This window comes from Cannabis sativa, chromosome 6, assembly GCF_029168945.1.
Source record: "Cannabis sativa cultivar Pink pepper isolate KNU-18-1 chromosome 6, ASM2916894v1, whole genome shotgun sequence".
Lineage (NCBI taxonomy): Eukaryota > Viridiplantae > Streptophyta > Magnoliopsida > Rosales > Cannabaceae > Cannabis > Cannabis sativa.
In genome coordinates this window covers 61,146,040-61,218,128 of record NC_083606.1, presented here as the reverse complement: position 1 = coordinate 61,218,128, position 72,089 = coordinate 61,146,040, and the positions used below count along the sequence as shown (strand labels likewise).

Here is a 72,089-nt window from a genome sequence, read left to right as displayed (position 1 = left end):
AAAAACTTTTCATATTAAACATTAGCTACTAAAAATATTATTTTCCCATGTAATTACTAACTATTTTGCCAAACAAGATATTAGGAATTCATATGTAATTACCACCCCATATCCAAACACACCTTGCATTTTAAAATATAGTGTAATTACTACACTGTGTAATTACCACCCTAGTAATTACCCTACCTAGTAATTACACAGTTACTTCCAAACGCACCCAAAGAAACACTAAAATTATAGAGGTTCAGCCCCCTTGAAGATGGTAATAGCCTACTCCCCTTTAGTTCGTACAATGATCTCTGAGTTTTGCACTCTTGAATCTATAACTCTTTCTTATGATTTCTCTCGTGTGATTTCTGTATGAATCTCGTGTCTTTGAATAGTGAGATGACTCCACTATTTATAGGAATGAATTACATCAGTAGGTTTCCCAAAACTAATAAGAAATAAAATGAGGAAACTCTTTACTTTCTATAATTACAATAAGCAAAATAGAAAACTAGGCAAGTTGCATTTCTTCTTTGATACTACGTATCTATCCCATGAAATTAGGGATATTTCTGTGTCTTGCAAGTACGAAGATATATGGGATATATCTTTGATTATGTCCAACTCGCATTCTTTGGTCGGCTCATGCAAGCTGCCCACATGTTGGAAGTTGGTTGGGTGTTCTTGCATGCCCCACTCGAATGTTTCAGTTTCTTTTGACTTTGAGTATCAAATCTCCCTGTACGGTTCATTACGAGTGGAATCTTCTATCTAGGTCGTAGAATTTGTTCCACATGTCACCCAGATGGATACCACGTCATTCTGTGTACAAATTTGGATAACATTTGCCCCTTAAGTCCATGCAGGAACTTCTTGGTTGCACATGGACTTATTTGGTCATGAAACTAATCGGATGGGTGACGTCCTACTTTTACTCTTGAACCGACATGACTGATCGAATATCTCTTCGATGTCTGAAGCATTTAATGCCTTATCTTGGAAGTTGTACCTCGAGACATGTAATGATGGTTGTACAACACCGCGTGCGTGACATCTATCTTATTCAATGGGTACTAACGTTCCTTTTTAGGGGGAAAAACCCAAAAATTCAAATCTTGAATTACTTTCAGCTTTTTATCAACATTTATAAGGAATAAAAATTGGCTATACACTCTTTTAGCCGTTTTTAATCTTGCATAATTAGAGAAAAATCTTTTTTTTTTCCACTTAAAATTTTTCAAAGAACCCTTTGTTGGAAACTCAATTGCTGGAGCTTTCCAAACATATTCAGGAGTTTACGAACAGTGAGTAAGTTATCTTTTCTTCTCTTTTATGCAATTTCTTTCAAATTCTTACATTATTTTTTTAATTTTTTCTCTTCTGTAAAATTCTAGGTTTTTGAATCTGTTTTTGACTAATTTGAGACTTAGTAGATATTAAGGCCTTTTACATTCACTGATATACGCACGAGTCTTTTAGACTTCCTAATTTCTTACCATTTTGGCTAGAAATTATCTAGGATTACTCATTTATTGGCTTTTGAATATCAACATTCTTTTAAACTTCTAGGTTTAGGATTTCATCATTGGAATGAAATTCTTTCCTTTTTCATTGAATCGACCTGGTCAACATATCAAATATGTTTTACCTTCTATACCTCCGTCCATTTCTCACCTTTTGTCTTCCTTCTTTTATAGATGAACTATGTGTTGGGTTTTGTGTCCTAAATAAAACCCATTTCAATATAATCAGATTTACTAGTTAATAAAGATCAGAAATCATTTTATGTTGCATGGTTCACATGATTTATTTCATGATTATATTTAATGTATAAATTCTCTTAGGTCTAGAACATATGTATTTGTTCATGATTATAGTGTTGTCAGCACAGTGGAATATAATCATGATTATATGTTCAAAAGTTTAATTCCCTAATTTGTCAGTTCACTGGATTTAGACTGACATGATAATTAGCGATATGTATGCTTACACCTTGGATAAGTGTTATGTCCTTTCCAGGGCATTGGCAAAGTTTACCAGTATCAGATGTATGGAGTATACATTGGAAGGGACCGATATTGATCTTGGTAAAGATATTATAATACTTACCGTTGTATCTTTCTGAGTCAATATCACTGGTTGATCTTAGATCAAAAGATCTGAATCCTGACATGCTTAGGTTCAATCTCAGGAGTGCTATTCATGTTCTTTGATTTGTTAGTTAAGCCTACTTTCTGGTCAGGGTAATACGTACATTTTGGGAACATGATAGTATAATTGAGTGGAAGCGCTAAACACAGATATGGAATCTATAGCTTCTATCTGGACATAGAAGTGAAACGATGATTTCCTTTGAGCTTGGCTTAATAGAGATAAATGGAAGAGCTCTTGTTTCACTGATTATATTTTAGTTCACTGAAACATCATTTATATAAAGCTAAGTGTTTTACGGATAAAATACATTGAGGGGTGAAACGGTAAATTTTATCCCTACTTGGTGTAAATCATCTATAGAGGATCTTTGATTATTGAGATTAGAACGATGGTTAAATGTTTATAGCGTATCTATATCGTGGAACATATAGAGCGTTCTATATGACTGAGAGTGCAATTCCAAGTTCTATGAGTGGATGCAATGAGGAATTAATAAGTTAGGGAATTTACTTGGTAAATTCTAGTTCTGCTTATTGGAAGCTCGGTTGTATAGGCCCATGGTCCCCATACTAGTTGAGACCATACTGCTTGTAAGACTCAGATAATTGATTTTAATTAATTAATTATAATTCTAAAATTAGACTATGTCTAGTTTATGAATTTTCACTAAGCAAGGGCTTAATTGTGAAGAAAAGAGATTCTAGGTTTTATTTATTAATAAAGAGACTTTATTAAGTCTAATTAATAAATATATTAAATGAAAATTTTGTTTGATAATTAATTTTAATTATTAAATAATTAGTTTTGGCATTTATTTGGTTAGAATTGGAAAAATGGTATTTTTGAGAAAATAAGGGAAAATTGTCAAAAGTAGAAAAATTCCCAAGTGGAGCCCATCACTATGGCCTGCCACTTAAGTGGTTTTTTTTCACTTAATTTTTCTATTATTTTAATGCCTAATAATTCCTAACCTAAACCTAGGTGGTTGCCTATAAATAGATAGTGATGGCTCACACTTAAAGATTGATGAAATTTCACTTTCAGAAAAATTTTCCTGAGCCTTCTATTCTATTGAATTCGAACCAGCCCCTCTTTTTTCTTCTTCATAATTTTTATACCTTGAGTGATAGAGTAAGTGCCCACACACATCAAGTGGTCTCTTAATCATAGTGTGTAAGGCTGTGAAGAATCCAGAATCAAGAGAAGGGCATTCGGGCTCAGATCTTGGTAATACTCTGCTACAAACAGGATACAAGGGTTAGAGATCTGAGCGGAATGAGTCATTATTATTCCGCTGCACCCAATGTAAGGTTTTCTGAAACTTTATATGTGTTTATTTACATTGTTTTAGAAATTCATATTTAGGATGTTAAATAACATACATGGTAGTAAATCTAGATCCTGGTAAAATAATTCCAACACTCAAGTGAGTTCTGGGGAGGTAATCATTACATTGACCAAGATCTCCTTTAAATTCTCTATAAAACTCATCCTTGACCTCGTGCACACTCGTCTTTGTCCAGTGAAAGCTTTTCTACTTCAAGCTTTGATTATTGGGAAGTTAGCAGTGATCACTTTGAATCTCCAAAGCCGGTGGTGCAACAACATCAGTATCCTCGCCAGATAAGTGGAGAAGGATACAGTCAATTCATCTGAGAATTGAACAAGAGTTGGAGACGCTATCTCCCTACTTCGTGGACGCATAGGGTCTAACTTGGTGTTGTTGATACATTGCCAGAGAGGCGACCAACACCTTTGGCTAGACATACTGCCTTAGCAGAGATTGTCGTTACTGTTGCAAGACACACTTCTGAGTTGAAACAACCGTCCAAGCATAAAGGGATGACAAACACTAAACAAACACTGAGGAAATCTTTAGAGTTCGATCCCTACTTTGCTCGACTATTTACAATGGCTGGTGCAGAGCAAGCTAGGCCTCCGAATGAAGATGTTGAAGTCGTTTCTAGGGACGTCGAGCTCCAAGAAATTGAAGACTAGGGTGAGGTCCATCTTGCAAGTCCTTCTGACGGAGTGGAAGAGGAAGAAAAAGAAGAGGAAGAAGGAGTTCAAGTTCCTTCTTCCTTTTGGTATTTACAAGAAGGTCGGAGAGTCTGTCTCCGAGTTGGGCGATGTTTTAGTGGTGGGCCAAGATTATGTCGAGGAGGAGTGTGAGGAGGCCTGGCCTTTAACCACCAAAGGAAAAAAGGGTCCTTGGTGGGTCTCTCCTTCGTCCATACTTACTTACAAGAGATTGACAAATGTTTTCAACGAGGGTCTCCTCGAGGGAGTAGAGACTTTCTTACCCCATCTTGGGCAGCTGGCAACAAACCCAGGAGAAGGGTTATGCGCATGGTCTGGCCCCATGCCAAATAAGGTGCAATCTTTCCCTTGCATCTGTACTTCAAGAAAATGGCCAACTACTACAAGATCTTCCCGACCCAACTCACTTCTAAGGGCATTAAGTATTTGGTCGTGTTGTTCGTGTTGTACGCCACACAGGGATGGGGCCAGCCTTCCGCTCATGATACCAACTGGCTTTTTGACTTGAATTTAAGTCCAAAGTAGAACAGATCGAGATATTTTTATTTCTCCCAAAATGAATACTAGTGGCTGAGCGGTACTACGGACAAGGAGGTGTCCAAGATCGGTGATTTCCTCGATGATTATTATATTGTCAAAAACATGGATACTGACCACATTTCTTTCTGCAAATCCCCTCCTACTGTCATCCTTCTTTCACCTTAGGATTAAGGTCAAGAGCCCAGGCGATTCTTAAATTGTCAGATTCATCTCGAAATATCTCCCTTCTAGCTACCACATCTAATTTTCTTTAGTACAGGCTTTACTCGTCCGAGGAGGCTTGAGAATCCGAACAAGTAGTTGAGGAGATTATCATTGAGTAGGAGGTGCAAAAGGAGAAGACAAAGCTCAAGAGGCATCAAGAGCCAGTTGAACAGCCTATTCGAATCAGTGATGATCCCAAAGTGGCTGTCCATTATATGATCCCATCAATAGGGAGGGATATTCGTGGTAGTGGAAGATGATGGGGACTCTTCTAATAAGGATGCTCTATCTTTTCTTGTTCGAGAGGGTGCTCCCCCCGAAGTTCAGGGTAGTCACTACTTTACTTAGATTTATTTATTCTTATTTGTTCAAATATTTAAAAGGTATTTTCTTCTATGTAGCCATGTAAGAGAAGATGAAAGACACTCTTAGAAAGAGGATTGGTGATGCATCCGACCAAAAATACAATCAAAGGTGGAAGTTTCTCTTCCTACAAGCATTTCTCTAAGCTCCAAGACACCCAAGTAGAAGTTGAGAGGACTCAGCGACTGTCGTCGTAGACATTCCTGAATCCTGATAACTCTATGGTATAGAGTTATTTTTAGTGCCTTTAAACTGAAATTATTGTGAAAAGAGTAGTGAAAGTGTGTTTGTTATTTAACTTTAATTAGTTTCTAGCTTCACTTTGTAAATAGTAAGTTAGCTTTGAAGTCTTTTAAAAATTGTATTGTTAGTTGTGTTATTTCTAGTTAAATGTGCTTGTTTGTTGTTGAAAAAGAAGAATCAAGTTGTTAGGAAAAAAGAAAGGAGGCAAGGATGAAGTGGGAACAAAAGCTGAAATTGGGCCAAATAGCTGAAGCAATGCTAAAGCGAATTCAGCATCCTGGGCAGTGACGTGGAAAGACTTGGGAACACGGATTTTTGCTGTCCACATCAGCAGGAGCGTGTTTGTTACTAAAAATCAGACCAGCTGGAGGTTGTGTAGGAGGAGGACTAAACCTAGTGGGCCAAAGCGCAAAAGGATTGGGATTCTATTTTTAGGGTGTGATTTTTGTACCCTTTTGACCCAACAACAAAGAAAAAGATAGCCAAGTACACCACCATCTTGAATCTAACGTGAGCAGTTGCAATTTTTTGGAAGGAGAAGTAAATGCAGAAGGAAAGTACAACAGAGGAAGGAAGAGAGGGGGACCAAGCTTTTGTGTTTGATTTTTCTTTTACCCTCTCTTAATATTTTTCTTTCTCTTTCTCTTTTCTTGTTGCTTGTACTTAGTTATTAAAAACTTTGTTGAACTGTAAAACCCGGCAGCAGCCATGGAAGATAGCTTTTTAACTTGGATTTTAGTTTTTTGATTTAAATATGGGCTAGACTTTCGAGGCTTGAATGACTATGAACTTCTATGTTGGGTATGATTAATTTTTAAGCTTACTTTAACATTTTTGCCTTTGTTCATTCAAGTGAGTTTTCATTTTATTTGATCGTTGTTTCTTGGCCATGAATAACAATTTGATAAGCTAGATCTTGTTCCAAAAGGGCTAGATCTAGTAGTTCAACTTGAATGGAGCAAGAGAAATCCTAGATTTAGGTTTTTCTTTGTAAGTGGAATAGGAATATTTCATTTACCTTGCATAACTTAAGAATTGATGTTTGAATAGTGTTCTCCTTGCTGGTTTGATATAGGAATATATTGAGCTAAGTGGTAAACCTTAATTTGTGAGTTTTGGAAAATTCTCACAAGCCTAGAGGAATTTATGTTATCTCTGTGCAAAATGCTGGAGTAATGCTGAACCGATGCTGTAACAACTGGGAAAAAACCTGACTAGAAGGGATTAGCTATTCAAGCCACTTTTTACCATATTATATTTTTTTTTCAAGCAATTTTCTAGCAACAGTAGCATTAATTTTAGCAAGTTTAATTACTGTCATTTTAATTTTGAATTATCGCTCAATCATTTTCATGTTATTTCCTCTTACTTTAAGTTGTGATTAGTTGGTTTTACATCAAACTTTGTTTGCAATTCCTGTGGAGACGATCTTACTTATCATTTTATTACTTGTTTGACTGCGTATACTTGCGTACATAATTTTCACAACAAGTTTTTGGCATCGTTGCCGGGGATTGAAACTAAAAATTGTGTATTATCAACTATTTTGCAATTTATTTTCTGGTTTGAGGTTCTAATCCCATTTTAGTGTGCTAAATTTTTTTTCAGGTGTAATCTAGTGTATGAACAAGCAAGAAGAAGACCTTAAACTTGCTCGTGTTAGGGAAGATTAGCGCCACCATCCTCAGAAAGGATGTCTGTCATGGGGATTAGTCGCATGTTAGATGGACATCATGCCCTCTTATTCTTCACCACCTTGTAAGAAGGGACCACGATTGAAGTCACGCTAGCATCCAAACCCGAGTTCTTCCTGGGGGAGTCAACAGTCGAAGATTTGTCATCCACCTTGCTCGGGGAAGGAATTTTATTTAAATGATGGGCAGTGAATGTGCTATTCTAAGGGATAAGACTGTGCTTCTTCAAATTGGCAGGTGTGAGAAAATAGTAACAAAGATGCTTATTTAACTAAAGATCGAAAAGTTTCTACAACCCTAAAGTAATGTCATCTACCGATAAGGTGGGTACATCCCTAACCTCTAGAAATAAAGAATAGAAGAACAAATGCATCGACATTAAAAAAAATGGAGAGGAGAGAAAGATATAGTAAAACCTTACATGGAATCACAAAGAGATGTTGTTCGACGTCATCTGAACTAGAAATAAAAAAGAAATTACTTCCCTAGCTGCCCACATTGGACACGGATCTGTGAACCATAAGCATCATAGAGGAAGCCTTCTAGAGAAAGAAAGTTCCCCACTAATTGTTTTTGGGCAAAAGGTGATAGACATAATGAACCTCCTCAGGTGTTAGGTCTAGCTTAGCTGTGCCTCTAAGCGCCATCTAGAAACAAGCGAGAGTTGAACAGTTGTTGGGATGAAGCTAGAATGGAGCTATACCAAAATAATTAAGAAAACCCATGAAATATCCCCTTTTAGAACATGCTCACTAAAGGTAAATGTTACATCACTAGGAAGAAAAGCCCGCTAATCAGTTTGCGCAGGTATAACCCTAGTCGGCCCAGATATTTAGGATACATTTATTAGCTCCTTAAGATGCCTAAGAGACAACGTGCTACCAATCTTGTCCTGAGGTAATGCAATGTCAGGATCCACCACTGGAAGTGTAGGTGGTCTCCTCTTAGTCCTTGAAGACATATCTGGATATAACTAACCCAAGGGTTAGGACGAGCACAACATTTTAAATTTTTCATTTTATGTGCAAGACTCTTGCGAGATAAACCAGGAATGGCAAGACTGAGAACTCCAGCATGTTGCTCAGGGAAAAAGGTGGGCCCAGAGAAAAGTCTATGAAAGTCTCTAGTTAACAGGTGGAGAAACGAGGGAAACCCAACATCTAAGCCTGATGTTCTCTTACTAGAGAACTCTAGAGAGAAGGAGGAGACGCTAGAGGAGTGAATGGTGTAGGAGGAATAGACTTTTCTAAAGCCTCCAACATCACTTTAAGAATCTAGTGTGAGGATCGAAGATGTTCTAATTGCATTAAGACATCGATGGAGGCAGGGACCATATGACTCAAGGGAGAGTATTCTAGCTTGTGTACGCTTTAGTTGTTCCCTCAACACACATAATTGCTCTAAGTGAGCAATAAGTGCTTCCCTCTACCTATGATATACAACAAAAGGATCTTCCACTTGATCCTCCAAGTCGAATGACAAAAGTTCAATTGGAATCACTCCTTCAGGAATTGTGCCACTAACCATAGGGGACATAAGAAATTTCGGAGGCCTACACCCCAAGAGGCAAATGAAAAGTCAAGAAAGATTCACAACCACATCTATGAGTGAGCTAAAAGTTGCCCAATACACTATTTACTTCTATCCTATTCACTTCTCAAAAATTATGAGCCTAAAGGGATGGCATGTAATTAATCACCACCTTGAGGGGACAATTTGTAAAGGGGAAACATGGAAAGAGGACTTATGAAGTAAAAAATGCCATGCAAAATGACACATGCCTAAGCAACCCCATGCAAACACGCGAACACATTGTGAGAACAAAATGTTTTTCTAACTGTGCTTATTGAGAAAAGCAAAGGATTAAGAAAAAATTAGTACCTACAAAAGTGGTGCCCTCAACAAGAATTGAGCTTAAATCTGCGAACTCTTTATGCAAAGTCTAAAAGAGAATGTTTGTGTTTCTTCCCACAAGATAAGTGTGTGAATTAAATAAAGAGTTTTTATGGAGGTATTTATAGAAAAGAGAAGTTGTTTCTAAACCATTGGATCGAATAACGATCAACGGAGGGACACAACTCATATGTTCACGTTGGGATCTGCGCGCCATCATGATTGGTCCTTATTCTCCTTACATTGTAGAGCTTAAATCTTTGATACATGATTGTTTCTTGGAATGTGTGTCTCAATTCTTGAGATACGTGCTTTCAAAACATCTAAGGGAGAACACTTCACGAATTCGAATACAAGAGTACCAACATACTTGGAAAGTATGCTCATAGACTCGGGGCGAAAAATGACCTTGGGAAGACCTCACCTATTCCTGTGCATGAATCGTCTCTGCCTAGAAAGATTAGAGCCTCACTAAAGCACACCCTTACTATCTCTCTCCAATTGAGGGAAAACGAAGTTCTCCCTATTTCTTACCTTGAAGTAACTTTAAATGACAATGACCCTACCAACAACCTAAAGACTCAACCAAGTCTAGAGCCTTATCAGGGAGGAAAGCTCCAAGGTAAGGATAAAGCATTAAAAGGATATACAAAAGGGTTGTTGGTTTTAGGGTTCATATTAGGGTCGCAGCGGAAGATAATAAAATAAAAAAAAAACTTTGATTAAAAAAATTGTTGAATCACATATGAACCATAAACCCTGTATCTCACCACAATTATACATAATGCAAACCTAACTATTAGTTTAGATATTTTTACCTCTTGTTTCCTATCATGATTTCCTCACTATCTTTTCATATTACACAATCGAACATCCAATCTAGAAGAACTTGTTGAAGAGTTCACACAGGGTCTTTCAAGCCAGTCTCAACACTCAGGAATAGAGTGGGCTATTAAATTCAATTTGGATGAATATAATTTAATTATCACAGTGTGTACTAAACTCATGAGATATTATGATTGAGATAGGGAAGAACACAACACACACAACACACTAGAGATAGTGGCATATGGATGAGAACTAGAGAGAGAGAGAGAGAGAGAGAGAGAGAGAGAGAGAGAGAGAGAGAGAGAGAGAGAGAGAGAGTAAAAAAGTCAATTGTATTTTTTTACCCTTGTTGTTCTCTGTAAAGTCTCGTATCTTTCACTTGTTTATATTCTCATATATATCATATATATAATGTTATAAACATACCCTTTTTATTTAATCCTATAAAATAAAAGATAATATTTATTTTAATTTAAATTCAAAATTCAAATTCAAATATAAATATCATATAACTAATTAACATAAACCAGTTAAAACTTTTTTTTATTTAATATTATCTTTTAATTTTAAATACATGATCTAATAATATATTAATATAATAATTAAGAGATAATTATTAATTTAATTTTCTTTATTTTAATAATAAAATAATCAAACAAAATTCTCATGGACCTTTGTTTGTCACCCTACACGTGTGGGGTCATATTTTAAGGTCCAAAATTGATTTCTCAATTTTTCTACAAATAAGATTTATTATTTATTTTCTCAATAAATAATAAGTGATTAATTCTCATTATTCTCTTATTTTACTAGGATTAAAACAAATATTATTTTTACTTAAAATAATATATTTCTCTCTTTAATATTATTTAAGTAATATTATATTTAACTAATTAATATAATTTTATCAGATAAAACTAAATAGTTAAATACTAATTACATAATTCATAATTGATGCAATTATTCAAAACAATAATTTTCACAAAATTATTATTTTTCCCTTAAGAATTATTTCTCATAGAAATTAATTCTTACTCAAATTTTTCATCAAATTAAACCTTTTCCTATGTAGTGTTGTATAGAGGTGACTTGGGGACTATGGACCTATATTTTGAAGCTCGAATAAATACTTAATTATTATTGAACTAATCAATAGAAAAATCTAGTTTATTAATTCTATTATTACTTCACTATAAATATAAAATTACACTCTTTGACAATATAAAATTATATTTACATAATTCTTACTAGTAGTCCATTAATATAATCAATATAAGTAGTTCGCCCTCTAATTATTAGTTCATAATTAGAGTTGGTTAAAATTACTATTTTACCATTCTAATTATCTCTTGATTCCTTATGTACCATTAATTCAATGTGAGTTAATTTATAATCTAATTATAGATTTGGATCCAACTGTTAGTACTCACAAAAGTAACACTATAAGGGAACTAATATTCGATCATTTCGAAAAGCTTGGATTCCATTATTGTATAACATGTTCCTAGCCACTCATGTTATTAAGCTCCTAAAATAAAAGTTATAAGAATCGTATTCTCTGAGAAACTTTAACGAGTGAATCAAAGAATTTAATGAACACAAATAGGAGTTCATGTATACTCAGAATTCAGACTGATCTACTAAAGATCATCATTGTGACATGGATAACTCTTTCATATTAAATGACATGTTAATGAAAGATGTTATTTACATATCGGTCCAATCATGTATAATTAAATTATACACATCACCTTTACTACATGTCTATCCACATATGTAATGCAAATCAAAATCACACCCACTAGAGTATAGTGTATAGTAAACTATGTTAGAGATTTTATTACAATGGAAGATAAACCATGATATATACAACTCAATTATAAAAATAATACAAGCACAATAAAAGAGATTGATCAAATATATATTACACAATACACATATATGCACTATATATATTACATATATATATATATGAAAGGTAGAAGGAGAAAATTACAACACATGTAATATAATATATGTACATATATAACAAGAGAATAATATATATATAAACACTCACTCACAACCTTGAGTGTAGATTAGTGGAGATCACCATGACTTGAACAAGGTATTACACATTTGTCCAAAAGCTTATTTCCCCTTATCTCTAAGCACTAAAGGAACTCTCTAAGAAACAGCTTTGGGAATTATCAAACCTTTTAGGGTTTTCTAGTAAAGTGCTTTCTTGATAGAAAACTTGATCACTCTCAAATGAGCACCAATGACCTCCTTTTATAATGTTTAGGTGATCACACTTAGAATTCAAACACCTCTTCTCATTTCTCTCATATAATGAGAATTAATATAATTGTAACAACTATATTTCATAACATTTCAATCCTATCATCAAATTGTGTAACAACTCTTTTATTATACTAATAATGTGTGATCAGCACAAGAGTTACAAGTGACAACAAATTGTAACTCCTCTCCAAGTTACAACATGTAGGTTACAAAGTGTATATTGAAATCATAGGTTACAAATTTATTTATCAAACACTTAATATATATTATTCACATAATAATATATATTACCACATTTTAATCTACACTTATTATATTATAAAATAATATATCAATCCCCCACTAGATTAAAATGAGTGACACACTTGTATCATTTATTTAATCAATCAAAATAATATATCAAAATATAATATTCTTCCACTTTGATTAAATAAATACACATTTTCAAAGAAGTCTTGCTTAGGTGCATTAGGTAAAATGTCTTTCGACTTAAATTTTACCTTAGTGTAGTTACCACAAAGTTTGATGAAATTTTGATTGCCGTAGCATTGAAACATTATTCCTTTAGTACAAACCGGTGATAACACACACACCCTCGCTAATGCTCACTTGATACCCCATGTCTCGCTCTTGCACCGTTAATGGCCATGTGCAAAATTCCAATTCATGTACTCTCTAGAGAATACTCCCAATTCTCATAAGAGGCGGCACCACCTCTAGTCCATATAGGTGGAGTTTTAGTGTCTCACAACTCTTTAGACACTTCTTAAGCTTAAGTGAGTTTTCTTAAGCTTAAGCTTCATTAAAAAACCGTTTGGTTTTAACCCTCAATTTTCACCACATGTACTCATCCATAGATGGGACAATTGAGTACTACATTCACTCTATTGAATTGTTATTACCAATTGAACTTAAGACTAGATTTTTACTAGTGTTGAGATAGGTTACCATCAATGAGTGAAACACTAAGGGAGTTTAGCTCCCATCTCTCGAAAATTCATGCTTTAATCTTGTACGGAGATTAAGCGATTTGTTATAACCTCTCACTATTGATTCCATGTGAATCATGCATGCCAAAATATAGTGTTCACTTTGTGATCACTTTTCTCCTTAAGTACTTAAGCTTTGAAAATTCAATCATAAAAGTTTAATTTTCACACAGCTCAAATTCTCAATAATTTTGATATACCAAACATATCAAAAAGCACACCAATTTAGACACCAAATATGTCTAAATTCTCATATTTTATTTTTAGACACCAAGTATGTCTAAACTTTCTCATATTGGATTATACACCCCCACGCTTTCACATTTCATTAACAAGACAATATCTTGATTTTAAAATATAGAAGACCACTCTGTCTCTATAATTTTCCTTAAATTTAATTTCTTTCTTGAAATTATTTTTACCAAAATATGTTAAAATTTTACATATGCACATAGCCAAATTTGATTTAGAATTTGAATTCAAATTCAAATAAATTAATCAAGAATGTCACATTTTGATTAAATTTTTGACTCACCCCTACATTTCTAGCATAAAGTTGTATATAAAATATCACTTTATGTGTATTTCTCTTGAAATGACTTTTTAAGGTCACTTTTAAAATACCATTTGATATTTTTAGTTTTCTCAACAAAACTAAAATATTAAACTCACATCACCACTTATAAACTAATGTGATTCTTTTTACTCATTATTTTAAAGTTATCTCCTTAATGAGATTAACCCAAATATTACTTTAAGGTTAACAAAATTCTCATCAATTTTGTTCACCACTTTAATTATTTAAGATTCAAAATTGCATGATTCTCCAATTTTATTATCTTTTCATAATTTTTGAATCCACATTGATTCATTAACTTTGAGTCCAAAATTGCTCTTCCAATTTATGACTAATTTCACAAGTTTGGATCCACTTTTGATTCATTTGTTCTTGCTATGACAAGACAATTCTCATAAGTGTAACTCTCATGGTTCACTTTTCTTATATCATAAAATGAGATAATTATCACTTTTTATTCTTAAAGAACGTAACTTCTCACAAGTTACAATTTCTTGTCTCAGAATTACTATTGAAAAAGAATTTTAAATTCTCTTTATTCACAATATATATGATAATAATCTCTACATCAATAGTAATAAACATTATTATCATATCCATTATATAATTTGTACATTAATATACAAAATTAATATATAACTCACATGCATGAATTATAACTCTCAAAATAATAATTATATGCTAACTAATATAATATATATATGTATGTTACTAACCAACATCTCATATGTAACATACACATAATATCAATATTAAATTCATATGTTACATATCTCATAAACATGTAACATATATACATATATATATGTATATATATATATCATATATCATATATCATTTGCATATAATATATATATTAATTACACAATTATATCTGTTACATACCCACACATATATAACATTTATATACACTTTAATATACATGCATGATATATAATATATACTATATATGCATGTCTCATATAAATACATAGAAAATAATTATTTCTACATATTTAATCTCACAATATATATGTATATTATATTATATCTCACCATATATACAATACATATAACTCATATTTATATATTATATATATTACATATCTCATATATATACATATAATAACATAATATAAATTCAAATATCATATTATATACTAGTATATATTAATATAATACAAACACATAATCATATATATGTCACATATATATAACTCATATATATCATATATATTACTATTATATAAAATAGTAAATCACATAATATACACCACCATGCTCACCCATGAATGGTTTTCATACAAAATCTTTTATCCATGTATTCTCACAATCTTGATTTATCTCTTCTTTCATTGGAAAATGGATAAGCTTTTGATTGTTAGAGATTTTATTACAATGAAAGATAAACCATGATCAGGACCGTCTCAAATATTTTAGAGACCCTGTTCTAATTTTAAAAAAATAGGCCCTTAACTAAAAAAAAATATAAATTGTAAATAATATTTTTACGTATTATCATATTACGAAAGTATATATTACATAATTAAGCACCCAAAAACTCAAACAATTTTATTAAAATTGTTATTAATTCCAATACAATTTCAAGCCAATATCAACATTCTATTTAAAAAGGGCCATCCTTCGAACGCTTTTTGAAGCAAATTCATCAACCAACTCTTCATATTTTATCGTCTCCAAAACCTCATTTTCAATCGCTATCGATGCTAATCCATTAAGCCTTTCTTGTAACATGGTAGACCGCAAGTAAGACTTCAATAACTTTAACTTTGAAAAACTTCTAATGAATGGTATTATTCTCCAATTCTTTTATTTTTTTATAAAGAAAAAAAAAAGAAAACTAAAAATATAGATGATAGCAAAATATATCTGATGTCTTTCCTCTCAATTCTAATAAACAATTTTAATTTTTGATGTTGATTAAAAGTTTAAAATTGAATATATATATATATATATATAGTCATGTAGGTGAATATAAAAGTTTTTTTTTTAAAAAAAATAATTAAATGGTATTAATAAATTTAGTACCGTTAGTTTACTAAAAATTAGGAAATCTAATTGACCAGCAAAAATTTGTTTATAAAAGAAAAATATATATTTGAAAATATTCAAAAAAAAAAAAATTAAAAAAACCTTTTTTTTTATTGGAAATAGGTGCTGACCAAAGTCAGCTAAAAAAATCAAAAAATATTAGCCTTAAAACTAATATACCTTTTTTTTTGGGAAGAGTCTTGCTGACCGAAGTCAGCTTTAAAAAAAAAAAAAAAGAGAGAGAGAGAGATTAGAGAAAATTGGGCCCTTTTGTTGTGTGGGCCCTGTGCAATAGATCTGGTTGCACACCTAAAGGGCCGGGCCTAACCATGATATATACAACTCAATTGTAAAAATAATACAAGGACAATAAAAGAGATTGATCAAATATATGTTACACAATACACATATATATACACTATATATATTGCATATATATATGAAAGGTAGAAGGAGAAAATTACAATACATGTAATATAATATATGTATATATATAACAAGAGAATAATATATATAAATACTCACTCACAACCTTGAGTGTAGATTAGTTGAGATCACCATAACTTGAACAAGGTATTACACATTTGTCTAAAAGCTTATTTCCCCTATCTCTAAGCACTAAGGGAACTCTCTAAGAAATAGCTTTGGAAATTATCAAGCCTTTTAGGGTTTTCTAGCAAAGTGCTTTCTTGATAGAAAACTTGATCACTCTCAAATGAGCACCAATGACATCCTTTTATAATGTTTAAGTGATCACACTTAGAATTCAAACACCTCATCTCATTTCTCTCATATAATGAGCATTAATATAATTGTAACAACTATATTTCATACCATTTCAATCCTATCATCAAATTGTGTAACAACTCTTTTATTACACTAATAATGTGTGATCAACACAAGAGTTACAAGTGACAACAAATTGTAACTCCTCTCCAAGTTACAACATGTAGGTTACAAAGTGTATATTGATATCATAGGTTACACATTTATTTATCAAACACTATATATTATTCATATAATAATATATATTACCACATTTTAATCTACACTTATTATATTATAAAATAATATATCAAACTGTACTTGGTAATTCTAAATTAAATATCTCTTACTTTAATACACTACTGACTTATTTTATTCATATTATATAATATTAATTCTCTTGTACGACTTTACAAGATTACACCATCGCCATATGAATAAGGAATTTTCAAATATTTATTAATTATACTTCTATAATTAATGTATTCATTTATCTTATAATTGCATTTCATATATTCTATAATATATTATCCATTAAATACTTACTTTTAGGGCATAAATCCCAACAAGGGTATGACCATGACACCTGTAAAAGTTGATAAAGTAAGATTTGTATTAGGGGGAAAAAGTAGTGGGAGCGTGATCAGAAGTGTCCATATGGCCTAACACTCGACCACCACTACTTGACCCCCACTACTCTGATTTTTGGCCATTAGCCTTCATCTCACAACATGTGGTCCCCCTAGGGACCACTTAGAGTAATACAATTGTAACAATGGGCCACGAGAGCCTCCTGTAAATACCCATTCATTTCATTTGAAGAAGGGGTTGAAATTTTTGTAAGAAAAAGAGTTATAATCCCAATACAAGATTATTTCTAATCTTTAAACACTGAATATTTCTTCTTATATACATACTAAATCTCTCAACTTCACAAGTAACTCAAGGTTTTTGGTTCTTAACTCGTTGACAAGTTTCTACCATCAATAGATCGATCATTACATACTACTTTTCTAGTCACTCACATTAGTGACCTGCGGTGAATGGTCACTAAAAATCCTTAGTGTCGCTTACAGTAGGTCACTGAAACCCATTTTTATACTAGTGATACTTGCAGTACAAATCGTGTATCATTTTCACATTGGAAATTTAGGGTTTTAACCTTTTAAATTATTCAATATGTGGACAGAGCATTGTGAATTTAAGCAGCTAGTGTTGAAGAATTGGCAACAACCTACTCGTTGTACTAGTTTTTTCATACCATGAGCAAACTCAATAGAGTGAGGAAATGCTTCATGATTTTAATAGGAACATGGTTGGAAAATGTCCAACTATGTGGATAGAGCATTGTGAATTTAAGCAGCTAGTGTTGGAGAATTGGCAACAACCTACTCGTTGTACTAGTTTTTTCAGACCATGAGCAAACTAAATAGAGTGAGGAAATGCTTCATGATTTTAATAGGAACATGGTTGGGAAATATCCAACTTACTTACAATTTAGCTATAACTTGATTTTGTTGGCTTCAACAATAGTTACAATATGATACTCATTATGTGGAGTTAAAAAGTAAAGAGAAAGAGATAAAGGAGACCTTGAGCTCCTATGCTAAGATGGTTGAGAGTTATTTAAGGCAAAAAATTAAGATTAATTGGTTGAAGTTTGGAGATAAAAATACAAATTTTTTTCATGCTAGCATTAAAAAAGGAAGGAAGTCAATCAAATTGCCTCTTATGTTGATAATCATGGTAACTTTAAAGATGATTATGATGAGGTAGTCCATTATTTGAACCATTTCGAAGGCTTTATGGGCAGTCCAAGTTCGACCACTATTGATATAAAGAAGAATTGTTTGGCTATAGGTGCTACTCTTAATACCGACCAACAAGCTTAGGTAATTAAGCCTTTTACTAGCTTTGATGTAAAGAAATCCGTGTTTAATATTCATGATTTAAAAATCCTAGGTCTTGATGGGTTTTGTTCTGATTTTTTTTTAAAGTGTTATGGGTTGGCATTGGGGAGGAAATTTTCAAAGGTTGTGTTGTCTTTCTTTGATACTGAGAAGATTCCTTCTCAGCTAAATAATATTCTACTTTCTTTGATTCCCAAGATTGAAAAAGCTTCAAAAGCTATTGACTATAGGTTGATTGTTTGTTGTAACACTCTCTATAAGTGCATTTCCAAGTTGATGTGCAGTATGATGGTTAAAGTTCTACCCTCAATCATTAACATGTGTTGACAGTGAAAACTCGTTAATGAAGTTACGGACCAAAAACCTTGATTTTCATGCTAAGTAGAGAGATTAAGTGTGTAAAAATATAGGTGTTATAGTAATGTCATAGTAAAGATTTCATTAGATACTTGATTAGGGAATCATTCTTAAATATGGAGAAGATCTTGTATTTGAATTATAGTTTTCTGTCTTTTACAAGGTTTCAACCCCCCTTTCTCAAATGAAATAAAGGGGAATTTATAGGTGGATATCATGGCCCTAAGTTGTCCCTAGGCGGACCACACATTATGAGAAGAAAGCTTATGGCCAAAATTCAAAGTAGTGGGGGTCAGGTATCAAGTCGTATTGACACTTAGGACCATGCTTCCACTACCTTTTCCCCCTGATACACTCATTAGGGATCTATGTATTACTTTGTTGGAGGAATGTTGACCAATCATGCTTATTCACAAATCCCAACATGGGTGTGTCAACCAATTATTGCCATGCGCGGATTCCAACATGAGTAAATGGATTAATCTACTCTATTGGTTGCTTTTTTTATCTGAGGGTTAAGATTCTGCTTCTCCTCATATAAGTACACCCCTAAATAGTTGGGAATCTTCATTTTTTCATCATTTCTTTAACTTGTTGATAGGATTTAACATTCTAGATTTCAAGCTTAATGTATCTTAGCATTAGTCTTTTTGGAGGCCTTCTTGCTTCTTTCATTCCTCCCCTTCTTCCCTCTTTTTTTATCCTCTTATGGATTTTCATGGAGAGGGCAAGAAAGTAATTGTAGCGGCTGACGCCATAGCCTCAGAAATATTTATGGCCAAGCTTGCATAGATTACTGCCATGTATTGCTTACGTGAGAGATTTATATGCTATCTCCTTGCTAATGGTGATATAGAAAACCACACTCCCCCTGATTTTGTGGCACTTAGCCCTTGATCATGAGGAGTGGGGATGTGTTTCCCTTTAATCCTTACTTTGTGGAAGTCTTGAGGTATTTTTATTTGGCCAATTTCCAACTTTATCCACACAGCTGGATTATTCTTAGTTGTTTGAACATCCTATTTAAACAACATCATGGTCGCCCTCCAACTCCACTTGAGGTACATTTCATGTATGACATGGCTACTATTCCCAAAAATAGAGGCTTTTACTTCCTTCGTATGGTGTTGCGTTATTTCTCTATGTTGTGGGGGCTCCTTGAAATTACAGGAAATGGACAAGTTCATTCTTTTATGTGAAGGGTTTGGATTGCGTTCGTGGTGACTTTCTCATTGCAAGTAAACTTTTATGCTCGTTTTCCTTTCCATTTTCTTTCCACCTCCCTTCTCCTCTTTTTTTACTTGTCCCTTCTGGTTTTGCAAATGACCTTCAGGTCCCACAGCTGTTGGATGAGGAGACTTAACCCATTCTTGATATTGAGAGGATGAGTGTTTTGCAAAAGATGGTCGGGTAAACTTTTTGAGAATATTGTGAACACTGATTTGTGCATGGTCTTCGATCCTTCTCTCGCATGGCATACTTAGCCTTGTAGAGGCATCTCTTCCTTCTACTCGTGTAATCACATTGTACTTTGTGGTCTTGTTAGGCGCTTATGTCGTTTTCTTTTTTCAGTGTCAGTGTGGTCTAATTTTTTTGAACAAGTACGAGCTTCTTGAGTTGATTTTCACTCTTTCATTGTATTATCTATTATAACAAGCGAGTATGAGCTTTCCGAGCCATGTCTCTCTCTTATTTGCCAAATTAAGAGAGTACGTGTTCTGTGAACCATTCTCAACCTCTTATAATTTATTAATTCATTTTTGTGCACACTTTTGAATATTTTTCGAGAAGCATCCTTCTAGTGTATATGGTGTCGTTTTCCTTTCTTTTTTATAGCATCTTTCAAGACCCCCTTGCCATCGAGCGCCTTGTCCTCGGATTCTTAATGTTTGTACATCATGATAAAGGGTAGCTAATCCTTGTGCGTGCAAAACAATTAGATATAGATATATCGTAAATATATCATCATCACTCCTTTTTTTTTCTTTTGTGAGCAATAACACTCTTGGAGTTGGACAATCAAGGCATCTACTTTACTTTTTTCCTTCAACGTATTCAAGTATTAGATAAAATTTGAAAGTGATAAAGATGAGAATTGCTAGCATATCGTGCAAATACTGAGATATTTTAGATTTAAAATTAAAGTGGTTCACATTTTGAGCGTTACTCAAAAGAATGAAATAATAATTTCAACGCTATTATAAATTGACTAACTTAGGATAGGGGTAGAGGTCATTGGTAGTACATTTGGAGGTGTTCGGTGTTCCAAGATCAAGGTACCATGGTGGCATCTAGGCATGCTGTTGACAGTAGAATCTCATCAACTAAATCAATCTAGGAAATCGAAGCTTAACTTAGAACTTAGAATGGAGATCAAGATGATGGAAATTTTTGAAGGTGTTCATAACAACTATGAAAAAAGTACTATTTGTATTTCTTTAGGCCAAGTTTTTCAATGATTTTTCAACCCCCTCTCACATCAAAGGTGTAACGCCCGTATTTTATATTTACTAAACTCAAAAGATAACTTTAATATTTTATAGCTTAATAACCAAAAGAGTTGGGATCCCGAGTATCAAAATACAATTTAAAAGTATTTTGCTAAAATGTACATATAATATATATATTTTTTTTAAAACTCGCTAGTAAGCAACCTCAAAATAAAGACTTCAAATTAATAAAAGGCCGAAACCCTCCAGGTTGTACTGCCGCGATATGTACAATCATTGCCGAGTTCTGCCTCACTGTTCCTCCAGCTTTGCTTTTCCTTTACCTACACAAGGTAGCAAACTGATGAGTCAACAGACTCAGTAAGATATGCAAGACATATATAAAAGTATTGCAATGCCGGCTTTATGATTAAGCCGCCCTGAGCTCAATAACCAAGCTCACCAAATGGTTAAGAACGTTCTTAAGGGAAGTATGACTACTATACCAAATGCACTAAAGTACCAAAATCTGTACTTGTGTTGGTAGAGCCCTAACTGTACTCCCGGGAATTACTAAGTGTTGTACCACGAACACGACGTACCCTTGGTACTCGTGTTGGTAACACCGTACCCATAATTATAAACAACACTATACTAACACTCTATAAATCACATTTAAACTAGTGCTAGAAGTGCAATATGTAAACAAGCATATAGTCTTATATATATTCTTACGCTATCTTACCTCGTTCCGTGCTCAAGTGTGCCGGTCAGCCTGAGTGGAAACGCAGCTTCACGCTTTACAGGGCCCTAAACCATAACGTTCAAAATCCGATGAGAGACACGCTAAACACTTTACGGGGATTTAAAATATAAACTAAGCTTAACTCCATCGATAAATAGGATGCCAATACCTTAAATTACTTGAAAACGGGAAAAACTAGGGCTCGGGAAAAAGCCCCAACCGGCAGACCGGTTCCCAACCGAAACCCCAGTTCCTGGGTACCAACCGGTCGACCGGTTGCAAGAGGCTTCTCAGAACCGGTCGACCGGTTCTGAGCTGGGGACAAAAATTCGATCCCTTTAATTCAAATCAAGCCCAAACTTTTCTATAACTTCCAGAATACCTGTACACACTGATATGAACCAACCCAAAGCAACAGAACTTATAAAATCACATAAAATCTTAATCCACCATTAGAGAGCTAGGATTGAGTTCTCAAACTCAATCCTTGCCAAAACCTCAATTCAACCTATAGATTCAATTCAATTAAGCTTAAACAACTTCAAATCATTTCCAGAATACTAAATTAAATCTTTTCAAAACACACAGCAACCTAGAATCTAATTTCACATGTAAAACCTAACCTAGATTAAGAAAATTAATAAAGAAGAGTTACCTTGGATTAAAGCTTCCAAGAATCACTAAAATCCTTTGATTCAAACTCAAAATCCCCAATCCTAGCTGCTGCCCAAGAGAATCGAAAGAGAAAGAGAGAGAGAAGAGAGGAGATGCACCTTTCCTCTAAATTTCTTCTAGCTTAAGAAAATGCCCAATTTCCCTTTTTCCTTTTCTTTCATTTTTTTTTTTTTTAAATAAGCTTATACTCAGCCTTAAAAATAACCCCAAATAAGACAAAATAAACATTTGCCAAAAGACCTCCTTGCCCTTCAAGCTAAATAATTTACTATAAACTCCTAAGGGTAATTTGGTCAAATAACAAACCCTGAAAATTCTAACGCCTCTAAAATTTAACTATAACACCCCACTAATATTCTAGAATTACAACATATGACTCTCTAAAGGCCCAACGTCGCTTCCCACAGCTTCCGAACACAAACCATGATACATTAAATAGCATAAATGATATTAAATTTATTTCCAAAATATACCTTTCATAATTATTAATTAATTTCATACATAAACCTTAATTATTTAATAATTCAAAGCATTAACCATATGCGGTCTTTACAATTATCCCCCCATTAAAAGGATTTCGCCCCCGAAATCTACCTGAACAATTCAGGATGCTGAGTCCTCATATCAGATTCCAGTTCCCAAGTGGCTTCTTCCACTTTACTATTTCTCCAGAGTACTTTAACCAAAGATATGGTTTTAGTTCGAAGGACCTTTTCCTTTCGATCTAGAATTTGCACCGGTTGCTCATCATAAGATAGGTCAGGTTGCAACTCCAACATCTCATAACGTAAAACATGCGTTGGATCGGATACGTACTTTCTCAGCATGGAAACATGAAATACGTTATGTACAGCTGACAATGATGGAGGTAATGCCAACTGATAAGCAACTTGTCCAACCTTTTCCAGAATTTCAAAAGGTCCAATAAACCTAGGGCTCAACTTGCCTTTCTTTCCAAAACGTCTGATTCCTTTCATTGGGGATACTCGTAGAAAGACATGATCACCAGGTTGGAATGTAACATCCCGTCGCTTGGGATCTGCATAACTTTTCTGCCTGCTTTGAGAAGCAAGCATTCGAGCTTTGATCTTGTCTATTGCTTCATTTGTCTTTTAGACCAATTCAGGGCCTAAGTACTTCCGTTCTCCTGTTTCGTCCCAATGAATTGGGGAACGACACTTTCTACCATAGAGCAGCTCATAAGGAGCCATTCCTATGGTACTTTGATTACTATTGTTATAGGAGAATTCAATCAGAGGCAAATACTTACTCCATGACCCTCCAAAATCCATGACACAAGCTCGCAACAAGTCTTCAAGTATCTGAATAGTTCGTTCAGATTGCCCATCTGTTTGAGGATGAAAGGCTGTGCTGAATTTCAAATTAGTTCCCATAGCCTTTTGTAAACTCACCCAAAACTTTGATGTAAATTTAGGGTCTCTATCTGAAACGATTGACTTCGGTACTCCATGAAGACGAACAATTTCTTTCACATACAAATCAGCATACTGATCTACAGTATAGGTTACCTTAACATGTAAGAAATGTGCTGACTTTGTAAAGCGATCCACCACAACCCAAACTGAGTCGTACATTCCTGTGGTTCTAGGTAAGCCAACCACGAAGTCCATTGCAATGTCTTCCCACTTCCATTCTGGAAGTGTTAATGGCTGAAGTAATCCTGCCGGCCGTTGATGCTCAGCTTTGATTTGCTGACAGGTTAAGCATTTAGTGACGTAGTCCACTACATCCCTCTTCATCCCATACCACCAAAAATAGGGCTTCAAGTCTTGATACATTTTGGTGGTTCCTGGATGCAATGAGTAAGGGGTAGTATGAGCTTCTTCCACAATTTCCTTCTTAAGTTCATTGATATCAGGGACACACACCCGTGCTTTAAACAACAGCATCCCATTGTCAGAAATTGAGAAGTCCTTAGCTTTGCCTGCTAAGACATCTTCTCGAGTCTTAACCAATTCAAGATCTTCTAATTGGGCCATTTTGATTCTTTCTAACAAATCCGACTGAAGTGTCAGATTAAATAATTTCTCAGTCACCAACTCAATATTTGCCCTAGTCATCTCCGAGGCTAACTGAGAGGAAATCATGACCATGTTGGATATCTGATCGGGTCCCTTTCGGCTTAAGGCATCAGCTACAACATTTGCCTTTCTAGGGTGATACAAGATTTCACAGTCATAGTCTTTCACCAACTCTAGCCACCTTCTTTGTCTCATGTTCAGATCCTTCTGAGTGAAGAAATACTTGAGACTCTTGTGGTCAGTATAGATCTCACACCTTTCACCATATAAGTAATGTCGCCAAATTTTCAAGGCGAACACCACTGCTGCAAGTTCTAGGTCGTGAGTTGGGTAACGCTGCTCATAATCTTTCAATTGCCGAGAAGCATAAGCTACGACTTTATCTGCTTGCATTAACACACATCCTAAACCCTGCCTTGATGCGTCACAATACACCACAAACTTTTCTTGATCAGATGGCAAGGCTAGAACAGGAGCTGTAATCAACCGTTGCTTCAGCTCTTGAAAACTCTTTTCACACTTATCTGACCATATAAATCGCTGGTTCTTCCTAGTTAACTCGGATAACGGCATTGCAATTTTGGAAAATCCTTCCACAAAACGCCGATAATAACCCGCTAAACCGAGAAAACTTCGAATTTCAGTGACTGTTTTAGGTCTAGGCCAATTCTTCACTGCCTCAATCTTCGCTGGATCAACCATAATCCCGTCTTTCCCAACAATATGCCCCAGAAAGGACACTTGTGACAACCAGAACTCACACTTTTTGAATTTTGCGTAGAGTTTATGATCTCTAAGTCGCTGCAGAAATATTCAAAGATGTTGCTCATGTTCTGCTTCTGACCGAGAGTATACAAGAATATCGTCGATAAATACAATTACAAAGTTATCGAGAAAATCCTTGAATACCCTATTCATAAGATCCATAAAGGCTGCCGGTGCATTTGTTAACCCAAAAGACATAACCAGGAACTCATAATGTCCATACCTGGTTCGGAAGGCTGTCTTTGGAATATCCTCTTCTCGAATTCTCAACTGATGATATCCAGATCTTAAGTCAATCTTAGAGAATACTGTTTTGCCCTGAAGTTGATCGAACAAGTCGTCAATTCTAGGCAGAGGATATTTGTTCTTAATGGTTAACTTATTCAGCTCCCGATAATCGATACACATCCGAAGAGTTCCATCTTTCTTCTTCACAAATAGCACTGGGGCTCCCCAAGGTGACACACTAGGCCGAGTGAACCCTAGATCCAACATCCCTTGGAGTTGTATCTTCAGTTCTTTTAGTTCAGCAGGTGCCATTCGGTAGGGTGATTTTGAAACAGGTTCTGCTCCAGGAATTAAATCAATGATGAAATCTATCTCCCGCTGAAGTGATAATCCAGGCAATTCCTCTGGAAATACATCTAGGAATTCCTTAACCACTTTAACCTCTTCAGGTCCAAGTAACACAGGTTTACTGGAATCCACTACCACTGCTAGGAATCCGACACATCCATTACGTAATAAATACCTAGCTTTCAACGTTGAGATTCTTGGAACACGAGAACCTTGGACCGAACCAACAAAAACAAAAGGTTCCTCATTCTCTGGTTCAAAAGTCACCATTTTCCGTTTACAATCAATACTAGCAGAGTATTTGGACAAAAAGTCCATACCAAGTATAATGTCAAATTCGGCCAATGGTAACTCCACAAGATCAGCATTCAATTCTCTATCTTCAATTCTAATTAATACAGATCTAACCCACTTTCTTGAAATAATTAATTCTCCATTAGGCAACAGGGTTCCAAACCCCGTCTCAAGAATATCACTAGGTCTATCAAACTGGTCAAGAAGTCTTGATGACACATAAGACCGAGTAGCACCCGAATAAAATAAAACAGTATAAGCAAAACCATTGATTAGAAGCTGACCTGTAACTACTGAAGGACTGGTAGCAGCATCAGCCTGAGTTATAGCAATGACACGAGCAGGGGCAAGCGCAGGTTTAGCTTCAGGCTTTGGTTCCTCTTTCTTCAACTGAGATGTCCCACCGAACCACACTGAAAACAGGCCCTCCGGTTACAAGTCCCGGGGTGATGCTTTTTGCAACGCGGGCATTCAGGATAGGAGTAAGTCTGACGTCCTCCTTTGTTCTGGTTTCCTCGAAACCTTTTACCTTGCCCTGAACTTCCCGAAGATAGGAAAGTTCTTTTCTTCTGTTCAAAAGTAGAACCCCCACTCTCTTTTTCAGGACCAGACATAGGGAGAATAGTAATCCCACCAACACCAGGAGATTCTCGAGTTTCTTGCAAAAATTTCACTGCTCCTTCAGCTCGAAGAGTCTTGTCAACCATTTCTGCGTAAGTTGTGGTATCGTTCGTTGTAATAACCAAATCATGCCTGATCTTGGCATTCAGTCCAGCCAAATATTTTTCTTTCTTGCTGAAGTCTGTTGGTACAATTCCGGAGGCTAGCTTGGCCAAGCGATCAAACTTGGTTGTATATTCAGTTACCGACATACCCTCACCTTGAACCAACTCAACAAACTCCTTCCGCTTTGCACTGCGGACCGCCTCATTATAATATTTGGCATTGAATAAATCCTAGAATTCCTCCCAGGTCATTCTGGTAACATCTCTGGTGAGGGATACCATCTCCCACCAAATCAGGGCATCCTCTTGAAATTGAAACGTGGCACATGCCACTCTGTCATTTCCGACCACTCCCATAAAATTCAATATTCTTTCGATAACGGTCCACCACTGTTCAGCCTTAAGAACATCAGGACCTCCCAGAAATACTGGAGGTGCTTGCTTTCTGAATCTCTCATATAAAGGCTCCATACGGTTACCAGCAACATGTTGCTCAGCTGGCACCGCAGGGGCTGCAGGAATCGCAGCAGGCGGTTGCGGGGGAAGCTCAACAAGAGCATCCCGTTGCCTAAGTCGCCAGATCTCTTCTTCTTGTTGTTCAATTCTAGCTTGCATTTCAACAAACCTTTGCTCCCAGTCAACCGGGGCCTGAGGTGGATTCTCCTGTCCACCTCTCGGAACACGACCGCGGCCTCTACCGCGTCCACGGGGGTTTTGGGGATTTCTACCACCCCGACCACCTCCGGTCTCAACCAACTCACCCTGCCTTCTAACGTTTCGCTGGTCGTCCATTAATTAGGACTTAGCCTGCGAACCCACAAGGCACGTAGGTCAGACAGTGGTCAAAATATTTTCAAGACCGCAATTAGGATTTAGAACATCTTATTTAATCATATATACAACATATCTTAAAACAGTTTGCAAAAAGAAATAAAGCTTACAGAACCGTGAGTTGAACTCGACACTGGCCTTGATTGTACATATCTTGACGGTCTTCAGTGGACAACCCGGTGGCTCTGATACCAAACTGTAACGCCCGTATTTTATATATACTAAACTCAAAAGATAACTTTAATATTTTATAGCTTAATAACCAAAAGAGTTGGGATCCCGAGTATCAAAATACAATTTAAAAGTATTTTGCTAAAATGTACATATAATATATATTTTTTTTAAAACTCGCTAGTAAGCAACCTCAAAATACAGACTTCAAATTAATAAAAGACCGAAACCCTCCAGGTTGTACTGCCGCGATATGTACAGTAATTGTCGAGTTCTGCCTCACTGTTCCTCCAGCTTTGCTTTTCCTTTACCTACACAAGGTAGCAAACTGATGAGTCAACAGACTCAGTAAGATATGCAAGACATATATAAAAGTATTGCAATGCCGGCTTTATGATTAAGCCGCCCTGAGCTCAATAACCAAGCTCACCAAATGGTTAAGAACGTTCTTAAGGGAAGTGGACTACTATACTAAATGCACTAAAGTACCAAAATCTGTACTTGTGTTGGTAGAGCCCTAACTGTACTCCCAGGAATTACTAAGTGTTGTACCACGAACACGACGTACTCGTGTTGGTAACACCGTAACCATAATTATAAACAACACTATACTAACACTCTATAAATCACATTTAAACTAGTGCTAGTAGTGCAATATGTAAACAAGCATATAGTCTTATGTATATTCTTATGCTATCTTACCTTGTTCCGTGCACAAGTGTGCTGGTCAGCCTGAGTGGAAACGCAACTTGACGTTTTACAGGGCCCTAAACCATAACGTTCAAAATCCGATGAGAGACACGCTAAACACTTTACGGGGATTTAAAATATAAACTAAGCTTAACTCTATCGATAAATGGGATGCCAATACCCTAAATTACTTGAAAACGGGAAAAACTAGGGCTCGGGAAAAAGCCCCAACCGACAGACTGGTTCCCAACCGGAACCCCAGTTCCTGGGTACCAACCGGTCGACCGGTTGCAAGAGGCTTCTCAGAACCGGTCGACCGGTTCTGAGCTGGGGACAAAAATTCGATCCCTTTAATTCAAATCAAGCCCAAACTTTTCTATAACTTCCAGAATACCTGTACACACTGATATGAACCAACCCCAAGCAACAGAACTTATAAAATCACATAAAATCTTAATCCACCATTAGAGAGCTAGGATTGAGTTCTCAAACTCAATCCTTGCCAAAACCTCAATTCAACCTATAGATTCAATTCAATTAAGCTTAAACAACTTCAAATCATTTCCAGAATACTAAATTAAATCTTTTCAAAACACACAGCAACCTAGAATCTAATTTCACATGTAAAACCTAACCTAGATTAAGAAAATTAATAAAGAAGAGTTACCTTGGATTAAAGCTTCCAAGAATCACTAAAATCCTTTGATTCAAACTCAAAATCCCCAATCCTAGCTGCTGCCCAAGAGAATCGAAAGAGAAAGAGAGAGAGAGAAGAGAGGAGATGCACCTTTCCTCTAAATTTCTTCTAGCTTAAGAAAATGCCCAATTTCCCTTTTTCCTTTGCTTGCATGCTAGGTTGAGTGGCTTTCATGCATGCTTGGACAAGTGGCATGTTTTCATGCTTGTTTGAGTGACTCAAGGGTTTATATGTTGAACGGGTCACCTTTGATTAGCTTCAAAAGACGGCTATACTAATCTCTTGGTTTAATCATCGGCTAAACTTGGAAAATAGCCTTGCTAAATTTTTAGGTTAGCACTTCCCCCTAGTCTACAAGAATTCTTTTATGCGTTCTTATTGATTGAAAGAATTGGTGTTTTGTCTTTGTTCATATTTTTGAATTTTGAACTCTATCCTTGACTAGTGAGGCGCCCGAGAAGCAACTTCGATAATCTTTCTCATAACACTTCTTCTTTTCGTGGTAGGTGCCTTGCCCTACACTAGTTGAGTTTCTCACTCCAACTAATATCCCTCACCGCCCTGAGGTATGTATCTCACCTCTTTTATCCTTTCTACTGTCCTTTCCATATTTGATTTATTGGTTTTAAGATGTAACTCTTGCGCGTTGATTTTACTCTCCTTATCGCTTGTGAGTCATTGGATGTGCACTCCTCAGGGTGTATACCACCATTTTTCTTAGCTAGAAACTTAGTACTTTTATTTTACCTATTAGGTGAGGGTGTCGAGTTGTTACGTCTCATTGACATGGTCCATCTCACTTTGTGTCTATGGGGAATCCTAACAAAGTGCCCATTAGGCCAACTTTGTCTACATATCATCTTCAGATTCCAAGTTGGACAAGGTAGTGCCTTAGGTGGTGGACCTAACTTAGCGACTTCAAACCTTGCTTACCCTTTAAGAAGAGGCTACTCGCGTGGCTCCCAAACTCTAAACAAGTAAGATATTTTCAAGACCAAGAACGACTGGTTGAAGAAACATATCGTCTCTGTGGAGAAAGAAAAAGTTTTGAGTGAAAGGGTGCAAGATCGAGCATTTATTGCTTGTTGTGTGGGTGAAGAATATCGATGCAGACTTGGCAGTTTTGACCCCTTTACACTCAATTTGATTGAGCAGTTCAAGACCGAGCACGTGGAGAAAAGAATGGCGCGTGAAGCTAAACACTGTCAGGAGGCAGACATTCCCAGTGATGGTGATCGGCAGTAGTGTTCTTTCATGTAAACATGTTGTCTTGGGCTCCATAGGACTTGTTAAAATGACGCTTCCTGTTGGCTATGTTTTTATTTTGGATGACTGTAACGATCTGCTTTCTATTCCATGTGTCTTTGACGCTGTTTTATTTTTGGTATATGTGACCCCATAGGGTCCCTACAAAGGTAAGTTGACTTTTGTTGAGGGGGTATTGATTCTTGGAGCAGTCTCAACCTCTTCTTAATTACTGATCCTTATATTTGGATTTGAGGGAGCTTATTGTTCCTTAATCTCGCTTCAACCTTTTAATTTGTATTTTCATTATTGTGCATGCTTGTAATTATTTGCTTATGCATGAGAAGTGTCATTCTCTTTTCAGCATAAGGTCGTGAGCATCTTTCAAAACCTCTTTTGGCTAAACGGTTCGATCGTTCTTGACTTTTCTTTCGAGGAGAAGTATTTTAATGTGCATGTTGATTCTTTTTATTGTTCAAGGATAGCTAATCCTTGCCAAGTTAATTTTTTTTACTTTTCCTCCTTGCCCCAAAGTGTGTAGCATTATTTATGGCACTAAATACTTATGTTTTATTTTCGATCTTGTTCTTTCTTCTAAAGTGGAAGAATGGTAAACATTCACTTAAAACACATATAAAGAAACAATAAAACAAATCCAATGTATCATTAATTTGTTTAACCTTTGAAAGGTCATCTTGGTGGCCTTTTAATCGATTACATTGGAATTTTTGTTTTTTTATAAAAAGTAAAACTACACTAGTGGGGTTGCCTGAAGGGTCACCTACTTGATTCATACAGAAACTTAAAGCATAAAGGATACCTTGGATGCTCCTCTCAATGATAGTACCTCTTAAGATGTTTCACACGAATTTCCCCACTAACCTGGGATTTAGTTTTGATGGGCTTCCTCAAACATGCTAGTTCTCGCCATGTATAATCATAGTCAAGTGCTCTCAAGGCTTGGTAACAATGCGAAGGGAAGTGTTATCACACTCCCTGGCTTCTCTTTGCTTTCCTTTCATGGTGGCAACCCTTCCTTGGGTAGGAAACTTCTTGGCTAGATAATATCATGGTTGCTTTTAAAGTTGTGCATTTATTCCTGGAATGTTGATTTCTGATAATATCATGGTTGCTTTTAAAGTTGTGCATTATTTGAAGAGAAAATCGTCTGGGAAGTTGGGTTATATGGCTTTGAAGTTGGATATGAGTAAAGCTTATGACAGGATTGAGTGGATTTATCTCTGTGCTATGATGGTGAGCGTTGCGAAAATAAACAGCTATTCAAGTGAACACAATCATAATTTGTAATAATCTTGGTAAGACCAAGTATCGTCCCACAAGAATTAATTATCAACTATCAATCAACTAATTCCTTGTTTCTATTTGATCAAATAAATTTTTGAGAATTCTTAGCAAACAAAATAACGGTAAAATAATAATAAAAATTTAAGAAATAACAAGGATAAATTGATTAGGACAATTATGATCATCAACTATCCCCTCTTTTACTTCTTAAGGTAATTTACCCACTTCCTCTTCATTCTATTCAATTAACAAGTTGATAAAAGTAGTTCATAATCAAGTTAAGACTTACAAACTCAATCTAAGTGATAACTCCCAATATTTCTATGGCAAAGTTAAATCATAAAGAAAGCAATGAACATAGAAACTCAATTTATTCATACACACAACCTAGATACTTTCATTCTTAATTAATTTGTCTCCACAACAATCATAGCATAATCAAATCCCACATTTCAAGTTTTGATTCGAAATCATAAACAACAGTTATAAATGTCCAATAAATAGTTGCTAAACTAAAATAGATTGCATGGAATTGAATAGGAGATGAAGAAGATATTAAAAAACTACATTAATCCATAAAAGAAATTTAAGTGATTCACATAATAGTCGTAACAAGAAAATTAGTTCATAATATTCATTCTAAACATCCAAAGATTCAATGGAAAACATAAAAGATTCAAGATAGAAATGAAAGAACACACGTTGTTGAACCCAATTTTGTTCTCCTCCTTCCAACCGTACTTCCAGTCCAAAATTGCTCTCCAAAGTCAATTTCCTTACAAAACCTAGGCTCCACTTGTTATAATGAAGAAATTGGAAAGTTTCCCAAAATACGCAAGCGTCGTAACTTTTATCAGAGTCGCGACTCTTGATTTTTTTACAGAAAAATGGTTTTGCAATTTTTCTTGAGCACTGCAACTTTGGTTCAAAGGTCACGAGTCTTGAATTTTCTTCCAAAATAATTTTCTCTAAAGATTGGAGAGCCGCGACTCTTAGGAGAAGGTCACGACTCTTAATGCTAAAAATAAAAAATTACAATTTTCATGCTTTATGAACCCCACCAAGCCATGAAATCCAATCCCAAGGTTCCAATTGCAAAATTTGATAACATTTATCACTAAGAAACCCAAAAAAACACTATTTTCACCAAAAAGTGAAAATCTCCTCATCTAACATCTGAAATTCACATAAACTCAAAAACAAGTGTAGACCCAAACAATAACAAATAAAATAAATACTAAAAATACCCTTAAAACTATACTCTAAAGAAAAATAAAAATAGACCTAACAAATTCCCTTAAACAAGCTCGTCCCCAAGTAAAGAGCAAGACAAAATAACAAAAACAAAACAAACAACAAACAAGTTAAGCATCCATTACTGTCTACACTACATTGTCATTACTCACAAAATTTCAATTACAATTTTTAACCATAATTTCAATCCAACCGCTCCAAAATTTAACCTTAATGCTCAATTAGGAAAATTGACAATATAATTCACAAATGACCACAATAATTGGAATCCACCATATATACTCAACTCCAACCAAATATTTCTACAAACTAATTTTTCAATATGCTTGCATCATTGAACGTTCTCCACTAATGTCACCAACAATGCTTTAAAATCAAAAAGACTTTAATAAATTTTAACATTAGACTTAAGTAAATGTAGATGAAAAAAGTCATTTAGGCTCAACCACATCGTAATATCTTACATTCTCAGTCACCCCACTATACATTACAATACCCCCATTCTCCTTTTTTATAACAAATGAGAGAACTATTTACTAACTCTGCAACAACACAATTTATTTATTTCTATTTCTTTATTGCTAAAGACTTAGCCTACATGAGAAGAAAGAAATTTGAGATGTTTTCTATTATTATTTTTGTCGTGAAGTTGCAACTCATAAAACCTTTTACATTCTCTCATTTTTTTTTTTAAAGTTTTTAGTCCATGATTTTTAATTACAATAAATATAAATACAAAAACTTGAAAAATAAAATAAAATGAAAAAGCTATAAACAAAATTAAAGCTAAAATTTTTCAAAAATAAGAATAAAACTAAAAATAAAGGTTAAGGTGCCTCCCTCAAGTGTTGTCTTTGACGTCTTGTAATCCGACGTTGAACTTCTTTCTCATATGGTCTTCAAATAAATCCTTGACTTGACTTGATCAAATGGACCACCAAAGTAAGGCTTCAATATTTTTCCATTCACCTTAAAAGAACCACCTGAATTGCTTCTAACTTCCACAGAATCATATGGAAAAATTCTAACAACAATAAATGGTCCTGGCCACCTTAACTTTAGTTTACCAAGAAACAATCTCAACCTTAAGTTGAAAAGAAGTACCTTTTGTCCTAGTTAAAATTCTATCTTGATCAAGTTTTTATCATGTCATGCATTGGTTCGCTCTTTGTAAATCTTGGCACTCATAGGCTACATTCTTAAATTCATCAAGTTTATTCAACTGCAACATCCTCTTTTCACTAGCAACATTCCAATCATAATTCAACTTTTCTATGGACCAAAATACCTTGAGTTCTAACTCAACAGGTAGATGACAAGCTTTATCAAACACTAATATGTAAAGATACATATCTATTGGTACTTTAAATATAATTCTATAAGCCCAACGCGCATCATCTAACTTTTTAGACCAATTCTTTCTAGATCTGTCCACAGTCTTCTCAAGAATCCATAACAAGCCACAGTTTATCAAGATGCTTGTTCACAAAATGTTTCCCTTCATTGTCGAGATGTACTAAATCTAGTAAAAATATGTTTATAAAGGAAATTCAACACAACTTTACCATCATTTTCTCTAATAGTTGCAGCATCCACCCATTTAGACACATAATCTACTACCAATAGAATGTATTCATTGTTGATACATGGTGGACAAGCCCCATGAAGTCTATACCCAAAACATCAAAAAGTCTTAATTCAAGAATCCCATGTGAAGGTATTTTATTCCTTCTTGCGATATTACCAGTTCAGTGACAACGATCACAAGCCTTGCCAAAAGTGTTAGCATTTTTAAACAATGAAGGTAAATAGAAACCACTTTGCAATACCTTAGATGTTTTTCTAAAGGAAAAAAAATATCTACCACATTATTGAGCGCAACAATATGTGATAACAGAGTTCATCTCTTTTTCAAGTACGCAATGTCAGATTGCTTGATCAACACAATGCCTATATAGAATAGGCTCCTCCCAATAATAATGCTCCACTTCATAATAAAACTTCATCAGCTATTGTCTTGTCATGTCAGGCAGTACAATCTCGAAAACTAAAAAATTCACAAACTTGTTGAATACTTCAGCTATTGTCTTGTCATAAATGGGTTATAAAAGTGTTAAATACTTCATAAACGTATTATTAGTTGACATGTTTAAACAAAATATACTTATAAACGGGTTACACGGATCGTGTCGTGTCAACCCGTTTATAAACGGATCGTGTTTGAGTTTTGTATTTTGACACGATTATTAAACGAGTCGTGTTCGGGTCAAGCATGAACCTGTTATACATGGGTCTCGACACGACACAAACACGAACCGCAAACACGAATTGCCAACCCTACTTTCTTGTATCATACCATGTGAATTATAAAATTAAATAAACAAGTTCGATTCATATCCAGTTCCTCTATCACTACAAAGCATTTTTATTTTCTTATTGAATTGATTCTTAATTTCAGCCACAAATAATTTGAACATGTCAAGTGCATCATTTTTATTTTTTATCAAGTACACATAAGTAAAATCAGAACAATCATCTATGAATGTAATAAAATAACGTTTACCATTTCTGGTTAGCGTTCCATCAAGTTCACATATATCAGAATGTATCAAGTCTAAAGGTTCAGTTTCTTTAGTAACTAATTTATGTGGTGTCTTAGTTATTTTTGCTTGACTACAAAAAATATATTTTTTAAAATTCTTTTCTGACATTTTCGAGATTAAGCCAATATTACTCATGTTCTTAATCATATGTTATAAACATGACAAAGTCTAGAATGCCAAACATTAAAATCACACAATATGTATGCAGAAGAAGATACTTTATTAAATTTAACATTTAATTTAAACATTCCATGAGTAGCATAACCTTTCCCCACAAAAGTATCATTCTTAGTGATGGTGTACATACAAATGTATTAGTGAGATTTGGGTATGGGCCCCAAGGGGTACCCAGTTTTGTGCGCATGGGTGAGGTCTCACACACTGGACTACCACACACGCACGCGCTGCCGCCGCCGTCCGTTTGGCCGACTAATCTGAGCTGGCGGGTGAGGTGTCACTTAATTTTTTTTTAAAAAAATTATTTAATTAAATAAAAATTTATTTTTTATTAATTTATTAATTAATTTTAACGTTAAATGAAGTAGTAAAAACCGATCAGTCAATGATCCACTTTTCACTGCCATGATCCAATTCCTCCATGATTATATTGCCGTTTTCTTACCATTTAATCTTGGATTGACTTCTCTATATAATTTGTATTAAAACAACGGAAGAATGCATCCTTTTCAACATCGAAAAAAAATTCTTTCTTACGATTTTTCTCAGAGTAAAATTTAGGGTGTAATCGAGCGATATAGTTCGATGCAAAACATATCGTACACAGAGGTTATTTTATCATGTGGACGTCGTGGTTGCTAGACTATCGTGTACACTTCGGGCAAGCCGCGAAACGTCTTAAAGAAAGTGACATTGTCTGCGACTCAACTAGAATCTTTTATCGGTAATTCGTTCCAGTTTTATTATTTTAAATTCGGTAAAACAATTTTAAGACGTTTAATCTGCTATGGCTGCTACCGATGAATTTTCTGATTCTGCTTCTAACGATATTAACAAGCTTTTCCGTTTTGAGGGATTACACTTTAAGCGATGGATTGGATTTATTTCCATCACTTGAAGTGTAATCACTCAAAACGAAAAGGCTTGTTAATATCGTTAGAAGATGAACCAGAAAATTCATCGGTAACAGCCATAGCAGATATAAACGTCTTAAAATTGTTTTACCGAATTTAAAATAATAAAATTCGAACGAATTACCGATAGAAGATCCTGGCTGAGTTGCGGACAATATTGCTTTCTTTAAGACGCTTCGAGACTCTGTCTGAAGTGTGCACGACAGTCTAGCAACCACGACGTCCTCAAGATAAAACAACCTCTGTATACGATATGTTATGTACCGAATTATGTCGCTCGATTACATCCTAAATTTTGCTCTGAGAAAAATTGTAAGAAAGATTTTTTTTTTTTTTTTTTTTTGATGTTGAAAATGATGTATTCTTCTGTTGTTCTGATACAACTTATATAGAGAAGTCGATCCAAGATTAAACGGTAAGAAAACGGTAATATAATCGTGGAAGAGATGGATCATGACAGTGAAAAATGGATCATTGATTGATCGATTTTTACTACTTCATTTAATGTTAAAATTAATTAATAAATAAATAAATATTTTTTTCTTTAAAATAATTAAGTGACACCTCACCGCCAGCTCAGATGAAGGCAGCGCGCATGTGTGGTGGTCTAGTGTGTGAGTCCTCATCCATGCGCACAAAAATGGGTACCCTTGGAGGCCCATACTCAAATCTCAAACTTGCACTATAGACAAACAAGTTGGTTGGAGATTCTTCGAGAAAACATTCAAGTTTCAGAATTCAAGTTCATATATTAAAGCTATTAAGGCATTTGATGGGAGGCAATGTGAAAGTGAGAGGAATTTTCTATCAAATAGCTAAGAACAGCAAGAACATGGATAGAAATAGGAAAAACAGAGAACTATATTGTATTGATATCTGGGTAATCGAGAGACCCAGTACTCTCCCAATTCAAAGAGCTACTGCTCAATTACAAATTCATTCACACCCTTTTCCCTTTCCTACTCACACATTACCAATACCCCATTACAATTACCCATATAACCCTTTTATGCCTATCAGAAAGACAGCTAGTTGAGAACCATTCAGACAGGAACCCGGTACGACGGGTCAATCATTTTCAAGATGAACAAGTTTCCCAAATCACCTCTAGACACACTGCCAATGAAACAAGACATATCACCTTCATGAGTTGGTGTTTATTATCATTTGCATACGGTCTATATCAGAAAATCTATGTAGATAAAGAGAAATCCTTTGCAGCATATGAATCAAACGAAAATAGCATCTTTTCAAGTTCTACTAATTTTCTGTCAAAACTAAGTTTGAGGACATGTTAATGAACAATGCATGTTCAGCCACTCTAGTAGAAAGAATTTAGCACTTTCACTAATATTGAATGAGACAAAAAGAAATCAAAACGTAATGTTAGTAAAGAAATTTGTTGTCCTTTTAGGCCACTCAACCTTACAGCAGAAACACAAATGGGGATTATTGCAATTGAAGAACTGACTGAAGTAAGGAATTTGATAAGATGTAATTCTTAAGTTAAGTCTGATTACTAAACTGCCTAAATGTAAACATTTCTCTTTTTCTTATTCCTTTACTTCATTCCAAAAACATTTCTGATGTATAATTATAGATTATAAATTACTACTGAGTAAATCAAAATATATAATAAATTATTGTAATTAGCAAGATTACTCTTGGCTATCAATATCTTAAATTCTCTTGCTTTGACATTATTATGTGTTTTCTTCTATTTTTGTCAAGGGTCTTAGACATTAAAATGCTCATACTAAACAAAGGAATGAGATGTCTCAAGTTTAAACGATTTAGCCAAACTCTCATATCATAATTACTATTTCAATATTAAGCAAATAATTTCAATATTGGTTGGAATAATAAAGGATCATTGATGACCCAAAGGCTGTTTTCTTTATCATATATAATTCTTTGTTTTATTTCATTTTATTTTCGCCAAAGCACATTAGGAGTGTCTATTTATTTTGAGGTTGATATATGTTATATGTATTTGTGACTTTCAAGGATGTTTTACTTACCGTAACTCTTCATCCAAGTATGTAGTGTCTAATTCTCCACGGAATCTATCAGGAGCTTTAAATGGAATCTGTATATCATGAAATAAGCAAATATGAATTCAACCATCATTAATCACTTACAAAATAAATATGAATAGAAATAGAATTTTACCAATTTTTTTACCCCCTATGCGAAAGTGTTATTGCCACATGATTTTATTTAAGCACTTTTTACATTAGCCACCATTTTTTGAATCTCAATTTTGAGAATACCGTGACCAATTCAATTTATAATTGATACTGTTTATAGTTATATTTGTCACCTTAGTTTCTGCAACAAAATTAATTATCAAAAATATATTTTAAATAATATTTTTAAGATATTAAAAATACTATAATGTAACTTTAAAATAACTTATTGATAACTTAGATGTCAACAAATTTAACTAAAATATTATGTGATTTCTTTTACTTTATTGTAACTCATGAGTGGTTAAATGTATATTATATAGTTTTATTTGAATATTATTGTGAAGTATACTAAACAGAACTATTTAATAAATATATATTATATGATAGCTAATTAGATTTTACAATAAATTTAAAGTAATTAAAAATGTAATTTTAAAATAAGTAATTAGCAATTTTTTTTTATAGAACTAATTAGCAATTTAGGTGTATACATATTTTGCTAATAAGTCATGTGAGTTTTTTTTACTTTATTAAAACTTATTAGTTTATTAAATAGACTTGGAGGTAACATAAATATTGTTACAAAAGAAAAAAAAAAGTAACATAAAAGTATCTAAAACAACAAAACAATGTAATATAATCTAAAAAATAAACACATAGCTTTCAAAGTAAATAAAATGTATATAAAATGGTAGCTTGTTATATTACATGTCAACTCATTAGTTTTGAAATAAACATTAACGTAACTCAAATGAATTTTAAATAATAAGATACCATAATATAACTTAAAAATAATTAATTGATTATTAAAATGTATACAAATAAATTTTGATGGTAATCAAAATGTATCTTAAATTATATGATATATAAATAAAAAAATTTATGTAAAGGTCACTAATCAGTTTCTTATTAGCATCATAAGTAACTAAAAGATTTTTAAAAACGTAGGAAGAAAAATGAAAATTTAGAATTAATTTCATTTCATGCATATTAGTTTGAAATTAAGGTATTTTTTGATGATGTGGCAAGGTATTATTGTAATTGAGATTTGTTAAGGTATTTTTGTAATTAGTTTGTATTTTAAGTATATTATTGAAAAAAAAAATTATTTAAATTATAAAATAAAGGGAAATTTTCATGGGCCACCTTATTTTGGCAATTATTTTCAAAAATGACGTTATTTTTGTTATGTTAAGTTTCTGTATATATAGTTGACGTTTTTATGGTAATTTTCTATTTTTAACGATTTGTATATTGGGCTTGTAATCCCAGTTTTTTCGGCCCAATTTTTTAAAACACACACTCTTTGTACGTGTCACGTCATTTTGTTTTCATTTTAAAAAAAAACGTCATTTTTGTAAAAAGTTACTTAATTTAGTATATTCTTAAAAAAATCCCTAAAATAAATAATGCACACATTAGATTGATTCAACATTTAATTGAAGAAAAATACTTACCAAACCTCCAATTTTGAAATAATCAAACTTTACTGCCACCTTTCTTGAGTTTAAAGGTGTTAAATCTACCGTTACCTACAAAAATGTAAATGAAAATTTACAGGAAAAAATATTTTTAAGGGTATTAAGCATGGCGGAAAATGTTAATTACGAGTTGGGTGAAAATTTTTACTTTGGAGTTTTGCAATAGCATGTGTGGTAAGATGGGTTTCCCAAGGTTACGATAGATTTCCTTACATTTTCAATAAGATAGTATTTTGAGACTGAATCCTCTTGAGTAAAGCAATTAATATCCAATGTTAATGACCTACAATACAATATGTCGTATCAAACGCACCCTAAAAGTAAAAGTCGAGCTAAGAATAAACCATTATGATTTAATTCCACTAAAGGCATGAACTTTCTCAGCTTAGCTCTTATTTGGACTTCTAATCAACAGAGGATTCCAAACATTTTAAACAAGCTCTAATTAGGATTTTTGCCCCTGAACTTTGACATGTACTATATTATGCCTCCTGAACTTTTAAGGTCGTTAAAAATGCTCCCTGAACTATTGAGATTGTTGGATTTAAGGACTTTTGTCTAATTTCATTCAATTTTACTATTTCACTGATTGTTTATGTACTAAACAATGCTCCCTAGATATTAATATCTACCAAATCATGTCCCTCGAACGTTGATATGTACTGAATTATGTCCCTTGAACTTTCATTTATATTAGACTTTTTATTAAAATTGGAAAAAAGTCCTTAAATCCAACAACCTCAATAGTTCAAGGGGCATTTTTAACGACCTTAAAAGTTCAGGGGGCATGATTTGGTAGATGTCAAAATTCATGGAACAAAAATCCTAATTAGCACAATGAAGCTGTCATATGTTTCTTAAACTATTCCCTCAATTACTACCAGTTGGAGGTGATTAATGATTCATAAGAACAAATAAAGGCTTAGATATAAGGCTTTCAAACAAGCAAAAAGCAAAACACAAACATTCTATTGCAAAAATATGGATCATGAAGCTGGGGCCAAAAATACAAGAATTGATTAACAAATATAATAGAGAAACCAATACCTGATTAAAGAACGGCCAGGACTCCATATTTTGCGCCCTACATGTGTCCACATTGATAGCTTGGTAGTTTGCAATTGATCTTAAAAATTTAGGTATCTGTCATAATAACATTATTTATGTCAACAGGTCATTTTACTATTAATGTGACAAGAAACTGTAGTATCAATTGCCATATTGATGTCTTGGTAGTATATTCTCTTCTTGTGCCAAACAGAAAATCCATTGATGTATTAAAAACAAATGATCAAACTAACTGCCAAAAAGATGAAGTAACATAAAATGACTAAAGTATTATCCTTTTAAAATTCCTAAGAAGAAAGATAACTGGGAAAGACATTACAGAATTTGAGACTATGTAAAAATGTGCAGACCTTTTGTGATAAAAAAGTTGAAGAAACAAAGAAGAGATGTTTATGTTTTTATGGAGAGAGTGCATTTTCCTGAGGTGTGTTGTAATTTTTCATCCCCAACACAGTGCAACAATTCTACGTGAAAAAGAACATAATTACTTTATCATTACAAAAGTAAGCATATAAAATCAAGATTTTCTAGTTTTGGGTTTAAGCTCACGACCAAGCACAGGGCTAGAATATTCTAGTTTTGTGTTTGTTGTTCTACTTGTCTGTCACTAAGAACACTAAGTACAATCTGATATAACAAAAACCATAAACAAAGTGAAATGAGGAATTGAAATTCACCCCGGCTTGCGAAATCGATCTTGACGTAGTGTATAATAGTTCCCATTTTCCGTTCAATAAATCAGATTTAAGTGGTTCCTTTGTTGGATTAGCTGCTTCAAGTTTGCGGGCAATCTATTTAGAGAAAATCCAAGAATCAAAACACAAAAATATATACACACATTAGAAATAACAATGTCAATTGTATCCAAGATAAATTACAGCTCAAACTTTTCCATAAAAGAATCTATCCTATGTTAGAAATTTAAATAAAATGAAAATGAAAGTAGGTTATACAATTATAGTGATCAAAGAGGCCTAAAGGACCATAGAACAATCAACATTAAAAAAATAAATAATAAAACTAGCATAACTATCTGCAGCCTTTTCTTTCTGTTGAATCCAACTTTATAATTTTTATAGATCAATGCCTAATCATTTAATACCATAAAAAATCACACAAGATATTGATTATCATCCATACAAAACAATTATCCTCCAAATATTTGGGGTAAACATAAGAATAGAAATAAGATTGACTAAAAATTAAAATGCATAAAAATTGTATGTCCTTCCATTTCACAATAGAATTCATTCTACACATACTTTAAAATGAAACAAACAAAGAAATAAAATGAAAATTGATTCCTTTCTATTCCATTCCATTCATTACTTCCAACTAATTTGTACCCCCATTAAAGTACCAAGTTCCACAAGCAAGCTATTATTCCGGGGATCTCCATTGAGGAGCATAAAACCCTAAGAATGCAACCATAGTGTTTACTTTTGCTTGCCAACATTTGTGTTCAATCAGATACAAAATTCAAACATGAATAATATTTTCATACCTCAACACACAGTCACACACACACACCATACAAATATTCCTTACATTTTAAGTAATGTGATTAATTTGAAAGGTCAAAAATCAACAAAACCAAAAAGTTTAGTATAAAAAGAAAAAGATAAAGAAAAGAAAAGAAAGAAAGAAAGAAACCCGATCAATTCTCTCCTGGTCTTCTGGGGTGGCAGCTGCGCCACGATCAAGAGGGGCAATGGCCTCGAGAAGCTCTTCCTTGAGCTCTTGGCGTTTTTTGGGCAAGAGTGAAGAAAAGAATGAGACACTGACTCTCCACTTCTGGGGATCAGAAGTAGTAGTTAACGGCGTGTGGAAGGCGGTGAGGGGTTCGGAGGTTGGGAAGTGGTGATTTAATGACGTTGATGTCGGAGAAGAATTGAGGAGTAATCTCGGAGCTGGGGAAGAATGGACGGTGGCACTGGCGAGGGATAGTGGAGGAGAGTATAAGAAAGCCATGATTATGGGGTTTTTCAGTATGTAATGTATGAACGATGTGTGTTCAAAAAAAAAAATGTATGAACGATGAAGCTGTTGTGATTATTAAAGTGAAAAATAGTGTTAGTTGGTGTAGGCTATTATTATTTTGAAAAATTCTACAATACATTCCTTTAAAATGGATATATTGATGCACTCCTATCTGTTTTAGCATCCGAAATAATTTTTTAGTTAAATTTTTTCTCATTGTCATGTATGTTATAGTTTTTTAAGACATCCTGCAAAATTTTAAGTAATTTGGAAATGTTTAACATGTCGAAAATTATGTTCAAACAGTGTATTGCACGCGTGACTATTTTATTTTATACGTGTGTAAAATAGACTGTTTGAACATTGTTTTCTATATTGTAAATTATTCCGAATTTTTCAAAATTTTATAAGGTATCTTAAATAGCTATAACGTACATGAATATGAAAAAAATTAGACTAAAAATTTTTTTTTGGATGCCGAAACAAGTTAAGGGTGCACCAGTACATCCCTTTTAAGGGGTGCATTGTAGAATCACCCTATTATTTTTATGGGGTAAATGCTTAGGCTTAATTTTGAGTTGCAAATAAATATTGGCAATAGTAAATAAGTTATATTTTTAAAATTTTCATAAGTAATTGATCGCTAAGTATACCGTCATTATTCACGTATTTTTTTTATTAGTATATTTAAATTAATTTTTAAATAAAATAATTAAAATATAATGACTTTGACTAATTAGAGATTACTACATAGTTATTAACTTGACATTTAACGGTTAGATACTTACGGAAGTTTTAAAAATATAATTTACGTATTATTACCGTTAAAAATTAAACTTAAATATTTATATACAACTGGAAGTTAAACTTGAGTAGGAGTGTTTATAAAATAATCAATCTAATTTAATCTCCATGATCAAATCCAATCTAATTTGTAAAATTTGGATATCCGTACTTATACAGATTGGATTGGATTGAATTGAAAAATTCAAAATTTATATTTGTGCAGATTAAATATTGATTGACATGTAAAAATAATTGATGCAATTTAATCTATACATATTTATATATACTATTAAAAATAGGCTAATTACGAAGTTCCTCACTTGAATTTTGTGGTGTGTGACTCCTCAATTAAATTTTAGTGGTTGGGATGAGAAATGATGTACTTTTTTTATCCTATGAATGAAATTGTGAGGCTAAAAGCAAGGGTATTGTATTTTAGTAAAAATTGGAAACCGACTAAATTAAACTTTTATTTTATTGTACTAGCTTCACTAAATTAATTGTTGGTCATATATGAGTTGCTTTTTTGGTCTTTTAGTATGAAATTATGAGATTATCCTTTGAAAGGCATTATCCTCAACTTCCAAAAGCATTCTGTATTTTCTTTAAATTTAAAGTATAAGTATGTAATTGTAATTTTGAATCAGACAATGAAATAATAGCTACAAAACTTGCTAATAAATCACCAACAGAAATGCAAATTAATTAAAATTTAAAAATTACCAAATAAAATTTAACATGTAACAAACAACTAACAGAAAACACAGTAAACTTTACAAATGATTTTTAAATAAAAATAGTATATATGGACAAGTCTATAGTGCATCTCTTTAAATGAATATTTTGGTAGACCCCTTATCTGTTTCAACATACAGAAAAAAAATTTAGTAATTTTTTTTTATGATCGTATATGTTATAGTTATTTAAGATTACTTATAAATTTTTTAAAAAAATTTCAGTAGTTTATAATATTGAAAATAAGATTTATATATTTTGTTATATGCACGATTATTTTTTCTTATAGGAGTAATAAGTAATAAGTCTACAGTACACCCTCTTAAAAGAGTGTTTCGGTAGATCTCCTATTTGTTTCGGTAGATCTCCTATTTGTTTCGGCACTTTAAAAAAAATTGCTGATTTTTTTTATGATCGTGTATGTTATAGTTATTTAGGACCACATGTTAATTTTTTAATTTTTTTGAATAGTTTACAATGCCGAAATAAAATTTAAGCATTTTTTTGATTTTTCTTATACGCGTGGTTAATAACTGTTTAAACCTTATTTCCAGCATTATAAACTATTTAGAATTTTGTAAAAATTTACAAGTAGTCCTAAATAGCTACAACGAACGCGATCATAAAATGAAATTAGACTAAGAAAAAAAGTTCAATGCTCAAACAGATAAGGGGTCTACCAGAACGACTCTTTAGGGGGGTCTACTACAAAATTTTTCATTGTTTTAATCTAATTTACAACACTGTAAACTAAACTGAAATTTTTTTAAAATTTATAAGTGGTTCTAAATAGCAACAACGTACGCGATCATGAAAAAAAAATTAGACTAAATTTTTTTCTAAAATGCCTTGTTGACTTCGCTTTTAGCCAACGACAATGAGTCTTTTTGATAAGCGATAAACGATATGTCGTAATGAGTATATATGAGAAAGCAATAATAAGACACAGGAATTTTATAGAGGTTCAGCCCTGAGCAGTTCGGTAATAGCCTAATCCTCGTTATTTGTATTGACTTAAGAACAAAGAAGAAGTTTCTTTTTCTTATAGCTCTTACAACAGTATCTCTGAATATATAATTCTTAGATAATAGTATAGCCTTAGCTTAGCTGCGTATCAGCTTATAATTTCTCCGTCCCTTGCCCAGTGAATATTCCTCACTATTTATAGGGCTGGGAAATTTGAGGAGGAAGAGTTTCCTCTCTCGTTACAATGCGCATAAAGAGAAAGATCATGTGATCAATGTTGAATGCAAGGATCGTGGGATTGAGATTGAGTACACTGATAGTGGGATCGTGTGTATGCCATATCCACGTAAGCTGATCCCTGAGTTGTAGGGATTGAGTTGATGACTCATGATGTGAAAGCTAAATTCGCTAAGTGTTGATTGCCCTGCACGGCTCGTTGAATATCTCATTCTGGATGTGTCAGCGAGGCATCCTGCTCGGTCTATCATTCCGAGCAGATGCTCCAAGTGGACTCCACGTGTCACCATTCCCGTGATGCCACGTTAGAGTGCAAAATTTGGGAAAACATTTGCCCCCCAAGTCTGTACGGGACCTCTGAGGTTGCGTGTAGACTTATTCCAAGCTGGCTCTGCCTTTGGATGGGGACACGTGTCGAGCATGACCGTTCGAGACTCGATGTGAAGCTGCTGGGCGTCCCTTCGGTTTTTCAGCTAATTAATGCTCTGACAATTAATATTTTGAAATCCGATTTTCTCTCTCCACAGCTGACGGTTGCACTCAATTACTTTTGATTTCCCATATTCGCTTTTGAGGTGGGAAGCCGAGGAATCTAAGGTTCCTTTTGATACAGTTCCCCCTTTGCCTATAAATACCCATAGTACTGGCACATAACTCATTTTATCACCCTTCGTTGTTAAGTAAACTCCATAGCGAAAAGAGAATTTTCTGGCCTCAAAGTTGCCGAAGTGCCTTCAAACGATTGCTGGTTTGCTTGAACTCAGACATTCGAATCTTTGAGTAAGTTATCGATTTCCTTTATACTTTTCTTTGCATGTTTACACTTTGAATGCAACTATGTTGTAGAAAGAATGCTTAGGAAAACCCTAGGGTTAGAAACTTCTGCGACTCTTCTTTACCACGTCTTCATGTGGGCTTACAGCCATAGAGCTTGTCTTTGACCCACATTGTGTATGTCTTCCATCTTGCTTATTCTAAGCTTCATGAACTTTTTCGCCCTAACCCAAGAAAACTTTCTGACTTCTTGAGTTTTGACTTTTCTTTAGACACAGTCATTCTTTAATCTGTTGAGTACTTCTAGTCGGCATATTTGCTTGTTTCTCGTTTGATACTCCGTCCAACACTCATCTTGTGTGTTGTCTTTTGTAGATGAACCCAGGTGAGTCTTGGGAACTCGGGCATCAGATCGACCAGGATTTGCTTCAACTTCTGCATGAGGTTCATCCTCGTCTTCGTGCTAGTCCTCCTAGCGAAGGAAACTCTTTTGACCGTGTACCTAGCCTGTAACACCCTAACTACCATAGGCGTATTACGTGATTTTTAAACGTACTGTGCAGCTCGTTGCTAATCAACGAGGTTTATGGAAAAACGTGATTAATTAAAATTTTGCTTTTTTAATTAAACTTATAAAACAATATTACAAAAGACTCGGGATCCCGATTATAAAATTATTTACAAAAAGTTTTAACTGTTTAACTATTACATAAAATAAAGGTCCTCTAACAACCAGTTACAAAAATCAGCCTTGCTGTCCCGAGGATCGTACGCTCCAGGCCTAACCGCCCCGACATGTACAATCTTCACAAGCTCGCTCACGGCCCATCAGCTTTAGCCTTGCCTTTACCTACACATAAACGTAAACTGTGAGTCGACGTACTCGCAAGAAAAGCATAATAATACTCATACATAATTCTAACTGCCGTGTCCAACACGATACTGAATCCCGCTACTGCCATGTCCAACATGGTACTGAGCCACTACTGCCATGTCCAACATGGTACTGAGTTTTGAACGTTCACAAGGACGGTACTATTGACAAGTATCCTCCTGATCGGTCGAACCGGTCATACTCCGCCGTCGGGTCATACTCCACCGTACCGACGGGATAGGTCAATAGCACGGAACCACCAACCAAATGTCACTGACGGCCAAACCTGGTCATACTCCGCCGTCGGTCATACTCCACTCGTACCGACGTGACAGGGTTGGATGGTTCGAAGCCAACATACAACTAATGTAATCTAATAGGCTTCCTACATGCACGCTAAACATGTAATCTACATATGCATACTGTTATACTAATCTTACCTGGATTCCGAATTCAGGTGTGCCGGTCAACCTGACTAGAACTTTAGCTGAGTGGCGGACATCGGCTCCTAAACCATAAAAATCACAACGCTATAAGTTGACACGCTAAATCACTTCCCGGGACTTAAACTAGGAACTAAAAGTTTCCCTATCGATAAAAAGCATGGCAATACCCCTTAAAACATAAAAACGAGGAAAAACACGGTTCTCGAAAATTCCCCAACCGACGTACGGTTGCCCAACCTAATTCCGTTCGGGAATTATCGGACCCTCATCCGGAATTCCGGTTGCACAACCGGAATTCCGGTTCCTCGCAGGAATTTTTTCAAAAATTCCTAGCTCAACCAAATCAAACCCAATTTATTCCAAACCTTCCAGACCTGCTCTAAATACCCCAAAGAACAAATCCAAGGCATCAAACTAACCCAGAAATCACAGATACACAAATTGCCATTAAAGCTCAAGCTTTGAGTTCTAAACTCAAACTTGAGCAAATCTCACAAACATGCAATCAAACCTGGTTAATTCTACCTAAATATGCATGAATAAGCTTCTGAAAACAAACAAGAACAACAGCAACAACATAGTAACAGATTACACAACATTTCTTCAAAAATCATAACTTTTTGCATAGAAAACTCAAAGCTTTACACAACCTAACTAACATGCTTCAAAACAGCTCAAATAACTTCAATTAAACATGCTTTACACCTCAGAAATCAACAACAAAACACAGCAATAATAACAGCCACAAAAGCATGCATTTACCCAATATTTCACCATTTTTTTCATAATTTTAAAGAAGAAATCAAGAGAAGCTAACCTAGCTTGAAGAATGCTTAGAATGGATGAGAGTTTGCTTGAAAATCAAATAGAAAATCAACTTCATGCACCCCAATGCTTCAGCCGTAAAGAGAGAGAGCTTTGAGAGAGTTTTTCTAATTTTTTTCTAAGTGTTTTGTAAAAATGAAAGAAAAACACATAATGCCACTTATCATATTCCATTTCAGCCAAGTAAACATTAAAAATAAACATTTAATTTTCAAATAAAAAGCCACTAAAAGACAAAACACTAATGGAGAAAAAAGACCATTTTGCCCCTCCACCATAAAATCACATAAATCATACTAAAGGGGTATTTTTGGGAAATTCTAAATTCCCGGCCAATCCCGACATTCCCAATGTCTAAAACCCGTCCCCAAACTACTAACATACTAAATTGTGATTTCTACTGAGCCAAACGCCGAGTTCCAAAATACCGGGCACCGAAAATGCAAAATATGAAAACTACTGAATAACATAACCATGCATTTCTGAATTCCATAAATAACAGCAATAAATTATTTAAATAGCTATAAATAATTTCATAATTAATCATAATTAACCGATAATTTTCAAATTAACTAAGCGGGCTTTACATAGCCATAGGATGATGGCTCGTACAAAGAAAACCACGCGTCTGGCCGACGCTTTTGATCCTCAAGTGTCTCAGCTTGCCACTCTGCCCGACGCCGAACAGGATTCGGCCGTCCCGATGGAGGAGGATCGTGAGGGGGACGCTGAGGTCCAGGAGGTTGAGTAGCTAGAGGATGCGCATCAGGGCAGTCCTTCCGAGGCGGAGGGAGAGGAAGAGGTTGAACCCCCTAACTTCGGGGAGTACAATGAGGCTGGGCAGCCAGTCGATGCTGACGGAGACGTCCTGGTTGAGGGCGTGGACTACGTCAGTGAGGAGCTTGTTGAGGCGGTTCCTCATAGGAGGTAGGGTGCCTTGGGCGCCAGGTGGGTAAGTCCTCCGTCCAAGATTTCGGAGGCACGCCTTCTAACTCTCGACCAGGAAGGGTACCTGGGCGAGCTGGACTGCTACATTCCCGCCCACGACAATCGTGCCACAAATCCTGATAAGGGAATGTGCGCCTGGTCTGGGGCTCACGGCCAGGAAGGGGCGCTGATGCCCTTGCACAAGTACTTCAGGGATGTGGCAGACTTCTTTGGTCTCTACCCTGCCCAAATTACTCCAAAGGGCATTAAGTATTTGTCCGCTCTCTTTGTCCTCTACACTTCCCAAGGATGGGATGCTCCTTCCCCCCACGAGGTCGCCTGGTTCTTCGACCTGAAGTCTACCCCCAAGCAAGGCAAGTCTGGGTACTTCTACTTCTCTCAGCCAGGCTTCAAGTGGTTGAGCGGTACGGATGACAAGGCCATCATCAAAATAGGGTGTTTTGCTGATGAGTACTTCATGGTGAAGGATCCGAGCATTACCCGGACTCAGTTTCAGCAGATTCCGACATATCACCGTCCTCCCCTCACTCTTGCTCTTAGGGATAGAGCTCAAAAACTTGCCCGATTGCCGGAGGAAGATAGGAATATCATCCAGTTGACCTCCGATGATAATCTGGTGAAGTATGGGCTTTACCCTGAGGACTTTTCTCCTAAGTCCATGGCGGGGAAGAAGAGGAAATCTGGTGCTGGCCGGTCTGAACGAACTCATCCGGAGAATGAGTTGATTCAACTGAAGCGAGAGGCTAAGTTGAAGAAAGGTGCTAGGGCCAAGCAGTATGCTCAGGAGCCTTTGAATCCTGAAGATGAAGCCGAGGACGAGCAGGTGACCCCATTGAAGAGGAAGAAGAACTCCCGGCCACGCCCAGGCCTATTGAACATGTAATTCGCATAAGGGAGCCCACTTCACCTGTTCGGTCATCTCTCCCTTTGCCGGAAAAGGGAAGGCTGTCATGTCTGAGATAAGATCAATGTCAGGTGATGATGGACTTCTGAGTCTCCGTGCGAGCGGTCACCTTGCATTTTAATTTACTTTTGAGCTTCTTGACTTTCATGCCTTATGTTTTCTGATGGTTGTTTTCTAACCATACTATTTTGGTTCTGTGCAGACATGTCTCGGCAGATGATCGATGCCCTGAGGAAGAGAATGGGCGGAAGCTCTAGCGCCTCTCCTCCGGCCAAGAAGTCCAAGGGCGGTGAGGGGTCCTCGTAGAAGAGACCTTCTAGAGAGGTCATTGACCTTTCCGAGGAGTTGACTGCTGCAAACCCTTCTACCCCTAAATCTGTCAAGTCCGAGGAGTCTGGACCACCAACGGCTGGGTCTGAACTGGTCAGGAGTACTCCTGAGCAGGTGCAGGCACCAACTCCACCTTTGCCTATGCTTCCAAAGGCCAAAAAGGGCAAGGAGATGCTAGCCCACTACCTGAACCGGCTGGTTCCCGAGGTCAGTGAGCAACTGGCTGGTGCTAATAGTGACTCATCTCTAGATGTGTTGGTGGGCGGAGTCCTGAAGGAGTTCACCAGGGTAAGTCTTCTTTGATACTTCCCTTTAACTTTTCACACTTAGCTCCATATGCTAAATTTTTTCCTTTGTGCAGGCCGGTTTAAAGTTAGCCTACACTTACTCCCGGGCTAAGTCTGTTGCTTCCAAGAGCGCGGCTCTGTCCGACACCTTGAAGGCGAAGGCGGACTTGGCCAAAAAGGAAGTTGTGGAGGCCAGGGCAGAAACTGGAGCTGTTCGGTTGGAGTTGGGCGAGGCCAACAAGAAGCTGTTCGCTGCCAAGAAGAAGATCTACGTGCTAAAAAAGGATCTTGAAGCTTCTGATCGCTTTGAGGAGACCATCGAGATCTTATCTGCTGAAGTAAATAGTCTTCAGGATGAGAGGACTTCTCTGCGGCAAGTTCTTCTTCGGATGAAGGAGGAGAAGGACGCCAAGGTGGGGGAGCTTATGGTCGAGGTGGACAGGTTGAAGGAGAAAGTCAATGCCTTGGAGACAGCCAGTCTCGAGCTCTTCTTTGATTTTTGGAAGGCTAATTCCCGAGCCAACTTCGACTACTTGGGTGAGGCTAAGGATATGTACCTTGAGTACTGCGCGGCCCAAGTAGCTTATGGTGGGAACGAGGTGGCTGCTTCAACCTCCGGCCAAGCTGCTTCAACCTCTGGTCAGGCTGCTGATGCTTCTCCTATTCAAACAATAGATCCTCCTGCTCCAGTTGGCCTAGAAGAACCGAACCAAGAGCCTGGGACTCCAGCTGTTTAAACAGTTCTCTTTTTATCTCCTTTTTATATATATATATCTTATTCGGCCTCAGGGCCTTTTTTAAGACATCATGATCGACCACGCGGTCTTTAAACTTGGAACTATTTTTAATTTTTTGGACAACGGGCTAATCGGGCAGCTTTTAATCCCGATACTACGTGCTTTTGTCATCCTTAATGAATTTCATTCTCTGTTTATAATTATCGTGCAATTGTGATTGTTTTATTTTTACCAAATGCTTTGTACAGGTATAGGTGCCCCCCAAGTGACCAAGCAGACGTATGACTCTTGGTCACTTGTCTTTCGCAAATATATTGCTTATCTGTTTGGTGTTTTGGGTTCGACTAAACCTTTTGTACGCACTTTAGGTAAATTATAATCATGCTGATTTTTTCGACTCAATTGAATTTGAAATACTATCTTTATTCATTTATTGATCGAAAATGTATTTGTTATAGTAGTAACTTACATCAGAGCTAGTGATCTAATCTGATCTTTTAGCTTAACATGACATAAAACAAATTGCAGACATAAGAAACTGTACTTTAAAGTGGTCTTGCTGACCTGAGTACTTTTGTTTCTGAAACCTTTGCGCGTAGTCTGCCCAGAAGGCCATTCACTTAGAAGCGAATGTTTATTTAGTACTTTGAAATGGTCTAGCCGACCTGAGTACTTTGAAGTGGTCAACCCGACCTGAGTACTTTGAAGTGGTCAACCCGACCTGAGTACTTTATTGGTAGTATTTCCTTAAATGCTCTCCATTCCAGTACCGTGGTACTAGAAAGAGTTGCATTTTTCCGTCATACTTACCTAATTTGTATGCTCCGGAGTCAAGAACTTCGACCACTTGGTATGGTCCTTCCCAGTTAGGTCCTAGTACACCTGACGTGTTGTCTTTGGTGTTTAGGAATACCCTTCTGAGGACCATGCCTCCCACGAAGAATTTCCAAGCTTTCACTTATTTGTTGAAATACCGAGCTACTTTTTGTTGATGAGCTATTAACTTTAAGTTTGTAGTTGCTCGTTTTTCTTCGATTTTATCAAGTGATTCTGCAAGGAGTATGTGATTGATACCTTGATCGTACGTCAATCCTCTATGGGAAGGTGGCTCGAGTTCGACGGGCATCATAGCTTCATAACCGTACACCATTGCAAATGGTGTCTGACCGGTTGCTATTTTTTCCGTTGTACGGTATGACCATAGAATTTCGGGGAGTTTTTCTGGCCAGTTTCCTTTGGCATCTTCGAGTTTCTTTTTTAGTGTATCCTTCAAGGTTTTGTTGACTGCTTCAACTTGACCGTTTGCTTGAGGATGTGCCACTGCGGAGAAACTTTTGATGATACCATGGTTCGCACAGAAATCAGTGAAAGATTGGCTGTCGAACTGCTTGCCGTTGTCCGAGACTATTTTGTACGGTAGTCCGAACCGACATATGATGTTCTTCACTATAAAGTCTTGAACCTTCTTTGATGTGATAGTTGCAAGTGGTTCAGCTTCAGTCCACTTAGTAAAGTAGTCGACTACTACCACTGCGTACTGCACCCTGCCTTTACCTTTAGGTAACTGTCCGATTAGGTCAATTCCCCAGATGGCAAAGGGCCACGGACTTTGCATCTGTGTTAGATCGTTGGGCAGAGCTCTTGGTATCTTTGAAAATCTCTGGCATTTGTCGTACTTCTTGACATAGGCTCTCATATCTTCAATCATCGTTGGCCAGAAGTAGCCTTGCCTTAGAATTTTCTTCGATAAGCTCTGTCCGGCTGCATGATTTCCACAAAATCCGTCGTGAACTTCAAATAGAAGTCGTGCAGCTTCATCTGGTATGACACATCTGAGTAATGGCATCGAGAATCCTCTTCTATACATGACCCCTTCTACTATGATGTACCATGCTGCCTTTCTTCTCATTTTCTGAGCTTCATTTCGGTTATCTGGGAGTTCTCCAGAGTTGAGATAGGCCGCTATTGGCGTCATCCAGTTTGGAGATGTGTCGATCATTTGGATTTCTTCCGCGCCAGTGATGCTAGGCTCTTCAAGGAACTGGATAGGGACCGGGTTTTCCTTGTCACTTATATTGCTGCTCGCCAATCGAGCTAACACATCTGTCGTTGTATTTTTTCTCTTGGAATTTGTCTGAGACTGTAGCTTTTGAATTGTGCGAGCAGATCATGTATTTTGCTCAGATATGCTATCATTTTTTCTCCCTGAGCCTCGTACTCGCCGGATACATGATTTACCACCAGTTGTGAATCACTGCATATCTCAATGTGTTTGGCCTTCATTTCCTTCGCTAGTTTAAGTCTAGCGATTAGGGCTTCATATTCGGCTTTGTTGTTAGAGGCTTTGAATCCGAATTTGACTGCAGCGTGCAGGTGTTGCCCCAGGTGTAACAAGGGCAATTCCTGCACCAGATAGTTGATCTGTGGCTGACTCATCCACATGTAGCTTCCAGGTCGGTTTGTCTTCAATATTACTTGGCTGTGGTATTGGCTCGGGATCGCTTTCTGGTATGCTTTCTATTTTGCCTGTGCATTCCACCACAAAGTCGGCCAAGGCTTGGCCTTTGATAGCTATTCGGGGTTGGAAATTGATTTCGTACTGACCCAATTCTACCGCCCACTTGAGTAACCGTCCAGAGGCATCTGGCTTCTACAGTATTTACCGTAGTGGTTGGTCGGTATACACCCGAACAAAATGAGCTTGAAAGTAAGGCCTCAGCTTCCTTGTTGCTAGAATGAGGCAGTAGGTGAGCTTTTCTATCAACGAATATTGGCCTTCAACTTCGACGAGTCTTTTACTAATATAGTAGACTGGATGTTGCACGCTGTCCTCTTCTCTGATCAGCACGGCACTCACGGCATGCTCCGTAACTGCCAGGTATATTCCCAGTTCCTCACCGTCTAGAGGTTTAGAAAGGACGGGAGGTTTTACGAGCTGTGCCTTTAGATCTTGAAAAGCTCTTTCACATTTTTCTGTCCACTCGAACTTTTTGTTTCCTCGCGGGATGTTGAAGAATGGAACACATTTATCCGTTGATTTTGACACGAATCTGCTAAGTGCGACGATTCGACCAGTTAGGCTTTGTACCTCTTTGGTTTTTGTTGGCGAGTTCATATCCAGGAGGGCTTAGATTTTTTCTAGATTGGCTTCAATTCCTCGAGCATTGATGATGAAGCCTAGAAACTTTCCCGAGATGACTCCAAAGGAGCATTTTAAGGGATTTAGTTTCATGTTGTATTTCGTGAGGACTTTGAAACATTCGTCCAGGTCGTCTATGTGCCCCCAGCCTTTCTGGATTTGACGAGCATGTCATCCACGTATACTTCCATATTTTTGCCAATCTGGTCTTTAAACATCTTATTGGTCAATCTTTGGTATGTAGCTCTGGCATTTTTAAAACCAAATGGCATGACTTTGTAACAGTAAAGACCCACGTCTGTTCGGAAACTTGTATGTTCTTGGTCTGGCAGATGCATTTTGATCTGATTGTAGCCTGAATAAGCATCCATGAAGCTTAATATTTTGGGCCCGGCTATTGCATCGACGAGCTGATCGATCCTTGGAAGTGGAAAACAGTCTTTAGGGCATGCTTTGTTGAGGTCTGTGAAATCAATACAGACTCGCCATTTCTTGTTCGGCTTAGGCACGAGTACGGGGTTCGCGACCCAAGCTGGGTAAAAAGCTTCAATGATGAAGTTGTTGTTGCGCAGCTTTTCAACTTCATCTTTCAAGGCTACTGCTCGTTCTTTATCCAACAATCTTCGTTTTTGCTGAACTGGCCGGATGTTAGGATCGATATTCAGGACGTGTGAAATAATAGAAGGGTCGATTCCGACCATATCCGCATGTGACCAGGCAAAAACATCTAGGTTTGCTCTCAGAAATTTTATCAACTCTGATTTTACGTCGAGCAACAAACCCTTTCCAATTTTTAGCTTTCTGGCTGGGATAGCTGGATCGATCTCGATCTCTTCTAACTCTTCCATAGGTCCAACATTGCTGCTTGGGTCCCCAAGTCGAGGATCCACATCTTCATCCTCGCCTTGGGAAGTTTCCTACTTGGTAATGTTTTTTCCCTTGTCTGGGCTCTGGCTGGAGGATATTTTCTTCTTAGCCTTGGCCACTGCAAGGTTGTAACATTCCGGAGCAGATTGCTGATTCCCTCTAAGACACCCTACCCCATTTTCGGTTGGGAACTTCAAGCACGAGTGAAATATTGATGTGACAGCTTTTAAGTCATACAAGGTTGGTCGGCCAAGCATTAAAGGCTGAAGGAACATCCAATATTAGGAACTGCGCCATGATAGTTATGCTCGTCAGAGCTTGTCCAACTGTGAGGGGTAGCCGAATTTGTCCTAGAGGTGCAATTCCTTGACCGGAGAAACCATAGATAGGCTGGAGGCATGGAGTCAGATCCTTGAGCTGGAGCCCCATCTTTTCGTAAGCAGTCTTGAACAAAATGTTTGAAGAAGCTCCATTATCGATCATGGTTCTAGCCACCATTTTGTTTGCTATTTGGACTTCCACGACCAGCAGGTCGTTGTGTGGGAATCTGATCTGGACAGCATCTTCATCGTTGAAAGTTATGGTTGGCTCTCCTGCTCGTGGAACTTTTGGCTTCCTCTCTTCCACGGTTCGGATGACTTCTTCTTGCTCGTACTGAGCTGTTCGGGCATATCTCTCTCGAGCTTTGCCCGTATCTCCAGCAATGTGTGGGCCTCCAACAATGACTTGCAAGTGTCCATCTATCGGTGGAGGTAACAGCTGCTGGTTGTTCTGACCTTGGTTGGCTTTGACATACTTCTGTAAGTGCGGGTTGTTTTTCTTGATCAGATATTCTATTTCCCGCTTCAGGTTGTAGCATTCATTGGTGTCGTGGCCGTAGTCTCCGTGGAACCGACAAAATTTTGTCATGTCCCTTTTGTTGGTATCTTTCTTCATGGGCCCGGGCTTCTTGTACGGAATTAACGACTTAGTTGCCATATACACACTTTCTATATCTTCAGTTAGAATAGTGAATGCAGTGTGTTTGGCATGATCACGGGGAGTCTGTCCGGATTTCTCGGTGAACTTTCCTTTCTTCCCGTTTCCTTGCTTGTGGTTGTTGCTTGAACGCTTGCCACTTGAATTGCTGGAATAATTGGGAAGTTGGGCAGATGTTCCAATGGAAGAAGCCTTCATTTTGCCTGGCTTTTGCTCACCTTCTGCTCGTTGAATGGCTTCTTCGAGCTTGATGAAGCCTTCGGCTGTTGGAAATTATTTTACCAGGATCTTAGATCTACTCACAAGTATGTTGATTAACACCCTAAATATGAACTTTCTAAAACGATGAAATAAACACATATAAAGTTTAGGAAACCTTACATTGGGTGCAGCGAAAAAATATGACTCCTTCCGTTCAGATATCTAGCCCTTGATTTCTTTCTGTAGCAGAGCATTATCAATATCTGAACCTGGATCTCTTTCTCTGATTCTTTGGTGCTGAAACTCCTTCTTGCTGAAAGTCTTTCTTCACGATCTTCCTCACTATGGTTGAGGTATCACTTGCTGTGTGTGGGCACTACTCTAACACTAAGAATTTCGAAATTTCAATGAGGAAGAGAAAGATGGAGTGGTCGGCCAAAGATAGGGAGAGAGAAGGCTCACGTTTTTCTGAATCAGAAGTGTAATTTTCCTGAAGCCTTCACTATCTATTTATAGCATTCCACTAGGGTTAGGTTTGAATTATTTGGCATTAAAATAATGAAAATATCAGTTTAAATTCCCTACAAAAGTGGCCGGCCATGCATAGTGGATTTGGGCCTCACTTTTTGCAATTTTGCAGTTTTATCTTTTCTGCATCTGATTTTCTCAAAAACGCCAATTTTCTAATTCAACCATTTAAATGCCAATTCTAACTATTTAATAACTATAAATAATTATTAAATAATATTGTCATTTATCATATTTATTAATTGATATACAAAGTATCATAATTAATAAATATGCCCCTAAAACTCTTTCTTTACAATTTCGCCCTTACTTAGGGAAAAATTCACAAATAGACATAGTCTAATTTGAGAATTATAATTGATTAATCAAAACCAATTATATGAGTCTTACAAGCAATATTATCTCAACTAGTGCAGGGACCATGGGTCTATATAACCGAGCTTCCAATAAGCAGATCAAGAATTTATTACTAAAATTCACTAACTTATTAATTCTTCGTTGAATCCACGCATAGAACTTAGAATTTCACTCTCAGTATATAGAATGCTCTATATGTTCCACCATATAGACACATCATTAGTTATCCATTGTTATAATCCTAATTTGATCAATGATCCTCTATATGAATGATCTACACTGTAAAGGGATTAGATTACCGTTACACCCTACAATGTATTTAATCCTTAAAACATTTAACCCCGTATAAATGATATTTCAGCTTATGTGAAATGAGATCTCCACCATTTATTTTTGTTTGGTCAAGCTCGAAGGAGATCATCCTTTACTTACTATTTGCCAGATAGAAGCTATAGATTCCATGTTTATGTTAGCGCTCCCACTCAATTGCACTACCGTGTTCCTAAAATGTACGTATCACCCTGACCTAAAAGTAGGCTTAACTAACAAATCAAAGAACACGAATAGCCTCTTGAGATTGAGCCTAATCATAATAGGATTAAGATCATTTGATCTAGGATCAACTAGGCGATATTGACTTGAATAGATATTACAGTAAGTTTAATAAATCTAAGTCAAAGTTCAATATCGGTACCTTCCGATGCATACTCCATGCATCCAACCTGAGCTTTACTTTAACCAATGCTCTGGAAAGAACATAGCACTTCTCCAAATACAAGTAAACTCTGTTGTAGATTATCATATCAGTAAAACCCTATGTCTGATAAATCTAGGAAACTTTATTCACATAGTCATGTTTACTTTCCAATGTGTTAACAGCACAATAAACAGGATCAAGTATGTGAAAAGGGTTTTAGATGAATTTATACATTATGACATATAATCATGAAATAAATCATGTGAACCACGCAACATTAAATGTTATTTCTTATCTATATTAATAAGTAAATCTGATTATATTGAAATGAGTTTTATTTAGGGCATAAAACCCAACAAACTCCCACTTGCACTAATATAAAACAAAAAGTGTGTTTCAAATAATCTCAACACCTTGATATACAAATCAAGTGTAGTAGTAGTAAACTCCTCGTAATAGGATCTGAAAGGTTGAATTAACCACAACCTTTTCTCCACCATTACTCTTCCTTAATCACAAAATCATTGATAATGTGAAATTCCTCTCTATATGTCTACTCTCTTGGGATACTGGATTCTATACCTTTGGCAACTACTTCTTGGTTATTCAAGAAGTAACACTTGTAGTTAAGGCAATTTGGAATGGTGCCAAAGATGTATAGAATTTTCCTTAGACTGAATAAGTACCTTTCCTGCAACTTTAACATTCAGTCCCTTACTGGTAGACCTAGAGACTTCAGATAGGTTTTTACACTTTTCCAAAATCACTATTCCACCCCCAGAGTAATCACCATCTTATCAGAAAGATTTTCTAGCACAAAGGCAAATTTCGAAATCTGATATGGTGTAGTCTAAGAGTTTTAAACACACCCTTATAGACTAACATATAGTTCCTCTTCTTAATCTTAAGATTTACTTGATTGTCTTCCAATGTTCTTCTCCTGGATTAATCTGATACCTACTCATTACTCCCACTCAACAGCAGGTGTCTGGTCTAAGGCATACAAAAGCATATCTAAGACCTCTCACTGGTTATATAAGAAATTTTTTCATGGCTTTATCTTTTTTGGAATAGTTGAGACTTTTCCTTAAATAAATAAAATCTATGCCTAAGAAGTTGTGAAGCTTCTATAGATTGCAATTAGAAAGAAAATGCTTCAGCATCTTACTAAAGTAAGTTGCTTGCATTAGAGTAAGTAATTACCAGGTATACCACAAGCCATAGGTTTAGATAAACTCAAAGCTATAATACTAGGAACAGGAAGTTTTGTTAAGTCCATTGAATAGACTTATAAACGAAAATTTCCTTTTATGTCCTTGTAATAGAAAACTTAAGGTTACTCCATGTGAATGGATTACACCATAGTTCTTTTGGCTTTCTTCTTAGTTTCTTATCTTGACAATGCATTACTTGTTTAAACTCACAATGGATTTTAATCACTAGTGTCTCCCAAGTCATAAGAAGGTGAAGTTCCTAGAAACTCTCCCACTACAACAAGGTACCGTGAATTATGTCTAAGAAAACTAAATGGTATTGATCTCTTCGGTTGTAATAAGACAACAGAGGCAGTGGGATCATCATATGTCAAATAAGATGATAGAACACTTTTGGAATCAAGAAATAAATATCTCCTTTATTTGCTACTTTATTTTTCTTTTTTTTTTTTGAAAAGAGAAAAGACCCACTTATCTAGAGTCCTTCCCATTATTTATTAATACACCTCACTTATGGCGGAGGAAAACCATGGTTACAATTAGCATCGAACAAAAGTCCTTAGACAGGATCATACTAGGAAGCTTATAAGAATGTTTTCCATTCTCTGCATAAGTCTAAGAAGGACAAATCCTCAAAGTGTTTGGTTCTAAAGACCCAAGTAGATGTCCAGAATTTAACTGTCTCCCACACATCCACTTTCGATTTGGCAACCCCTTCAAAAATTCTGGCATTTCTTTCAAGCCACACGGCCCAGATTGTTGCTAATATCACAGTTTTCCAAAGCTTTGTTCTGCGTTTGCTGCCAGTTAACTTGGAAGCTATTATTTGTGGTACGGACCTTGGCATAACCCAAGCCAATTCAAACTCCTCTAACACATGTCTCCATAAGCCTCGAATAAAATTACACTCCAGAAACAAATGTTCAACATCTTCTCCGCTGCCTTTACAGCAAACACACTAGCCAGGAGATATATAAAGGAAAGGCTTCCTTTTTTGCACCTTGTCATGGGCGCTCACTTTACCTAATGCGACGAGCCAACCAAATACTTTGACTTTTGATGGAACGCAACTTTTCCATAACGTCTTCGTCCAAACCAGGTCCTCAGTCAATGAATTTGATGTCAACCAAGAAAAGGTTGATTTACAAGAAAATACTCCCGATGGGTCCGGTTTCCAGATTCGACTATCCTCCAAAATACTCAACACTTTTACATGTTCCACCTTTTGCATTAATGAGATAAGGCTTGGCATCTCTCTATCCATTAAGTTCCTTCTAAACTTGAAATTCCAACTCTCCACCCAACCACCTGGTAACCCTTCATCCACTATCATTTCTTTTATAGAAGCATTCCTTCCTCTTGATATTACTGCTAAGTCAGGGAATACACTAATCAAAGGAGAATCGTCAATCCAAATGTCTTCCCAAAATCGAATCCTATCTCCTCTTCCAATTTTGAATTGTACCAAGCCCAAATACTCATCATACAGATCTGAGATATCCCTCCACGGGCCTTTGGGAGACAAACGACTTCCATTCTTAGAATCCCAGAAATTATCAGCTCTACCGTATCTGCTTACCACCACCCTGTGCCACAGCGACTTTTGCTCTGAAGGAAATCTCCACAACCACTTCATAAGCAGACTTTTGTTTCTTAACTCCAATCTCCCAATTCCTAGACCTCCTTCATCCCGAGGCCTGCAAACCTCCTCCCAAGCCACTAAGTGGTCCCCACCTGTAGATTCGTTGCCTTCCCAAAAGAAGTCTCTCATCATTTTCTCCAATGTTCTAATTACTGACTTAGGTGCTTTAAATAGGGATAGGAAGTATAATGGGAGAGATGATAGAACTGACTGAATCAGCGTCAACCTACCCCCTTTCGATAAGAATGCACATTTCCGTCCATCTAGTCTTTTAGCACACTTGTTCAGTACTGGTTCTCAGAAGCTCCATTTTCTAGGTGAACCCCCCAAAGGAAGACCTAAATATAGAAGTGGCCATCTTCCCACTTCGCATCTGATTCTACTTGCAAACCTTGCAACGATACTTTCATCTGTACATATTCCTAACAGTTGACTTTTACTCATATTTACCTTTAGTCCAGATACAGCGCAAAATGCTTCTACTAACCGCAACAACTAGTATAACGACTGCTCGTTATCGACAAAGAATAATGCATCATCTGCGAATTGAAGGTGGCTGACATGGACTCTTTCCTTCCCTACCAGAAATCCAGAAACATTGCCAGAACTAACTGCCTTATTCATCATCCTCCCTAACACATCCGCCACCAGGATAAAAAGAAAAGGAGACAGTGGATCACCTTGTCGGAGTCCTCGTGACCCGGCAAACTTTCCCCTTGGTGTGCCGTTGACAAAAACTGAGAATGAGGTAGAAGAGATACAACCTTTGATCCATTTCCTCCATGTTTCCCCGAATCCCTTCCTACACGAGACTAGGTCTAAGAAGTCCCACTCCACCCGATCGTAAGCTTTTTCAAAATCAATTTTAAAAACCAAGCCACTCTTGCCTCTACTCCTGTAGTCTTCTACTGTCTCGTTAGCAATGAGAATTGAGTCCAGTATTTGTCTACCTTCAACAAAGGCCGATTGAGTTTCGAGAATAGTGCCTCTGAATAGACTCCTGAGTCTGATTGAAAGCATCTTAGCAATAATCTTATAAACGCTTGTTATGAGACTGATTGGTCTATAGTCCCTAACCCTACAACTGTTCAGCTTCTTAGGGATTAGACAAATAAATGTTTCGTTGATGCTTCCTTGAATGATGCCATCTTTTTCAAATGCCTTAATAACTTTCATCAAATCTTCTTTAATTACCTCCCATTGAGACTGGAACAAGGCCAAGCTGAAGCCATCTGGCCCCGGAGCTTTGCTACCTTCACAGCTGAAAACTGCCTCTTTGATTTCGCTATCATCAAATGGTCTCTCTAAGTGACTAGCGTCGCCATCTGGTATAGCATGCCATTCAATTCCCTCAATACCACTACACAATCTTCTTTCAGAGGTGTACAGGCTTGAGAAAAAAGAAATTATCTCCTTGGCTATTTCTTCCTTCTCCTCAATAATTGTTCCGTCTTCCTTTTCAATTATTGATATTGTGTTCCTGGCTTTCCTTGCATTCAAAAGATTATGAAAGAATCTTGAATTTGCATCGCCTTCCTTGGCCCATTTACACTTTGATTTCAACCACACACTCCTTTCCTCTTCGAATACCAACTGTTGCCAATCTTTCTTGATTGCCTTCCTCTCCTCCACTAGTGATTGATTTCACTCATCTGAAGCTTCCAATTTGTCCAGAGATGCTAGTCTTCTTTCCAATGCATTTTTTAGCACGTGTTTGTTGCCATATGTCTTCTTACTCCATTCCTTAATTTTTCCTTTGACTTCCTTCACTTTGCTCATGAACTTAATACCCGCCCAACCCGACCCTACAGCCTCTTGCCACCACTCCCCAAAATTTTTGGAAAATGTATTGTGTTCTAGCCATTGATTGTCAAAACGGAAAGGGCTAGGACCCCAAGAAGGAGGATTAGAGTCTAGTACAATTGGACTGTGGTCTGAAACAATCCTTACCAACATCTCTTGTTGCACAAAAGTGAACAAGTTACTCCAATTGTTGGTGAAAAAGAATCTGTCCAACCTACAACAAATAGGTTTATTTCGAAAGTTCGACCACGTGAATTTTCCATTATTTAGTTTTGGATCCATAAGCTTCAATTCTCGCACCAGCTGGTCAAACATCTTCATGCTCTTGGTCCAAGAATTGCTATTTAGTTTCTCTTGTACCCTCCTAACCACATTAAAGTCTCTTCCTAAGCACCACACATCGCCACAGATTGCGCTTAATCCAGCCATCTCATCCCAGAATTCTAATCTTTCTGTATAGGAACATGGGCCGTATACCCCAGAGAACCACCATGGCCTTTTTCCTTCTGCTTCTATTAGAACTGAAATGGAGAATTCACCGACCATAGAATCCAGTACAGTAATGCTTCTAGTATCCCATACTAACAACGTACCCCCTGATCTTCCAATAGCTAGAATCAAAATCCAAGCTTTAAAACGAGACCTCCAAATACTACCAATGTACATCCTGTCAACGGATGCCTTCTTCACTTCTTGTAATATCACCATATCCGGATTCACCTTACTATTTGTAGCTTTGATTGCCTTCCTCTTCATCTTGTCTCCACTTCCTCTAACATTCCAGGTCAAGATTCTCATGATAGTCTTTTTGGAAGCCCCTCTTTTTTTTGACCTTTCTCATAATTTATGTTAAAAGCCAATTTTTTGAGTTCTCTATTCCTCTTCCTTCCACCCTTGAGACTCTGAACCTTTTGTTTCTCTTCATTCTCATTTAGTATTAATTGCATTCCCATTTCTTCCATGGAATTAACGAGGTCGATATCAGGTAGCATCAAAATCTCTCTCTTCTCTATTTCGACTTCTTCCATCCCTGCTAGCTCATCAACTTGCTCACTGGGCATCAAATCTTTTTTGAGACTTCCAGCCTCTTGCCAAAGCTCCTTGATGTTACCTATAACGTCTTCATATTTTTCTTCTTCTTCTTCTTCTGTACAATAGCCTTCTTCTTCTTCTGAATTGTCGTCATCTGAACTGAAGTCATTGATATCTTCCAATTGTGGGTCCTCATCCTGTTCCATCGCCTCCGAATGGACGTCCCCAACTAAGCTCTCAAGTACTCCGCCATTGCCGTTAAGGCAGTCTTGTTTCCTCCTGATATAAACTTTCATCCTCTTTTCACTTACAGCTTCTTCCTCGAGTGTAATTTGTTCTAATTCTCGCATTACTAAGTTTGAATTAAGACTGCCACAGGAATTGAAATCCTCCCAGTAATTGATAGTTGCAGTGTAAAATTCCTCTCTTCTCTTCGGCCTGACTGGTTTGAGAAGGCCTTCAAACAATTTGTTTGATTTGGTGTTTTCATTCCAATGTCCCTGATCCAATATCAAAGTGTAAGGCCCCAAGTGCTGATAAATAAAATGGCCCAATATCCTTCTCACCTCTTCCATTCTCACGGGCTGTGTGGAACTTCTGACTGGCCCATTTAAACCTTGGCCCACGAAGCAAATAGGACCCAGGAGGCTCAGATCATTATTTTTACCCTTCTCCCCGTTCAATTCTCGGCCCAACAAAGATGAGGGTCCAATTCTTTTACTAACCCACTTATTTTGGCCCATTTTATGTACCCTTCTTTTTTCATACAGCTGCCACATATCTTTTAAATTAATAGAAGAATTTGGCATTAAATATAGTTGCACACGTGGCTCCTTCAGATCACTCCACAGCCTTTTGAATATGTTGTGAATAGTAACCGACCTCCTAGATTCTTGTAATCCTTCCTTGGAACTCTCAATCGCCGCCGAAACATCAATTGTGGAAAAAGGATCGCTCTCGATCGTTGCACGTACGCTGCTGCAACATAATATCTTCCTCGGATATTCCTCGTTCACCGTGTCATCAGTATCGTCTGCAACCGCCGGCACTGATTCCACCGACCGGTCATGGAAAAACGTTGATGGGTCATCGTTGTTCCTCTGTTCTTTTCTGGTCCTGTTATCGTCGATATTTCGCACCAAGCCATCTCCTATTTCAACTCCATCTGATCTTCTCTTCTGGATTGCTTCTTCATTTTTATAAAATTCAGAATCCTGATGCCAAATGGTGTTGAAGAATCCATTAAATCTATATCCCCAGTCGTTGAGTTTGAAAATCTTTAAGAACAATTCAGATCCTTGGTAGTGTAGTCGAATTGACTTGGGTACAAAACCGTCTTCATCCCCTCCCAACTTGAGTCTCAAGTGATGCAGAAAATTTTTTTCTGCTGTGTCCTTCTCCACATCAAGCAAACCTCCACACATTTCTCCAATCTTCCCCATAAACTTAATGTTCCATAAATTCAACGGCAACCCTTCAACGCCCATCCAGGAGCTTCTACACTCTATTTTTATGTCCCTGTTTTGCTCTTCCATAGACCATCTGATGAGAGAAACAATCGTGCCACCAGTACCCGGTATTACAGTCTTGTGAAGCTTCAACAAGCTCTCCATCTCTTCTTCATTCTTACACCAAATTATAGTTCGATCATCATACATTTGGCTAACCACCAATTTTCTATCAATTTCCCGAGAAAGATTGTAGAAAATGACACTCCACCCCACCTTACTATTATCTCTGAACATTATCAAAGCCCGGTTCCAGTCCTTGTCACATTTTTCTGCTTGTAAATATTCATGAAAGTGTTTTTGTTCCATCCTAGCTCTCGGGAACATGTTCCTTGGCCTGAAACTCTCGTTCCCCTTTGGTAAGAAGTCCCAGTATCCCAGCTTGTTATGTATTGGACCCCCGTATGGCCTAAATCTTCTGCCATCAACCGGACCATTGTATCTGTGACCAGGTTGGCTTCTCAAAGGTTTTGCAGGCTGTTTCACTATACTCGCATAAGAGGGCTTTGTCCCACCTCTTCTAACAAACTCCTCCTCCACTAGCAATCTTTGATTCTTATTCTTCTGCAAAATGTTTCTTTTTAATACTCCATTGAGGCATCTTGCAAGCTCACTCCACCCCCTAGCGTGTCTTTCCTCAGGGATGATCACCAAGGTAATCCTATTATTTTAAAGGATTGATATCCTGATGAACACCCCCCTGCTATTTTGGAAGCTCTCCAAAAAGCAAACGATCGAGTTGTTTCGAAATGATCTCTTAAAATTCACCCTCTGCTCCTCCTCCCTTTTTTGCAATACTTCTAAGACTTCGATTAACCATGTAGCTGCATCCAGTGTTACAGCTATCTCATAGCCCGATAGACGAGTCCTCTCACATATTCTAACATATCCCCCGTCATTTGATAAGGTGATCATAAACACCTTATGAATGGTTCGAAAGCTCCAGTATTTTTGACTCTCCTGGTCGCCAAAGGATCCAGGATTTTTTAGCCAGTCAAAACCAGTGGGGTAGTGACCTTTTTTTCTCCCCAAAACCAGTGGGGTTTCGGTGCTTACCATGGCCAGGAGAGCCATGGAACCCCCTCGTGTGCATGGGCACAATTCTCAAGCCAGAGAAAAAAGTAGGAGAGAGAAAAAGTTCTCCAAGCAGTTAGAATAGCTAACAAACAATTATCTTAGAAAAGTCGTATTTGTTTGAACAAACACTTTCTTATCTATTGACTATGGGATGGTCCACCCCTAATCACTTAGAATAGCTAACAAACCATGGTTAACAGTTCTAGCTTTTCTTAAGATTTTGATTAGGTCATCCATGAATCTAGTAATGATTTACTTTAAGTATACAACCATTACATCATTCTGAAATTGTATTACCATAGAAGGATTTAGGCAACGACTAGTAACTAATCATCAACCTGCAACTCGAAATTTCTGGGGAGGTAAGTTTGGATATAATTCAAAAATCAATTTAATGATCTTTGAACTGCATATCTACTAACTATTTCTCCACCCCTATCAGTTCGCAAGATCTTTAACCACTTACCTTAATGGTTTTAACCATTGCTAGAAATTAATGAAATTTTTCAAACATTTCAAATTTCTTTGCATAAGGTATAATCTAGAGTGATCGTTTTAAGAATACAACAAAAAACTCATATCCACCCGTGAATGTACATCCATCTGCGAATGAGATGAACTACTTTCAGTGGATATAGCCATATTAACTCTTTGCAGAGATTGATCTTGTCAAATCCACTATGAACAAGATACAAATGCCATAGATTAAAAAAAATGTGGTAGTGTCTTTTGATGACTTAGGTTTAGTTACATCAAAGAGTTCTTAGAATACTGCAAGTGGATCCTGGTCACAGAATACTAAACTCATATTCCATACAGTTTGAATCCATTAATAGAAGATGGATATTAAACACTTGAGAAAGTGTAACTGCATTGTATTCTGGAATTAGAAATATAAGAAAATTTCTGTTTGGAATCTAAAATTAAAGTCAAAGACTTAAATTTATACCAAATATTATGAGTAATTCTATCTTGGACCACCACTACTAATTAAACTCTAAGTCTGATTTGCCTATACAAGTAGGAGATTTCTAAGATTGAGGATTTATATCAATTGGGAATAGAATTTCGGGATCATAATCATATGCGTCATTTAATTTCTTAAGAGAAAATATAGAATGACATAAAAATGATTTATAGACCATTCATCCAATGATATGTTATTGAGCTAATTCGAAATGAATAAGCTAAGAGGAATTAGGATAATTTCGTTTATAAATAAGAATCCAACGATGCTTCGATTAGCGAGAGTCAAAGTAATCTTATTTATACAATCTTCTTGTTTCATATCGTAAAAATACTAGTCTAAGATGTCATCAATTGATGAACAGCTAGATGTTGCATATACAATATTTATCTTTCGAGATCTAACACTATTATGTGTGTCTAATGGTGAAAATCCACTAGGGATTTATCTCATTAGATAAACAAACCAAGTTAGACCAGCAATGAAGATTCGAAATTAAACTACAACTTAATAACAGAAAATAACATGGTTCAATATAAATTCATACACAATTCAGAAATTATTAAACATATAGCAAGTAGGAATGACAAGTGAAAATACTAAAACATACAATCCTAAATAATTTCTAAGGTTTTCAACAAACTGATATCAGTGTCCCGTTTAGGCGAGAGTCAAAGCTACCATCCATTGAATAGAGTTGTCAGCTCATCTAAAATGTTAAACATTCTAGCAACCTTTTATTCGATCAAGATTGAAATTCAGCGTTGTCCCGTTTAGGCGAGAGTCAAGGCAATTCTATCTTATGAGCTTGCACCATTGTTTCGCAATTTACAGGTCAAATATGGTCGCCACCATTAGGGTGATCCATACCATATAAAACACTTACAAACTACTTATCTTTCGAGATTAAACAGTGCGAAATTGCTAATGAACGTTCCTCCATTAGGGAGGCTTACTCACTAAAACAAACGCGATGTAAAACCAACAATGGAGATCGAATATCTTAATAATAAAGCTCATTATTTAAAGAGAGTTGTATTTTCTTTGATTCTCTTTATTTAATCTATTTTTTTTAAATATATATTTATTTAATTAAAATTTTCAATTTAGAATGAAAAATTATAAATATAAATTTTAATTTAATATTTATAAATTTTACGTAGATGGATATGAAAATAACATGAATTATTTCCATCTTAGTAATAATTTCCAATAAATATTTAGAAAAATATTCAATTTAAGTTGTTACAAAATTAATTTAAATTAATTTACAACTCAAATTTAATTTTCTATAAATATATATTGCATTTCGAAAAATTAAAGTATTTAAGAATACAATTTTCGAAAATGCATGTTAAAATAAAAATAAATCCTGGAAAAAATATTCAAATTTAATGTTGGCCCAAAATTAATTAATAAAATTAATTTACAACAAAAAATATAATTTTTCTATTTAATTAAATATATAAGAAAAATATTAAATATTAAAGTATGATGATGAAAATCAACTTAAATATTAATTTTCTATTTAATTAAATACACTAGAAAAATACTTCAAGCAAACACAGATAATCTCTATCTAGATTTTCCTTTGACTAATTAATTCAATTTCTAATTAAATACATTTAACTTCATTTATTTTAATTAATCATTAAATGAAAAAATCATTGATTTAAGTTGGTCCAAAATTAAAATAAATAATTTACAACTGTAATCTATTTTTCAAATAAAATTCGAAATTCCAGCATTTAAGAAATGCAATTTCGAAATCTGATTAATAAAATAAAGAAAAAATGTATTTTAAAAATTATTTAAATTTAGTTGAAAAATTAAATTTCAACTAAAAATAATTTTCTATCTAATTAAGTGTCATAAAAAAGAAATATCTAAGTATCATGATGAAAATCAACTTAGATATTTAATTTTCAAACTAATTAAATGTATTAAATTCAAGAAATAAATAATTAAGTGTAGAGAAGGCTTAATTATTAATATGTAGTTTAATACTAGGAAAAATATACTTAAAATAAATTGTACCAAAATTAATTATTTAAATAATTAATTTCACAATGTATAATATTTTCCTATTTAATATTAGAAATAATAAGTAGTCTAGAAATAACTATCTAGAAAATATCTTATTTGACTAAGTATCTTTTCCACAAAATTTAAAAAAATATCTAATTTAAGTTGTATTAGAAAAAATCTAGAACTTAAATATTTTTAAATTTAAATTTAATTAAATATCAAAAATTAAGTTATAACCACTTAATTTGAAAATATTCCATTTTAAGTTAATATTCAAAAAAAATATTAACTTAAAAAATATCTAAAAATATTCCATTTTAAGTTAATATTCGAAAAGATATTAACTTAAAAAATATCTAAAGAATCTTAATAACCAATTCCTAAAATTCCTCAACTTAATTTTGAAATTTGAAATTCAAAAGATATTCAGATTTAAATTGATTAGTTAGAGATAACTAAATATCAACTTAAATAGGAATATTTAATGAAAAATTTAAATTAAGCTTTAGAAAGAATCTAGATGGTTATAATTCTATATTTAATTAAATACAAGAAAATACATATAATTTAGCTTAGAATATAAAATTCTTTAAACTATGGTTTTCTTAAATTAATTTCAAAATAAATGAAATTAATTATGTTGCTAATTAATTTTATTAGGTTAAACTAGTTTAATTAACCTAGTACAGTTATTCAAATCAGGCAAATGGGCCTTCACAATTGGGGTGGTTCATGTGAGGGGGTGCTGGGTTCAGTATGTCGTACCCACTACTATGGCTCCAAACTCTCACACAATGCCCAAAAGAGAGGAATTTAACCTTAAAATGAACAACTGTTATTAATTGAATAGGCCCAAAAACTAAATAGGCCTAAATAAAATCTATCAAGAACTATGACATTTTATTTAGCAACAACAACCTATATGCATCTATAATGAAATTAAACACATAGGCTCACACAGGCACACTTTGGATGGGTCCTATCATGTTGCTAGGTCATACACAGATGAAAGAAGATTGTAAATATACCTGTTACAAATTATTGACTTGACCAAGGGAGCCATCAAATCATTAGATCTGGCAAAAAGTTAACCATGGCTATTTGCAATCAAGCAATAATAGGTTTTGAAAACTTACAAACAAGCTAAAACATATACTCCTGCAACAAGGTTAGCTGGATAGTTGGATGTAGGATTTATTTAATTTTAAATAAATAATTTCGAAAAATAATTAATTAAATAAATAAAAAATTTATTTTCGAAAATTAAAAAAAATTAAAAAAATTTCGAAATTAAAATATATAAAATATTTAAAATTAAACCTACAATTTTGAAAAATTAGGTTTCAACCAACCTAAATATCATTTCGAAATTTGCTAACTACTTTTTAAAAATTTAATGTTATTTTATAAATAAAAAATTAAAAAAGATAAATGAATATCTTTTTCAGATTTTAAATGTAATTTAAATAAGTAAAATAACAAAA

The 72,089-nt window shown here is 35.6% G+C and overlaps 1 protein-coding gene across 2 annotated transcripts; it reads right to left on the bottom strand.

The window, feature by feature from the left end:
- Nucleotides 1-37,840: 37,840 nt before the first annotated feature.
- LOC115695729 (probable plastid-lipid-associated protein 4, chloroplastic) lies at nucleotides 37,841-43,833 on the bottom strand. Of its 2 annotated transcripts, XM_030622800.2 has the most exons (6): nucleotides 43,392-43,833; nucleotides 42,416-42,529; nucleotides 41,718-41,813; nucleotides 40,647-40,721; nucleotides 39,019-39,086; nucleotides 37,841-38,113 (listed from the first exon to the last, which is right to left on the bottom strand). In XM_030622800.2, exons 1-6 carry the CDS (start codon nucleotides 43,707-43,709, stop codon nucleotides 38,041-38,043), a joined length of 744 nt encoding a protein of 247 aa, XP_030478660.1. In that variant the 5' UTR covers nucleotides 43,710-43,833; the 3' UTR covers nucleotides 37,841-38,040. The 2 variants fall into 2 exon arrangements, with proteins under 2 accessions (XP_030478660.1, XP_030478661.1); XM_030622801.2 differs by lacking the exon at nucleotides 40,647-40,721 and having other exon boundaries at nucleotides 43,392-43,804.
- Nucleotides 43,834-72,089: the final 28,256 nt, after the last annotated feature.

What these genes read in the sequence shown, in the direction of transcription:
- LOC115695729 (XM_030622800.2), bottom strand. Translation starts at nt 43,709, where the DNA reads ATGGCTTTCTTATACTCTCCTCCACTATCCCTCGCCAGTGCCACCGTC. An exon ending in GATCGATTTCGCAAGCCGGG is followed by an intron (nt 41,814 to 42,415) that starts GTGAATTTCAAT and finishes TTATTATGACAG; the next exon opens with ATACCTAAATTTTTAAGATC. An exon ending in ATTTCAAAATTGGAGGTTTG is followed by an intron (nt 39,087 to 40,646) that starts GTAAGTATTTTT and finishes CATGATATACAG; the next exon opens with ATTCCATTTAAAGCTCCTGA.